A 72,089-nucleotide genomic window follows, 5' to 3' on the forward strand; every position below is an offset into this window, starting at 1 on the left:
TAGTAATCTGTAGCTAACGCAAGATCTGGAACCCCAAAAATTCTAAAATAAATTTCTGGACGTGAGGAATTTATCTATTAATCATCTGCAAAAATAATTAACTAAATATCACTTTCCAAATAAAAATGGCAGCAATTCTCGTGAGCGCTAAAGTTTCTGTTTTTTACAGCAAGGTTAAAAAGACTTTCCCCAAGTCTTCCCAACGGTTATACTTGGCACAAACACTAATTAAACACAAAAAACACAACCAAAACAGAGGCTAGATAAATTATTTATTACTAAACGGGAGCAAAAAGCAAGGAATAAAAATAAAATTTGCCTCCCAACAAGCGCTATCGTTTAACGCCCCTAGCTAGGCATAAAAGCAAGGATAGATCTAGGTATCTTTAGTTGGTAATTCTTTAATGAGACATATATCACCTTTAGGAGTTTCTTTCCTTTTATCAATAATCAAACTTCTAGGCACAAGATTGAAAAAATCATTAGTAGCAAAAGTTCCTTAATGATAGCAAAACGATTAGGATGAATACTTATAGATTTGAGATCTGCAGTTTCTTTGCTAGAGGATTCACCCTTATTTTTAGGAACATACATAAGCTTGGCAATTTTAGTTGGAGGACTTGGAGTATTCTTTACGGAAGAAAAAGCGGTTCCCAAGTTGCTAATGATACCCTCAAGTTTATCGATTCTAATGGAATCATGATTTATTCTTTCATTAACTATAGGTTCCTTCTCTTTAATATTTTTCACAGTTACTCCTACTTTAGATCCATATTGGGTAATTTGGTTGTGGATCTTTTTATCGAAATTTTCAATTAACTCAACGGTAGCAACTTTATTTTCAATAATTTCAAGTTTTTGCATTACATGCTCCAAAGTTAACATAGTTCCATTAACCAAAAGAGGGGGTGAGCCAAATAAATCTATCATAGCATTATAGGAATCAAAAGTGTGGCTACCCAAGAAGTTCCCTCCAGTAATGGTATCAAGGACATATCTGTGCCAAGGAATAACACCTACATAAAAATTGCGAAGAAGAATAGAAGTAGATTGCTTCCTAGTAGATCTATTTTGAGCATTGCAAATTCTATACCAAGCATCTTTTAGGTTTTCTCCTTCCCTTTGCTTAAAATGAAGAACTTCATTTTCGGGAGACAACGGAGAAGATAGGGGACTAGCCATAATGACAAGCAAGCAATCCAACACACAAGCAAACAAGAAACGGGCAAAAAGAGGCAAATAGAGAAAGAGAGGGAGGAGGGAGAGAGAGAGGGCGAATAAAACGGCAAGGGTGAAGTGGGGGAGAGGAAAACGAGAGGCAAATGGCAAATAATGTAATGCGGGAGATAAGGGTTTGTGATGGGTACTTGGTATGTCTTGACTTGCAACAGCGCCAAAAGTGACTCGTTGTCGGGAGTCAAATCTTGACTTGTCTTGCGCGAAACTCCCTGGCAACGGCGCCAGAAATCCTTCTTGCTACCTCTTGAGCACTTGCGTTGGTTTTCCCTTGAAGAGGAAAGGGTGATGCAGCAAAGTAGCGTAAGTATTTCCCTCAGTTTTTGAGAACCAAGGTATCAATCCAGTAGGAGGCCGGGCACAAGTCCCTCGCACCTACACAAACAAATAAATCCTAGCAACCTACACGATAAGGGGTTGTCAATCCCTACACGGTCACTTATGAGAGTGAGATTTGATAGATATGATAAGATAATATTTTTGGTATTTTTATGATAAAGAGAAATAAAAGATGCAAAGTAAACTAAATGGCAAAGGAAATAACTAAGTATTGGAAGATTAATATGATGGAAGATAGACCCGGGGGCCATAGGTTTCACTAGTGGCTTCTCTCAAGAGCATAAGTATTTACGGTGGGTGAAAAAATTACTGTTGAGCAATTGACAGAATTGAGCATAGTTATGAGAATATCTAGGTATGATCATGTATATAGGCATCACGTCCGAGACAAGTAGACCGACTCCTGCTTGCATCTACTACTATTACTTGACACATCGACCGCTATCCAGCATGCATCAAGAGTATTAAGTTCAAGAAAACAGAATAACGCTTTAAGCAAGATGACATGATGTAGAGGGATAAACTCATGCAATATGATATAAACCCCATCTTGTTATCCTCGATGGCAACAATACAATACGTGCCTTGCTGCCCCTATCATCACTGGGAAAGGACACCGCAAGATTGAACCCAAAGCTAAGCACTTCTCCCATTGCAAGAAAGATCAATCTAGTAGGACAAACCAAACTAATAATTTGAAAAGAGTTGCAAACATAACCAATCATACATAAAAGAATTCAGAGAAGATTCAAATTGTTCATAGATAAACTTGATCATAAACCCATAATTCATCGATCTCAATAAACACACCGCAAAAGAAGATTACATCGAATAGATCTCCACAAGAGAGGGGGAGAACTTTGTATTGAGATCCAAAAAGAGAGAAGAAGCCATCTAGCTAATAACTATGGACCCGTAGGTCTGAAGTAAACTACTCACACTTCATCGGAAAGGCTATGGTGTTGATGTAGAAGCCCTCCATGATCGATGCCCCCTCCGGCGGAGCTCCAGAACAGGCCCCAAGATGGGATCTCGTGGATACAGAAAGTTATGGTGGTGGAATTAGGGTTTTGGCTCCATATCTGGTAGTTTGGGGGTACGTAGGTATATATAGGAGGAAGGAGTACGTCGGTGGAGCAACAGGGGGGCCCACAAGGGTGGAGGGCGCGCCTGGGGGGGGTAGGCACGCCCCCCTACCTCGTGCCCTCCTCGTTGATTGCTTGACTTAGGGTCCAAGTCCTCTGGATCATGTTCGTTCCGAAAATCACGTTCCCGAAGGTTTCATTCCGTTCGGACTCCGTTTGATATTCTTTTTCTGCGAAACCCTAAAATAGGCAAAAAAAATAGCAATTCTGGGCCGGGCCTCCGGTTAATAGGTTAGTCCCAAAAATAATATAAAAGTGTATAATAAAGCCCAATAATGTCCAAAACAGAATATAATATAGCATGGAACAATCAAAAATTATAGATACGTTGGAGACGTATCACATGTCCAGTTTACAAGAAGGAACAAGAACCAATGTGTGATGTCTCCATTGTTTTGAGGGGTACTGAAGTTTAGAGTGAACATGGATTATGGTTCAGAGATGTATTTTTAATACATTTAGAGAGGGTTTTCCCCTGTTTTTCATTTCTTAGCCTCTTCATAATTTATTAGATAATTTCCAAGAGCAAGATTATTTTTCCAAAGTTCAATAGTATCAGTGGGGGCAAAAAAAGGGGTTTTGATATGTTGGTTTCAGTTTCGGAAATCCTCTACAAAAATACAAAAGAAAAGTGGAGCAGGGAATGCACGAAGAATAAAATGACGAAGTTCAAATTAAAAAAGAGGAGTAGTTCGATGTATACATGAAACTCAAATTATTACCGTTTCTAAGAAAAATAAAACTATGAAGTTTATTTTTAAAAAAATATGTTTGATGCTTATTTAAAAACATATTTCCTTTCTAAGAATATTACTAAAAAGTTGAATTTAAAATAACAGAGAAGTTCGAAGTATATATATAAAAAACTTAGATTTGTTGCAAGAAGTTCACATGCACCTCCGTGCTCGGTTCAGAACTTATATTGCAGGACGTCTGACCTCCAATTACATGTTTTAAAATGGCAAAAAATGATGCCCGACCTTCAATTGCGTGTAATTCGACATATACACAAAAATGCGATAGAAGTTCATAGTGAAAACAACGAGAAGTTCAAGTACTCCAAGGAATGCATTTTAGGTGAGAATAAAAGTATAGAAAAAATAAAAGCTTCAAAGGTTTGTTGAAAGAAGTTCAAGTGCTCTTTGCAGGGAAGTTAAAAAATTCTTGCGAGAGAGGTTCACCATGTATTTCCATGTTCGAAAACACAAAAAAGAATATATTTTTTGCGTTTTAAAATAGTTCTCTCAATCCATAAAGAAGTTCAATTATTATTGAGGAGCAATTTTATTTCAAAAAGAAAATAAAAATTTAAATTATAAAAACGGAAAAAGTTCATGTACTACATGGTGTGTGTTTAATATGAGAAAAATGAATAAAAAGGCAAGGTTTTCCTTGTTATTAAAGAATGGAAACAAGAAGTTCAAAACTTAAATAACAAAGAAGTTCAACTTTTAATAATAGAGCGCTTCAATATTTCATAAAAAAGATTAAGAAATAAAACCAGGAAGTCCATATTAAAAAGATGAAGAAGTTCGATGATTATAGAAAACTCAGATTTTCCTCTTTATTAAAGAATGGAAACAAGAAGTTCAACTTTTAATAATAGAGCACTTCAAAATTTTATAAAAAATATTAAGAAATAAAACCAGGATGTCCATATAAAAAAGATGGAGAAGTTCGATGATTATAGAAAACTCGGATTTTCCACGTTATTAAAGAATGGAAACAAGAAGTTTAAAAATTAAATAACAAGAAGTTCAACTTTTAATAATAGAGCGCTTCAAAATTTTATAAAAAAGATTAAGAAATAAACTAGAATGTCCATATTAAAAAGATGGAGAAGTTCGATGATTATAGAAAACTCATATTTTCCTCGTTATTAAAGAATGGAAATAAGAAGTTCAAAAATTAACTAAAAGAACTTCAACTTTTAATAATAGAGCTCTTCTAAATTTCGTAAAAAAAGATTAAGAAATTCAAATTAATATTCATAAAAAACTCAGATATTTTAATGTAACCGAGAGAAGTTTAGATTGATAACCACCAGAAGTTCACGTAAAACACGGTGTGCATTTTGTATTAAAAAGGAATAAAAAAGCAAAGACTAAAAGTTTTGTTGTTATAAGTTCAAGTCCTCGATTGGATAAAGTTAAAAAAAATATTGTGAGAGAGGTTTCTACAAAAGGAATATCATTTGTGTAACACTAACGAATGGATGGGGAAATTACAAACAAAAATACGTCACAGAAGTTCAACGTGAAAACAACAGGAAGTTCACCAACTACACTGAATGAATTTTAGATGATTTTTTTTCAAAATCGTCGCGAGTATGAAAAATGATCAACACGGGAAAGTTGCGTGTTTACAACAGCTTTCCACCGGTATATCACTTGCTCAATTTCGATGAGTGTTCTGGCGAGTGAATGTAGAGCTACGAGCAAAAAATCACATGAAAAACAGAGTGAAGTTCAACTAAACATGTCGAGAAGTACAAGTTCTTCACTTGGTGCATTTTTTAGCAATCTGTTTCGCGATAAAGGCAGAACGAATGATCTTGCCATTTTCGAAATTACTTGAAAATGGCTAGGAATCAGAGAAAACCATCAACATGAAAAAGTTTCGCATTTTTTGTAGCTTTTCAATGGTATATTATTTGCCCCATTCCGATAAAAGCTGTAAAAATTATGGCGAAAATGCATTTTTAGCCATTTTCAAAATTGACATAAAACCGTAATGAATTAGGAGAAATAATATATACCAAGAAGTTTCGCATTTCCTCAAGCTTTCCAACGCCATATCATTTGATGTATTCGGACGTAAGGTTAAAAAATTAGCTTGAAAATATGAACTCGGTGGAACTTGTACTATTTTCTAAATTACTTGTAAACCGTTCAAAATTAGAAAAACTTTCAATAAGAGAAAGTAGAGCATTTTCATAAGCATTCCAATGACATATCATTTGCCTCAATTGGATTAGCCATTTAGAAATGACGTCGAAAATACAAACTCCGCTGTTCGGTTTGCGAATTTTTACGATTTTCTAAATTACTCTTTAACCATGTGGAAGGAGTGGTTTTTCAGCTGATTTCCAACGCCATATTATTTCCCTCATTCTGATAAACGGTTTAGAAATGCGATCGAAAATACGATTCACGTTTTTTGTGTGAAGAAAAAACGGTTTTCAAAATTTCTCTTAAACCGCTTACATTTTGCCAAAAATTGAACTTGGGTCATGATACTGGTGTCCATAGCTTTCCAATGGTATATTGCAAGCCTCATTTGGGCAATGTTGGCGAAAATTCAACCTAGCACTAGGAGAAGTTCAGGTCGAACAACTCAGGCAGTAAAATGGCAAAAAAAAACAATTTCATCATGACACGAGAGCAAAATCCGCCAGCAAGTGAGATTCCTATTTAAAACGGGTATTTAGTTGCTAAAAACATTTATAGATTACACTAACATCATATAGAACATGACTAACCAGAATAATTCGCGCGGGGAGACACGGTTGCGAAGATAGCCAGAAGGTCGGGTTCCTACAAAGGGAAGTTCAGGTGTGTAACTCAGGAAGTTCATAACCAAAACCCCTAAACCTTTTAGTACCGGTTGGTGTTACCAACCGGTACTAAAGGTCTTCCCGCCGCTGGCGCTGGCTCGTGCCACGTGGTGGCCCTTTAGTGGCGGTTTGTGTTGAACCAGTACTAAGGGGGGGGAGGGGCTTTAGTCCCCACCTTTTAGTGCCGGTTATAGAACCAACACTAAAGGGCCTTACGAACCGGTGCTAAAGCCCGGTTCTACACTAGTGAGCATCACACTGCCAGGTTGAGTGCCATCCTAGGAGCCATCGCCTCAGGAGTACCCAAACCGGTCATCAGGACAGTTCTGCTCTTCTTCATGTTGAGTTTGGCCGGGGAACCTCCCTCGTCTTGGAGTTGCAATCCATAATCTGCCCACAGCAGAGTGGCCGCCAGCGCTTGAGCAGTCACAAGAGCCATTGCCACATCATCATCCAACTCACATGTGAGAAGTATGTATCATTTCTTAGTTTTCCGGTGAAATAGTCGAATCAGATGACTAGAGGGAGAGGGAAAATAGACGACTGCAAATTTTAAATTAACTGACAAATTTAGGACACTGCAGATAAAATAGGTTTTCTGGATACGCAACCAGATGAGAACAACATATATGACAAGCAAGGAAACAAGAAGGTAAGGGAAGCAACAAGTTACTTAGAAAGCCCACAATCATACAAAGCAAGTAAAGATGTGTGAAAGGTTAACAACAAGTGAGTTGAGGATGTGGAATTTATTCCAAAGTTCACACTCTTTGAGGAGTGTTAATCTTCGTTTGAGATGTGCCGAAGTCAAAGCTCCAGAGCACCACAAGTGGCTCACCTTATTCTCCTTTTGAGTCGCCCCCAACCAATGAGTCTCAAACCATTCAAGGTTGGTCTTGAAGACAACCACCACACATTTACAAACTTTTTAGAGCACACCACAAGCAAGAAAGTTTCTGAGCCTCGACTCCTACCGCCTAGGAGCTCAAATCTCTACGAGTAAAAAATCCTCAACGCAATCATAGATGAACTCAAATACGGTTTGGTGAAAGTGTAGGTCAGAAATCCTCTCACTTTTCCCTCCAAGGAGTATAATGATTTGATAGAGGAAAGTTGAGTACATCAAGATTTTGAGCTTTACAAATGGAGCAAGAGAGAGAACGATCTTAGCTCAATGTAATTTGATTGAAATTCTGGTGTATCCGAATTTTAATTCCGCTGTGTCCCGGATTCTGGTATCACTTTCGGAGCATGACTTCTAGCTTACATTGGAGCCACTAATGTCAAGCCAAAACAAGTGCTGGAGGTAGCACCGGATTCCAACGTTGCCAGATTTAGGGAAATACTCTTGGCGCTATGGATACTGGGTTGGCTCCAGGGCCTATGTGGTGGAAGATTATATGTTCAGATCCATTATGCTATTTAATACCCCTCTGATCTTGAGCATGATTATCATTAGTGAGTAGTTAATTTTGTTCTTGAGGTCACGGGAGAAATCTTGTTGCAAGTAATCATGTGAACTTGATATGTGTTCGATATTTTGATGATATGTATGTTGTGATTCCCTTAGTGGTGTCATGTGAATGTCGACTACATGGCACTTCACCATATTTGGGCCTAAGGGAATGCATTGTGGAGTAGTTATTAGATGATGTGTTGCTAGAGTGACAGAAGCTTAAACCATAGTTTATGCTCTACTTCGCAAGGGAACGATTTGGATCCAAAAGTTTAATACTATGGTTGGATTTTATCTTAATACTTTTCTCGTAGTTGTGGATGCTTGTGAGGGGGTTAATCATAAGTACGAGGTTTGTTCAAGTAAGAACATCACCTAAGCACCGGTCCACCCACATATCAAATTATCAAAGTAGCGAACATGAATAAAACTAACATGATGAAAAGTGACTAGATGAAATTCCCGTGTACCCTCGAGAACACTTTGCTTATTATAAGAAACCGGCCTGTCCTTTGGCACAAAAGGATTGGATGTGTTGCTGCACTTTATTACTGTTGCCGTTACTTGCTCGTTACAAATTACCTTGCTATCAAACTACTCGTTACCGACAATTTCAGTGCTTGCAGAAATTACCTTGCTGAAAGCCGATTGTCATTTCCTTTTGCTCCTCGTTGGGTTCGACACTCTTATTTATCAAAAGGACTACGATTTATCCCCTATACTTGTGGGTCATCATATCACTTTGCTTCAATCCTTGATTAATTCACCCAATGCCTATGAACAAAACAAAGCTTTCACAAAACATATCGTATAAGCTCTCATTAAAGTTAATGAAGAAAGACTAGAACTTAAGGTTTCCATGCCTAGCAAATTGCTTGATGAATGGGAACCTACTATCAAAATAAAGATTAATAATTATGAATGCAACACTTTATGTGACTTGGGAGCAAGTGTTTCTACTATGCCAAAAGTGTTATGCGATGTCCTTGGTTTTGATGCTATGACTACATGCTCTTTAAATTTGCACCTTGCGGATTCTATTATTAAAAAGCCTATGGGGAGGAGTAATGATTAGATTATTATTGCTAATAGAAATTATGTACTCGTAGACTTTATTGTGCTTGGCATTGGATGCAATCCTACTTGTCCTATTATACTTGGAAGACCCTTTTTGAGAACTATAGGTGCCACCATGGATATGAAGTAAGGCAAAATAAGGTTCCAATTTCCACTAAAGAAAGGTATGGAATACTTCCCTAGAAAGAAAATAGAACTTCCTTTTGGAACTATTATGAGAGCTACGTATGATCTATCGCTCAAAGATGATAAAATTTGATATCTTGCACTATGCCTAGCTAGGGGCATTAAACAAAAATGCTTGTTGGGAGGCAACCCACTAGTTATCCTTTATTTTGTTTTGCTTCGTACTCACCAAATACCAATTAGCCAAGTGATATTTTTCTTTGACCATCATAATCATCCCCGGAGGCAATATACCATCTATAATTGAAAGCCTTAATGGCACACTTCGAAAATTTAATCCAGAAGAGCAAATAAATAGAAATGCTCAAAATACATGCTCTAATGAGAATAACTCTCACCAAAGTAGACAAGAACCACCGTGTCTAACCAAAAACTCTAAATTTATCAACCACTAGGTGGTGGTCTTCTTTCCTTAACTTGCTAAATGTAGAGGAGCTCCCAAATGTTTAATAGGAAACTACTAATCCGACAACCAAAAGTTTGTGCAGATAGGAATATTAGGTTCTGCAATATTAATGGTAACTGAATCATTTTTATGAAAATTAATCTTCATGCGGGATAGTTGCTGAAATATGGACGAAAGCCACTTGAGATTTTCTTGCGCTTTTGCTAATGAGGCACCTGAATTTTTCTTAATTTCAAGTCAAATCTCTCACCGTCCATTGCGGTTCTTTGTGATTTTTCATCATGTGTAGGAATAAATAGTTGAATAATGTGTTTTGTTTGTTCAGTCAATTTCAATCATGCTTTCTTTTGTAGCTGGGCCGGCCTGCTGCCCACAGACGCAAGTCCAGTTTTTCCAGCTTTATTTTCTTCCACAACTTTTTTTATGTACATTGATAAGCTGCAGTAGTGTAGCCAGCGGATGCATGCATGCACATTGGTTTCTTAGCCAGAATACTACCTGTGCATGTGCATGAGGATTGGTTTGCTTATGTTTTCTCTCGTTTTCATGTGTTTTTGCTTCTGTTTTTTGTTTTTTTGTACATGGTTTTCCTTATTTTTCTTGATGTGTATGTGTGTAAATTATTATGCATAAGTACTATATAATATGGGTGTATTATACTAGAGCATGAAAATTGCATTATCTTTGCTTATTCTTGTATATTATAAAAAAGTATAATTTTTATGCAAATTGTGTGTAAGTATGTGTCCTCATTTTTTATTTTCTTTCTTCATTAAGGGTAATACCAATGCCACTAGATCATTCTTCATTAAAAAAGTTCTTTCTTGTTTTATTTTTATTTTATTTTATTTTTGTATAGGGTAATACCATTATTTAAAAAAAATGGTAATACCAATGCCACTAATTCATTCTTTCTTAGAAAACTTCATTTTTTATTTTTTTTATTTTAGTTTCAGTACAAGAGGGAAATAAGACTACAGGAAGAAGTAGATAGTTGGGCCTTTGGATCTTGATCGGGCGGTAGTTAGCAATTTGATTGAACCAAAAAAATCCAAGTGCATGTTTAATAGTTGCCCTCTTATTGCTAGCTTTTTTCCCACACTCGTGCTAATGTTTCGGTTCCTTTCCTTTTTCTTGTTGCTTTGTTAATTTTTTGGCATAGCTTTTTCTTTTATATCCATGCATGTGGCGATGGTTTAATAATGCAAGCATGTGGCACTGCTTAATTTTGTTATTTGAAAGTTATAGTACTATATGCTTGTTCTTACATATTGTGCAACATTGCGAGCTCGATAAAATATGTGTGCAAGCTTTGCCATCCTTTGTTTTAATTTTGTTTCTTCTTTTTAGGTAGTACCAATATAACTAATTCATCTAACTTAGAATAACATATGTTTTAGTTTATCCTTAGTGTATGTTTCTGTTTACCCATGAGAAAAGAGTGACTGGCAAAAAAGTTTATTATTCTCATGGGTGGTAATGTTTCTAGCTCTTGTTTTGTTGTTCTTGCTAAGTATCTTTATTTTATTTTATCGTGCCTTTGTTTATTGATGCTTAGTCTATTTGTCACAATTAGTTTTCTCATATATTTGTGCATGTCATGGAGTATTTGATGTTGCAATTGTCCAACACTACTTAATTTTTTTGTTAGGAATTAAACTGAAGTTCATTTTTCATGGTTCTACTTGATTCACAATTATTATTAAAGCTACACTACTATATGCTTGCACTTGCATAATGTGGAATAGTGCAAGTTCTATGAAATCAGTTGCAAATTTAGTAATCATTTGCTTCAGGGTTTTTTCTTGGTTTTCTTTCTTCTTTATGGTAATATCAGTATTCCTAATTGATTGTACATGATAATGTCATATATTTTTATTATGTCTTCGTTTATTGATGCTTAGTTGATTTCCTTTGCCATTGAATTTTTTGTTATATTTTAGCATGCAACAAGATATTTGATGTTGTAATTGTGTGAACTGCTTACTAGAAAACTTTGAATTATAATTTATTTTCTAATTTATTGACTTGAATCATAGTCCCTCCATTCCTAAATATTTGTCTTTTTAGAGATTTCAAATGGACTACCACATACGGATGTATATAGACATATTTTAGAGTGTAGATTCACTCATTTTGCTTCGTATGTAGTCACTTGTTGAAATCTCTAGAAAGACAAATTTTTAGGAATGGAGGGAGTAATTATTATTAGAGTTCACTAGTTTACACTTGTTCTTGCACATTATAGAATATTAGTTTTACATATTTTTTGTGCAAGTTGTCAAGATATAATTAATTTCTTGTTATCTTCTTATGTTTTAAACAAGTCTTGTAGTTCATTCTTTCATAGAAAGAAAGTTGGGCTTCTTTTTTTTTCTTTGTTCAGTTCACTTTGATAACAACAACTAGAATTCTTTATTGTTTAGAAAGAAACACGTTCTTCATTGTATCTATTTTTATTCATTTTTTGTTTGTAGGTAACGCCACTTCTAGAATTCTTTCTCTCTTTGACTATCTTTTTTGTTTTCACACTTCTTCTTTTAGGGGTAACCCCACTCCCACGTTTCTAGTTTCATTATATTAAAATTTATTAATTTCTCACCTTTTGTTCATTTCTTGGTTTAAATGTATTCTTTTTGATTTTTTTTCTTTTTCAATTCTTTATTTATTGTTCATTTTGACTAATTTTAATATGCATTCTCTTTGTCGAATATCTATATTGCTTTATTTTGCATGTAATACCTTGATTTTCAATTAATTTCCATTAAATATAATATATAAGGATTCTGGTTTAATTCCCTCTTTTATCCCTCTAACGATCTTTATAACTATAGAGTAATATACGTGTCAAGGCAACACATGTATACATGGTGATGGTTATGCAGTGCTTTGCATATATCATGTGTGGTCATGCTCGAAGAAATATATTCTAATGCTAGTTTTTTTAGGGGATATTATAATGCTAGTAGTACCTCACTGGAGCATCCATGTAGTTGTTTGCTGGGCTTTCATCAGTTCGGTTTTGATAGTGGAACTTCTATTCTGCTGTTGGGCTTTGATCGGGATGTGTGTTGAAATTGAATGAAACTTAACTTGGGTCAACTGGCTACGTTGGATGTGAATCAAATGTTCCAGCGAGTAAAATTGACTGACACAAAGAAATTTTCAGGCACCTAAGCTATAGGTGCTTCCTCCATTTTATTGCCATTTTCTGACTGTTTTCCATGAAATAGAGGGTATCATCTACATATTGTAAACTAATAATCCTATCAGGTATCAAATTATTTTCTTTATTTAACTCGAAAAGTCTAAATACAGGCATCCAATCGATTTGATTGATGCCGTTTTAACTGATTCGTTTTCTCTCGTCGTTCTTGTTCTGCCGTCGTGAAGGAAGGAATGACAGAACTAGAGCTTCCCGCAGTCGTAGTCGGCCATGTCGACCATCACTCTTGCCAGCAATCCCGACAGGAACTTTTCTCGGAGGAACTTTATCGCCGGGTTGCTGCTCTGCTGCACGAAGCCGACGACGTACGCGGCAGTGACCAGCCGGATGGCCCGCCACCTCCGCTCCTTGGCGTACTTCTCCAGGGCCGCCTCAGCGTTCCCGTGCCCGCCAACGGCGAAGGCCTCTCCGAGGCACCGGGCGAGGACGACACCATCCTCCAGCGCCGCGCAGCCGCCCTGCCCGAGCTCCGGGGTCATCGGGTGGAACGCGTCGCCGGCCACGCACACGCCACCCCTGCAGATGCTGCCTCGGACCAGCGCCAGCGGCGACCGGAACCGCAGCGGCGACAACACCACCTCGCTCATCTTGCTTCGCTCCACCACGTCCAGCGCCTCCGCCGGGATCTTGGCGGCCGTCAGCCTGGCCAGCACGAGCCGTCGCATCTTGGCCACGCTCTCCTCCGCGTCCCCGTCCGGGACGGTATCAGGTGTAGTTCCAGTACACGGACGTGTCGGATTAGGACTTGGGACGGGGGAAGAAGGAAAGAGGGGGCCCGGCCCCCTTTGCCCTAAACCAATTCGGTTTGGGCCTTGCGGGGGCGCGCCCCACACTTCCCTTCCTATCCTCCTTTTTCACTAAGGCCCATGTAGGCCCATTAAGTCCCCGGAGGGTTCCGGTAACCCCCGGTACTCTGGTAAAATTCTGATTTCACTCGGAACCCTTTCGATATTCAAACATAGGCTTTCAATATATCAATCTTCATGTCTCGGCCATTTCGAGACTCCTCGTCATGTCCGTGATCACATCCGGGACTACGAACAACCTTCGGTACATCAAAACATAAAACTCATAATATAACTATCATTGTAGCGTTAAGCGTGCGGACCCTACGGGTTCGAGAACTATGTAGACATGACCGAGACACGTCTCTGGTCAATAACCAATAGCGGAACCTGGATGCTCATATTGGCTCCTACATATTCTACGAAGATCTTTATCGGTCAGACCGCATAACAACATACGTTGTTCCCTTTGTCATCGGTATGTTACTTGCCTGAGATTCGATCGTCGGTATCTCAATACCTAGTTCAATCTTGTTACTGGCAAGTCTCTTTACTTGTTCCATAATACATCATCCCGCAACTAACTCATTAGTTGCAATGCTTGCAAGGCTTAAGTGATGTGCATTACCGAGAGGGCCCAGAGATACCTCTCCGACAATCGGAGTGACAAATCCTAATCTCGAAATACGTCAACCCAACAAGTACCTTCGGAGACACCTGTAGAGCACCTTTATAATCACCCAGTTACGTTGTGACGTTTGGTAGCACACAAATTGTTCCTCCGGTAAACGGGAGTTGCATAATCTCATAGTCATAGGAACATGTATAAGTCATGAAGAAAGCAATAGCAACATACTTAAACGATCGTGTACTAAGCTAACGGAATGGGTCATGTCAATCACATCATTCTCCTAATGATGTGATCCCGTTAATCAAATGACAACTCATGTCTATGGTTAGGAAACATAACCATCTTTGATCAACGAGCTAGTCAAGTAGAGGCATACTAGTGACACTATGTTTGTCTATGTATTCACACATGTATTATGTTTCCGGTTAATACAATTCTAGCATGAATAATAAACATTTATCATGATATAAGGAAATAAATAATAACTTTATTATTGTCTCTAGGGCATATTTCCTTCACACAATAGCCTGCCTTTGCTGATGGGGCTGAAGAGAAGGGGCATTGAGTGCAATACACTTTGTGTTTGCTGCGAACGACTTGATGAAGATGGGGCGCACTTGTTTTTCAGATGCAAGGAAGTGAAGCAGGTATGGCGCCGCCTGCAACTGGAGGATACCCGACTTCGTATGTGTGCGGGTATTGATGCAAAGGAAGTGGTTAAGATCCTCTTGGAGCTGGATGAGAACAGAAGGGTGCTGGTTGTATGCATGTTATGGTGTTGGTGGTCTAGGCGGAACAAGATAAATGCAAAAGAGCATGGCGAGTCGATTGATAATCTGCTAACCAGAATTCGAACATGCGCTTCCGACTGTCTGAACCTGTGCGTGAGCCAGGGAAGAACAAACCCAGCCAGAGAGGAGCAAAGCTGGAGCAGGCCAGAGGGGGACAATCTTAAATTCAATATTGATGGGTCTTTCTTCTCTGCAACTCGTAATGGTGGCTGGGGTTTTGTAGTACGTGATAGTCAGGGTGTTGTGAGAGGCTCAGGCGTTGGTCGCCTCGCACACCTGGCAAGTCCGATGCAGGCGGAAGCGACAGCGTGCTCTGAGGCCTTACAAGCTGCGGCTGATTGGGGTATGGTGGACATTACTATTGGATCAGACTATCAATCTTTTATGCGGGCAGTACAAAGCAACGATTTTGACCTCGCACCTGAAGGAGTTATGTTCAGGGATATTCGCCTCTTTGCCAGGCTCCACTTTAATTCTGTAATTTTCTCCTTTGCGCCAAGGGGCTGTAACATTCTCGCCCATGTACTTCTATGGGTGCACAAAGGCAATCTCCTAAACAGTTGTGGGCTGGGGAATTGCCGGATGATGTAAACGTCAGGAAGGCCAGCGTTTCTGCTGCGCCAGTGGGTTAATGGAATCGGGTGTTCCATCTCAAAAAAAAAACGTTCCAGCAAGTAAAATTGATTGACACAAAGAAATTTTCAGGCACCTAAGGGCATGTACAATGGTGCTATCTTAGGAGTGTAATGTAGGATAAATAATGAGGTGGAGGAGGGAGAACTCATAAGAAAAGGCTTGTCTTCTTTTATTTAAGATAAGACAAGAGATGATATCTTAGCACAATATGTGTCACCATGTTTTTAGGAATAACTAGTTATGAAGATAATGTACAATGTTTGATAAGATAGTCTTATCTTAAGTCTTGTATGTGATTTAGAGATGACAAATTTTTTTGTCTACAATGGGTCATCTCTTAGTCTTATCTTCAATAACTAGCAATTCCTAAAAATGTGGTGAGACATATTATGCTAAGAGATCACCTCGCTAAGAAATGATTCATTGTAGACATCTTTTTTTTATCATCTCTTAATTACATGCAAGACCTAAGATAAGACTATCTTATCAACCATTATACATGCCTTAAGCTATACGTGCTTCCTCCATTTTATTGCCATTTTCTGACTGTTTTCCATGAAATAGAGGGTATCATCTACATATTGTAGACTAATAATCCTATCAGGTATCAAATTATTTTCTTTATTTAACTCGAAAAGTCGAAATACAGGCATCCAATCGATTTGATTGATGCCGTTTTAACTGATTCGTTTTCTCTCGTCGTTCTTGTTCTGCCGTCGTGAAGGAAGGAATGGCAGAACTACTAGAGCTTCCCGCAGTCGTAGTCGGCCATGTCGACCATCACTCTGGCCAGCAACCCCGACAGGAACTTCTCCCTGAGGAACTTGATCGCCGGGTTGCTGCTCTGCTGCACGAAGCCGACAACGTACGCGGCAGTGACCAGCCGGACGGCGCGCCACCTCCGCTCCTGGGCGTACTTCTCCAGGGCCGCCTCGGCGCTCCCGTGCCCGCCGACGGCGAAGGCCTCCCCGAGGCACCGGGCGAGGACGACGCCGTCCTCCAGCGCCGCGCAGCCGCCCTGGCCGAGCTCCGGGGTCATCGGGTGGAACGCGTCGCCGGCCACGCACACGCCGCCCCTGCAGATGCTGCCCCGGACCAGCGCCAGCGGCGACCGGAACCGCAGCGGCGACGACACCACCTCGCTCATCTCGCTCCGCTCCACCACGTCCAGCGCCTCCGCCGGGATCTTGGCGGCCGTCAGCCTGGCCAGCACGTGCCGCCGCATCTTGGCCACACTCTCCTCCGCGTCCCCGTCCGCCGGGGACGGGTACCAGGTGAAGTTCCAGTACACGGAGGTGTCGGAGCAGGGGAGCACGCCGGAGCGGAAGCCCTGGCCGATGAACTGCAGCATCTCCGGCCCGAAGCCGTGGCCGTCCGGGTACTCGGCGAGGCCCCTGGTGGCGGACCGCCCCGAGAGGATGGGCTTGGGCAGGCCCAGCCACCTCGCCACCACCGAGTTCACTCCGTCACACCCCACAAGAACCTGCACGCACGGATCCGCTTAGTCAGTGTAAGAAGATTTTGTTACCAACCGCAGTGCAGTGCTGACAAGAAGAGATGCGCTCTTACGTTGGCTCTGATGGTGGAGCCGTCGGCCATGTGCAGGAGCTTCACGTTGCCCTCTTCCTCGATCTCAATGGCGACCATCTTGGAGGAGTACCTGATGGTGCCCTCCGGCAGCTCGTTCTCCAGCGTCTCCAGCAGGAAGTTGCGCTTCACGCACCGGATCTCGTGAGGCACGCTGATAGAAGGAACCAATAATTATTGGGAGTATCTAGAACTCATCTAAATGAGATATAATTTGGTCTCATTCACTTGAAAATTAAGAACAAAAACAACTCACGTCAGCACACACACATCTTATAACATCACATCCAATGGCTATAAGAGGTGAATGAGACCAAATTATATCTCATCTAGATGAGTTCTAGCAAAACTGATAATTATTCGCGGTCAGATTAATGATCAGACCATCGTTCCTATGATTGTAAATTCAGTGAGCATGGTCTCGTAAGATTGTCGTACCTTTTACCCTGCATCTTTAGGCTCACTTTTGCGGCAGCCTCGCCCGTGGACGCAGAGAAGGCCACCAGCCTGCGAACAAGTACAGTAAAATATTCACTTCAGTGAGCTATAGGGACAGTGGTTTGTGTAGAGACATAGACATTTTCCACTAAAGAAAGGTTCATCTTAAATCTAAAAGTGTTTAAGTAATTTGACAGGTTTGACCATGAGCCAATTATTCTGAGCTTCACAGTGAGTTGGTGTATGTACTACGTTGCTCTGTACAGAAAAGCTTTGGTGGGTGGGATGCTTAAAGATTATGACCTCTCGTAGAGGAGATGGTGCTCCCTGATCTTGTCCCCGACACCGAGCGCATCCAGCGCGCGGAAGGCGTTGGTCCATGTGGTGAAGGCGTACCCCGACGCCCGCAGCGTCGCCGACGACTCCAGCACCACGCACCTCACCCCTTTCCTGCAACACCACCCGTTCGTCAGCTTGATCTTCCAGGCCGGAGCGAGAGCCGAACGGAACAAGAAACCCCAATCAAGAAGGCTCTTGAATTACCTGTGCAGCCCCAGGGCCGTGGCGAGGCCGGCGAGCCCGGCGCCGGCGATGACGATCTCCTCGACGCCCTCCATCTACCGTGGAGACTTAGTGAAGAGTGCTAGAGCAAGAAGAAGAGAGGGATCCGGTTCTGATGGAAGAACCAGGAGCTTCAGTGTGTGACGTATTTATAATTATAACAGCAGCATGGACTGGAAGGTGGCTGGAAGGCCGGCCGATCGAGGTGAGGAGGTGATCATCTCATCTTCACGTGACGAATTGGATGGAGGCCGTCGGTTGGATGACCGGATTCTTTCTTTCCGCTGGACGCGACGGGGAAGGAAGGCGAACTCTGACTTTGGTCCACCGCGGCGGCCGTCTACGTGACCACGTCCAGGCATGTACTACTGCCTTGGCTCTCACGTCGTCAGAGATAGGGTATGGCCGGGGAGATTCTGTCGCAAAAGGTTTCAAGATTGTTGTGCTGCTCGTCTGCGAATGCCTGTGTGTGTATAGTAGCGTGTCTCGGTCGCAAGATTTGTTGTACATGCACAGAGGAAACTGCCTAGCTGGTTTCCTTGTGCAATTCATTATTGACTAGCTAGACCAATCTGCAGGCTCCTTTTTCTTTTCCTGGCAAAGTTACACGGAATTACGACTAGCGCGTTTATTTGGATTTGGACCGGACTATGGAATTCTTTGGCAGTGAGTATAATATATATGTGGTCTGATTTGATATCCACCGTGACAGGTTGTATTGCCAGGCAGCGACCACCATGCCCGGCTCCACCGTGGTGCTCATCGGCGCCTTCATGGCCGCGCTTCTCGCCGTCTCCCTCTCCACCGTCGTCCTCTGCTCCAACCGGCGCCAGGCGTCACAGCAGAGCGTTGTCGACTTCGAGCTCGGCCTGGGGCAGCCGTGCCCGTGCGGGATCGACAAGGCCGCGTACCCGACAACAGTGTATTCGTCGGCTGCGAGCCAGATGGCTGCCGCCGCCACGTCGGTTAAAGAAGATGGCCGGGCGCCGGGAGACACGACGTGCGCGGTGTGCCTGACGGAGTATGCAGACGGCGACGACCTCCGGTGGCTGCCCAGGTGCCGGCATGCGTTCCACCGGTCGTGCGTCGACGAATGGCTGCGCCGGCGCCCAAGCTGCCCGCTCTGCCGCACGTAGCCTCCACGCATGCATGCATGCACTAGCTACAGCTAGAGCAGGGTTGCTAACACGCATGGGTCGAATGAATCACACATTTGTCTTCATTCCTTGACTTTATTTATTCACTGTACAACGCTCCGCGTGAAGCTCTAACAGACAAACAAACTGCCTCTCGTGTCAGGACCATTTCCTAGGCAGCAACAGATCATAGTGTAGCTAATTCGCGTTGGTATATGTCTCCTACTACCAACTCCCACTGTTTCTAATATATCTCTTTTTAGAGATACTAGTAAGTGTGCACGTGCAACACACGTCTATTTGGACTAATAAGTATGCACGTGTAACACACGTTTATTTGGATTAACACATTATACTAAACTTAATACAAGACAATTTATTCATAAATTTAAAATTTCCCCATAAAGTACACAATCTCTTATTCCCTACTCGTACAAATAATTTGAAATATCGTTTCTCCTTAATCAACATGTCTCCTGTATTAAAAGACCACCCACTTTTCCCGATGTATAAAACTCAAAATTACTTAGAAGATTCATCATAATTCTCCATATGCACATATTTATGCAAGTATAATCACACATGAAATTAAATGTCACTTAGGACAAGCTAAGAAACCGTTTCAGTAACAAACTCCAGTCAAGAATTATTATTACAATTGAGTGTCAACCACAATAGTAGGAAGAGACCTCTATGGTTTGTTGAAAAGAGGAAGCCATTATTAGATAGAGAAGTGTAGAGATGTCTTGACTGCATAGAATCAGCTGTGAAACAAGACAAAAAAATGCGGTGGTAATGTATCCGTGTACGTTTTGTGGGGTGCACTTAGAGAAGATAATGTTTGCTCTTTTATAAGTAGTATAGAAGTAGAGACGAAGTCATAAGGATCATGATTCAAGATATTCGGAGAAACATGGTTGGTCTCTCTGTATGATGCGAACTCGTCACCTCTACCAAAGTGCTCGTGCATAGTATGTAATGTAGAGTGCAATAATGAAATAAAATAAATGATATGAGAATTTACCATGACCACAAAATATCCTACATTCATCATCATCATAATCAACATACATCTTTTGCTTCTCTTGTATGTGGTTCAAGTTTTCTATCAGGAAAACATGTTAACTCACCTGTAGATAAGGACAATATGAAAATGCTCATGTGAACTTACAATTGCCATGTATATGCTGGACAAACAAATACACTTATGCAAACTTCGGGTTTTTTAGTAAAACTTATGCAAACTTTAGTTTTTTTCACTAAAACTTATGCAAACTTCTGGGCTTTTTTTCAGTGAAACATAATTTCATGACTGCAAGTAAGGTCTTGGTTCGGCGAATTTGTCTGTGAGTTCACTATGTAGTCGTGAGTTGGCCATGTAATAACCGATAGTCAGTACTTAAAAAAACAAGGATGTCTGTTGCAGGTACGCGAAAATCAGTGAAAAATAAAGAAAGAAAGAAAGAAAGAAAGAAGGCATTGGTTGCCTGAAACCCAACTGTATGTGCTCCAGCGCTACTCTGTTTCTTATTGCCTCATCTCTAGTTCCTGTACTTCTAGATGTGTCACCACCGATGAGGTAGCGATAAAAAACAACACTCAATACTTACCTGATTAGTGCGTGTGTGCGGCGTGTTCGCATGAAGGCAAGTGTCTCCGTCATTCAGGCATGCGAGCGGCCGCGACGACCGTGTCCTCTCACCAGCTGGGTGGTGTTGTCGACGCAGGTGAGTCAGTCGTCCAGCTTTGAGGTGGCAGCCTCCACGCACCGGGGCGTGGGGAGTTCCAGTGTCCAACAAAGGTAGGATGTCTTTGGACGACGTCGTCCACGCGTGACTACTGGACAAGCGTGTCCAATGGAGCAGTACATGTCAGAGCTGAGGGAGTCGGCGGTGGCTTCGGGCGAGTGAGATCGGGCCGTGATTAGCTTCACCTGCTGCGCAGTGGCCGAGACCTGCGCCGCCCAAGGGACGACGATGGTTGGCGACCAGGCGAATCTACATGCATGGTTGTGGGGGCGAATGCCCCCACTCAATTTTTTTGGCCCACTTATACTGGTCCAGGATACTCGGGGTTGCCCCCACTTGAAGGGCGTCGGCGGTGGGTGGTTGTCAGTGTGGGTGTTGTGTACGGAGCTGAAGTCGATGCGGATGCCGGTGGTTCCCAGAGAGCATGCCCAGGACATCGACGAAATCGTTGCAGTCAGTAGAAGAGTGACATGACCTTCAAGCAGAAGATAAAGGCGGTGATGGCACGTGTATGTGTTTGGAGGAAGCTGCAGCTCCTCCTCGCGTGTCTCCCACTGTGGCTCGCGTGGTTGGTGGGCCGATGACGGCAGGCGACTCGCGATCGCGATTCCCTGATAGGAGACGATAGGATGCGCTCGTGATTAGTTTTCCTAAATAATTAGATGTGAAAGGATCGATATGGTTGACTAGAGGGGGGTGAACAGGCAACTAACAATTTTTAGCTTTTCTTTAACAATTTAAACTTTGTATCAAAGTAAGTTGTCTAGATATGCAACTAGGTGAGCAACATATATGATGCAACGAGGATAGGAACACAAGCAAGCAAATGATATGAAACAAATAAGCTTGCACAAGTAAAGGCACGAGATAACCAAGAGTGGAGACGGTGGAGACGAGGATGTGTTGCCGAAATTCCTTCCCTTTGAGAGGAAGTACGTCTCCGTTGGAGCGATGTGGAGGCACAATGCTCCCCAAGAAGCCACTAGGGCCACTGTATTCTCCTCACGCCCTCACACAATGCGAGATGTCGTGATTCCACTATTGGTGCCCTTGGAGGCGGCGACCGAACCTTTACCAGCAAGGTTGGGGCAATCTCCACAACTCAATTGGAGGCTCCCAACAACACCACGAAGCTTCACCACAATGGACTATGGCCTCGCAGTGACCTCAACCGTCTAGGATGCTCAAACACCCAAGAGTAACAAGATCCGCAAGGGATTAGTGGGGGAATCAAATTTCTCTTGGTGGAAGTGTGGATCGAGGCCTTCTCAACCACTCTCGAACAAATCAACAAGTTTGATTGGCTAGGAAGTGAGATCGGGCGAAAATGGAGCTTAGAGCAATAATGGAGCTTGGGGTTGGAAGAGATGAGTCAACAGGGAAGAGGGGGACCCCTTATATAGTGTAGGACAAAGATCCAACCGTTACCCACCAACCAGCCCGCAGCCAGCGGTACTACCGCGCCAGGCTAGCGGTACCACCGCAGGGCCGCGCGGTACTACCGCTTGCTATCAAGCGGTACTACCGCACGGCTATGCGGTACTACCGTACTAGCCCGCGGTACTGCCGCAACCCCAGCGACAGCAAGATCAGATCTGACGTGTAGGAGCTGAGGGCGGTACTTCCGCAAGCGCGATACTACCGCGCCTGCATGCGGTACTACCGCAAGGCAGAAATCCCCTAGCCAGGGGGGAGGAAACATCCATGCCTACTTCCACAAAGAAACGGAACAAGCAAAAACCCGACACAGTAGTACTGCCGAGGGGCGGTACTACTGCCTGACAGCATAGCACGGTACTACCGCGGAGCGAAAGCGGTACTACCGCGGTAGGTGCGGCTGTAAAAAATTACATCCGCCCCTACTACCGCGAAGGAGCGGCACTAGCCTGATGGGCAGCGGTAGTGCAGCTCCAGGGGAGCGGTACTACCGTGGGCACCTGCGGTACTACCGCGCCACCGCATGGTACTACCGCTGATGCCTACGGTACTACTGCTTTCCTGGGAGCAGTACTACTGCAACCCAACTCAGCAGCCAGAACCAGGGAGGCGAGAAATCGGAGGAAGCTCCAAGGGACAAAAGGAGGGGACAAGAAGGAGACGTATACGTGATGATTCCACCCAAACCTTTCCAACGCGGACCCCCTCTTAATAGTACGGCTTTTCTACGACTCAAGTCCACCAAAAAGAAACAAAGAAAAGATGTCGTCTTCAACAGTCTTCGAGGGGCACCCAACCGTCTTGTGCCTAGCGATGAAATGTCTGGAATACTCAAGGCACACGATTAGTCCGCAAACGCGTTGTCATCAATCACCAAAACACCTTAGGGATAAATATGCTCTTACAATCAGTGGCGGAGCCAGAAAAAGTCAATGAGGGAGGCCAAGTGCAGTTGAACATGGTTTGGGAGGGCCGGCGCATCAAAGTTCATCATTTTAACAGCAATTTATCACCTCTTAACATGCATATTAGGCTTGAATGAATGATGTTAAGGGGGGGCAAGGCCCCTGCTCGTCCCCTGCCTCCGCCACTGCTTACAATCTCCCCCTTTTTGGTGGATTGATGACAATACGGGATTTGCACAAGGGAAATAATATTAAGTAACCGCAAACCCCTCCTCTCTAGAATATAGACGGGCTCCCCCTAGATGTGTGCCACCTAGATGAGTGCTTTGGACTGCACGTCACACATACTAGGATCAAAGCTCCCCCTATATTATAGAGACAAGGCATATCTATCACTAGACAAGATAGTACAAACATAAGTTAACTAAGATAGATAGAGTGCATATGTCTTACACCATATGTAGGATAGGTCTCGAAGGCATAAACCAAACAAAAGCAAACGAGGCAAATTAGGTCCAAACAACAAAGCAAACAAACACACCAAGCACGACACAACGCAAATCCCTACACTCTCTCCCCTTTGGTATCGAGACGCCAAAAAGGCAGAGAGGACACCTACACACACGGGGTGGCTCAGGCAGATAAGTCGTCCCACTGCTCCTCGTGCTCCTCGTCAGACTCAGCGGCGGGGACGGTCTCCTTGATGTCTTCCTCTGAACTGGTCCACTTGTATCCCTGCTTCGACATCCAGGCAGCCTCAGGTGTGATGACGTCCTTAGACCCGCCAGACACATCCTCTCCAAAGAGCCTCATAACCTTCTTGTCACGGCGGCGACTCTCCTTGTCTGCCACGTGAGCCATGTACTATCCCTTTGCCTGCATGCAGAAGAGAGTCTTCATCTTGTCCTTTAACTTTTTGGCCCACGACGGCTCAGAGGAAGGTGTGGTGGACCTAGCAGCACGGTCCTCAGCAATATTCTCAGCAGCAGCCTCCTCCTCACCAGCAGCCCTCCTAGCAGAAGAGGCCTCAGCACAAGTAGTGGTGTTGGCCCAGTTGGGCTTGACGCGGAGGCTGATGGACTCATGGCGAATCCAGTCTGGAGCAAGGAACTCAACACCAGGGTACATCTTCTCCCAAGTGGTGGAGAGCAGCAGAAACATGTACGGTCCATAGATAGGTACCTTGCGAGTGAACACCGCAAACGAAGCTCACACCACATGATGTGTGAGACATCAAGTGGCTGAGTCTGAGATGAACGTGCCTCTGCACACAGGAGCAACATGTCCACCAGATAGGCATGGACCTTCTCCTTGTCGCCAATGCGTGGGAACAGAGTGTTGCGGAAGATGCGATGCATGATATCCAGAAAGGAGTTCAACACCCAAGTTGACTTGCCATTGGGGAGCACTTCTCAACAAGGAAAGGCTGAAGCAGGTTCTTGTTGGCAGACTCAGAGTTGGCGTGGGGGCGAACACCAACGGGGGTGTGAAGCCCGTCATCAGGAATGTACCGTGTCCGATGAGCGGTAGTACCGCACGAGCTAGCGCGGTAGTACCGCACCTGACGGGCGGTAGTACCGCACTACCGCACCGTGTCAGATCCGAAGAAGTTCAAATCTGAGAAAAGCCCGTGAAACCGCGGCGGTACCACGGTTGGACAAATCTACCACGAGACAACATATCAAGTATGATTCCTACGCAACACGACTCTCCTACATCCTACTCTTGCATAGATTTGGCCTAAAATCTCAAGAACAACAAGCATCTCCCCAAAAACCTAGAAGCGAGAGAACAACCAAGAAAAAGAGGGATTTGGGGAAAAACCTTGGTCCATGGCAAGAGGAAGTGGTGGGGAACGATCCCACCGGTCGGAATCCGAGGAGAGTGGCTGGAGACAGAGATCCGGCGAGGGCCTCCGGCGCCATTCTTGAGCAAGAGAGAGAGAGAGACAAGTGAATAGGTATGGGGAGTTGGAACTCCCCTGCCAGAGTCATAACCCCCACGCTCCCTCGACGGCGCGGTAGTACCGTGCCCCATCGCGGTAGTACCACTCGGCGCGGTACTTCTGAAGTACTGCACCTGAGCGGTAGTACCGCGCTATGGCGCGGTAGTACCGTGCCTCTCAAAGCGGTAGTACCGCGGCAAGCCGCGGTAGTACCATGGGCTCAAAAAGATGCACGTTTCAAGCACACGAAAAACGGGGTCTTTGCACAAACACTCCAAGGCAACACGACACCACAAGACCACACAACACACAAAAGCAGAAAGGCACACGACAAAACTAAACAACCACGAGACACCACCTCTCCAAAGAGAGGGCGGTGGCCGTAGCCACCTATGCTTGAGTCAATTGGTATGGCACCGCAAAGAATTATCCTTGGGTCCATGACCAAAACTCGTCTTTGAAGCACAAGTACCATCAAATATGGCTAATCTGAAAGACTTGATCAATTTATGCATAATGGGGGGAGGGAGAGTTCATTGAGAGAACAACACTCCCCCTATGTCCATGCCTACATCTAAACAAGACAACACGTTGAGTATGGTGGGGTGTGCAAGGGTTCAAGCAACATTGCTCGAATCAATGATATTTAGCTCATGCCTTAACTCGCGAAATCTTGCTTCATCCAAGGGCTTCGTGAAAATATCTGAAAGGTTATCATGAGTGTTGACATAGTTGAGCTCGATCTCTCCTCGCCTAATGAAGTGATACAATATTTATGCATAATGAAATGATACCAGATCTCGATATGCTTCATCTTGAAGTGTTGCACCGGGTTGAGAGAGATCTTAATGGCACTTTCATTGTCACACCAAAGAGGCACTTTGTGTAACGCCCTCGATGCGGCTATATCTCCCACGTGTCGAAGCACGACTTAGAGGCATAACCGCATTGACAGCAATGTCGCAAGTGAGGTAATCTTCACACAACCCATGTAATACATAAGGGAAAGAGATACATAGTTGGCTTACAATCGCCACTTCACACAATTACATGAATAAAGCATTACGTCAAACAGATACAATCAAGGTCCGACTATGGAACCAAAATAAAAGAAGTCTACCCCAAAAGCTACACAGATCCCCGATCGACCCCAACTGGGCTCCACTACTGATCAACTAGAAAATGGAACAACATAAAGGACAAGATCTTCATCGAGCTCCTCCTTGAGCTTGGTTGCGTCATCTGCACGGTTCAACGGCACCTGCAAGCTGGTTTTGGAAGTATCTGTGAGTCACGGGGACTCGGCAATTTCACACCCTCGCGATCAAGACTATTTAAGCTTATGGGTAAAGTAAAGGTATGAGGTAGAGCTGCAGCAAGCGACTAGCATATTTGGTGGCTAACATACGCAAATGAGAGCGAGAAGAGAAGGCAAAGCACGGTCGAGAAAACTATGATCAAGAAGTGATCCTAGAACAACCTACGTCAAGCATAACTCCAACATCGTGTTCACTTCCCGGACTCCGCCCAGAAGAGACCATCACGGTTACACACGCGGTTGGTGCATTTTAATTAAGGTCAACTTTAGGTTTTCTACAACCGTACATTAACAAATTCCCATCTGCCCATAACCGTGGGCACGGCTTTCGAAAGTTTAAATCCCTGCAGGGGTGTCCCAACTTAGCCCATCACAAGCTCTCACAGTCAACGAAGGATATTCCTTCTAGCGGGAAGACCCGATCAAACTCGGAATCCTGGTTACAAGACATTTCGACAATGGTAAAACAAGACCAGCAAAGCCACCCGAATGTGCCGACAAATCCTGATAGGAGCTGCACATATCTCTTTCTCAGGGCACACCGGATTGTCCAAGGTTCCGGTAGGCCAGCCAAGAGTTGCCCCTGGTGGCCACCGGCAGCTGACAGGTTGGACCAACACTCACAGGAGCTCTGGCCCGGGGGTTTAAATAAAGATGACCCTTGAGTCTGCAGAACCCAAGGGAAAGAAAAGGCTAGGTGGCGAATGGTAAACCCAATGTTGGGCCTTGCTGGAGGAGTTTTATTCAAGGCGAACTGTCAAGGGGTTCCCATTATAACCCAACCGCGTAAGGAACGCAAAATTCGGGAACATAACACCGATATGACGGAAACTAGGGCGGCAAGAGTGGAACAAAACACCAGGCATAATGTCGAGCCTTCCACCCTTTACCAAGTGTATAGATGCATTAATTAAATAAGAGATATTGTGATATCCCAACAAAAATATCCATGTTCCAACAAGGAATAAACTCCAATCTTCACCTGCAACTAACAACGCTATAAGAGGGGCTGAGCAAAGCGGTAACATAGCCAAACAACGGTTTGCTAGGACAAGGTGGGTTAGAGGCTTGGCTCAACAATATGGGAGGCATGATAAGCAAGTGGTAGGTATCGCAGCATAGGCATAGCAAAAGAGCGAGCAACTAGCAAGCAAAGATAGAAGTGATTTCGAGGGTATGGTCATCTTGCCTGAGATCCTGCAAGGCAGAAGAACGAGTCCATGTAGAAGACAAACGGTCGTAGTCGAACGAATCCTCACAACACGACGTTACCGGAACCAACCCGAAGAAGCAACACCGGAAAGAAGCACACAAGATAGTAAACAAACCACACACGAACATGGCATGATGCACAACAAGTATGGTGCATGTCCGGTTTAATGAAGCATGGCATGGCAACGAGCACAAGCAATTCTACAAATTATGTGGAGCTCTATATGCAACTCCGTTGCATATTGACGAAGCCACTGAGGGTGTCCTGGATTAGGGGGTGTCCGTATGGCCGAACTATACCTTCAGCCGGACTCCTGGACTATGAAGATACAAGATTGAAGACTCCGACCCGTGTCCGGAAGGGACTTTCCTTGGCGTGGAAGGCAAGCTTGGCGATGCGGATATTTAGATCTCCTGCCATTGTAACCGACTCTATGTAACCCTAACCCTATCCGGTGTCTATATAAACCGGAGGGTTTTAGTCCGTAGGACAACATACACATCAACAATCATACCATAGGCTAGCTTCTAGGGTTTAGCCTCCTCGATCTCGTGGTAGATCTACTCTTGTACTACCCATATCATCAGTATTAATCAAGTAGGACGTAGGGTTTTACCTCCATCGAGAGGGCCCGAACCTGGGTAAAACTTTGTGTCCCTTGCCTCCTGTTACCATCCAGCCTAGACGCACAGTTCGGGACCCCCTACCCGAGATCCGCCGGTTTTGACACCGACATTGGTGCTTTCATTGAGAGTTCCTCTGTGTCATCGCCGTCAGGCTCGATGGCTCCTACGATCATCGATAGCGATGCAGTACAGGGTGAGACCTTCCTCCCCGGACAGATCTTCGTCTTCGGTGGCTTCGCACTGCGGGCCAATTCACTTGGCCACCTGGAGCAGATCGAAAGCTATGCCCTGGCCGTCAGGTCAGATTTCGAAGTTTAAACTACACGGCTGACATCTGCGGGGACTTGATCCTCGACGGATTCGAGCCACTGCCAAGCGCGCCGCACTGTCCCGACGAGCATGATCTAGCTCTGCCGCCGAGCAGTGCCCTGGAGGCCGCACCCGCATCGGCTCCGATCCTTAATTCGGAGCCAACTGCGCCAATCGAGGATGGGCGGTTGGACGCCGCCTCGGGGACTGCGATCCCAACGGCGATTGTGCCGAACACCAGCCCCGCACTCGAGACTCGTGACTCCAGGGAGCCGGACTCCTTTCCGGACTCCGAACCCTCCGCACCCCGGCCAATCGAATCCGATTGGGCACCGATCATGGAGTTTACTACCACGGACATCTTTCAGCACTCGCCCTTTGGCGATATTCTAAAGTCACTGAAGTCTCTTTCTTTATCAGGAGAGCCCTGGCCGGACTACCGCCAGCAAGGTTGGGATTCGAACGATGAAGAAATTCAAAGCCCACCCACCACCCACTTTCTAGCCATTGTCGACGACTTAACCGACATGCTCGACTTCGACTCCGAAGACATCGATGGTATGGACGCCGATGAAGGAGATGATGAAGAACCAGCGCCTACTAGGCCCCGGAAAGCCACCTCGTCATATGATGTATACATGGTGGACGCACCAAAAGATGACGACGAGGAACGGAAGGACGCACCGAAGGCCTGTTCCCTCGAAAAGCAGTCAAAGCGGCGACGCAAGCGCCGCCCCAAATCCCGCCTCGACAGAAATAGCGATCACACAGACCCAGCACTGGAGCAGGGTGAACCGCTGCCGGACAACGGCAATCCGGATAATCAAACCGAACAAACAAATCCTATCAAGGATAATGGCCCGGACGACATAACGCCGGACAGACACCCGGAGCAGCAGACCGCCCGTAAAAGGCTTGTTGCCACCGCCAGGAGCCTGAAAAAATAGAAGCAAAGGCTCAAGGCCGCGCAAGACACACTCCAATTCAGATGGAGTAAAATACTCAGCACAGCAGCAAGGTACGACGACAATCGCCCCTCCAAGAGCTACCCAAAGCGGAAGCTGCTGCCCGAATTTGATGAGGAGGCCTCAGAACCTCCACAACCAAATATCAAAGTAGCCACCTGGTCGGATGGACGACCCCTCTACCAACACAGAGCGGCATACAATGCCACTCACAATACAATACGCGACCCATGCGAGGGCTCGCACCCAAAGGACGGCGCAACAAGATCCATCTATGGACCACGCAAGCGCGCCCCAGCGTACAACGCAACACAACAAACACCCGAACAATGCGGTACACCCAGCTACAGGGGTGCCGCACACCCCCTGTGTTTCACCGATGAGGTTCTGGACCATGAATTTCCAGAGGGATTTAAACCTGTAAACATAGAGGCATACGACGGAACAACAGACCCCGGAGTCTGGATTGAGGACTACATCCTTCACATCCATATGGCTCGAGGAGACGATCTCCACGCCATCAAGTACTTACCTCTCAAGCTCAAAGGGTCAGCTCGTCACTGGCTCAAAGGCCTACCCGAAAGCTCCATTGGAAGTTGGGAAGAGCTCGAAGACGCCTTTCGGGCAAATTTTCAAGGGACTTATGTCCGACTTCCAGATGCGGATGATTTGAGTCATATAACTCAACAGCCCAGAGAGTCAGCCCGAAAGCTTTGGAACAGGTTTCTTACTAAAAAGAACCAGATTGTCGACTGTCCGGACGCCGAAGCCTTGGCAGCTTTCAAGCATAGCGTCCGCGACGAATGGCTCGCCAGACACCTCGGCCAAAATAAGACGAGAACGATGGCTGCATTAACAAACCTCATGACCCGCTTTTGCACGGGTGAGGACAGCTGGTTAGCCAGATGCAGCACTAGCGACCCCAGTACATCCGAAGTTAGAGATGGAAACGGGAAATCACGGTGCAACAGCAATAGCAAACGCCAGATTAAAGAAGATAGCACGAAGGGCACGGAAGTAAATGCCGGATTCAAAAGCTCTCGGCCAGGTCAAAAGCCGCCCCTTAAAGGCACCAGGGACGAACTGTCCAGCCTCAACAAAATTCTGGACCAAGTATGCCACATCCATAGTACCCCTGGTAAACCCGCTAATCATACCCACAGAGAATGTTGGGTCTTCAAGCAGTCCGGCAAGCTCAACGCCATACACAAGGGGGAAGATACACCAAGTGAAGACGAGGACGAGCCTCCCAAACAAGACACGGCGGAACCAAAGAAATTTCCACCAGAAGTCAAAACAGTACACGTGTTACACGTGATCAGGGAAAAAAAACAAAACGGCACTCCCAGGAAAACATACCCAAGTGCCTGACCCCGCGAAGTGCTGCCACTGGTCATCTCAACCGATCACTTTCGACCATCACGATTACTCAGCAAGTATCCGGCATGCAGGATGGGCTGCCCTGGTATTAGACCCAGTAATTGACGGATATCACTTCACACAAGTCTTGATGGACGGCGGCAGTAGCCTAAACCTAATATATCAGGATACAATCCGCGGGATGGGGTTAGACCGAACCCAAATTCGCCATAGCAATACTACCTTTAAAGGAGTAACGCCAGGCCCAGGGGCTCGTCGTACGGGCTCCCTCTCATTAGAAGTTACATTCGGCTCCCCCGATAACTTCCGTCGCGAGCATTTAACTTTCCACATCGCTCTGTTTCAAAGTGGCTATCAAGCACTGCTCGGACGAGAAGCTTTCACTCGCTTTAATGCAATACCACACTACGCATCCCTCACACTCAAGATGCCCGGTCCACGTCGCATCATTACAGTGCACGGAGATATCAAGCGCTCTCTGCGCGCCGAAGAGAGTGAGGTTGCCTGGGCAGCCAAACATTAAAGGCGTCCGGACCAGCAATCGAGTCCGGCGCCGCTATTTACACCGAATAAGTGATCACACCCCTATTTGTCAATACAAGGGGCTCAACGCGCGAAGACAAGTGGCAATTTATTATCATCTTCAATTATACATGGTTTCTTTAAAAAACTATATTTTTGCACGACAACCTTTTCACCTAGCTTCCTCTCTTTTACAGACGATCATCGTGCTACACCCGTCCAGGATACGGCACAACGGAGACACAGGCGCAGACGTGCAGCAGGGACCCGCTCAAAGGATTCTTTTTAGATTAAGACCCTGCGTAAACCTTTTTTACTGTCTCTTGTTGATACATATCCACCGTTGTGAAGGATGCTGACGTCTTGGCATGTGGCCACGCCAGAACAATGCACGTACCTAGACACACGGGGCTTCTTACAAAGGCCATTATTTAGGCCCGGTTTATACCACAAAGACCGAATACCTTAGGGAGTGTTCGGCGTCGCGAGTTTGGCCCTATATGCATCAGCTCCAAATCATTGTCTTTTGTCAAATGTTGGGTTTGCCCGGCTCCTGTGTTTTGGTGCCTTATGTTCCGCTTTACTGGCTAAGGTAGCACCAGGAGAACTACTGCGATTGTGCCCTGGTTCATCCGGACGAGCACCTCAGTAGAGAAAGCTGAAAATTGACTGTCATGATATAGCGCGAGACTGGTCAACCACTCGATGACCTGTGCGAATGTTAGAATTCCTCCGCCTTAACAAAGGGCCGTTTTTCGGCCAGGCATGTACGCACCCTGAGATCGGGAGAGTGCGGAGCCACCAGGGGCTATCTCATAGCCCCACTGTCAAACTCCTATGGCTAAGTGAAAGTGTTAAAGCATTATAGTCCGGTTGCCTCGCTCGCTCCGCTATCACCTCCTTAATAGGACCAAGACGTTGGGTTAAGTGTGAAGGCGTGTTTTTGCTAGCACCTCCGCATTATATGCGTGGGGGTTGAAGCCGACGACTGCAATCTTTCAGGTTATACACACGTATACAAAAACGGCCGCCCAGGAGGCATCATATTACTTTCAGGCAAAAGTATAAAAATAGCCTTATAAAACTCTATAAAAGCACTTCGCTTAAAATGAGATTACATATCACTCAAACATAATATTTTTTGAGCACTGGGTCTCTACCGAATGGGCACCCTCAAGAACTTCTTCAAAGTAGTGCTCAGCAGCCTTTCGACCTATGGCCGAATCCCGCACTGCAACATTGGTAGCATCCATCTCCGCCCAGTATGCCTTGACACGGGCAAAGGCCATCCGTGCGCCCTCTATGCACGCCGACCTCTTCATCGCATTAATGCGTGGCACCACGTCCAGGAACTGCTGCACCAAGCTGAAATAGCTGTTCGGTTTCGACCTTTCCGGCCATAGCTGATCCACCACGGACCTCATGGCGAGTTCGGACAACCTATTTAGTTCGGCCCATTCGGCTAATTGGTCAGTCAATGAAAGTGGACGCTTGGGAGTATGGAATTATCTCCAAAATAGCTGGTCTACTCCACGGTCTGTTTGACCCTGGAAGTACTTGGCCGCATCGGCAGCGCTCGCCGCCAAATCCATATACACATCCTCCGAGCTCCATAGCCGATCCAGAGGGGCATACCGTGGATCTCCGAACTTCCTCCGCAACATAAAGGATTTCCCAGCTACAATATCCCCGGCTTCCCGCAGCTCCTCCTTCTTTGCCCTCATAGCAGAGCGAAGGTATTTTCTCATTGCAGCAGCCTTCTCAAGGTCTGATGCCTTAGCCTGGTTTTCCTTTTCAAGAACCCGACAACGATCAGCGGCGGCTTTTAATTCTATGGACATCTTGGCCATCTTATCTCGGCTTTCGCCATGTGCGGCCTTCTCGGCTTGCAACTCTTCGGCCGCCTTCAAAGCAGCCGCATTAACCAACCTTGCTTGTTCCTTGGCTCGGGCAAGTTCTGCCTGCAAGGCTTCAACAGTGGCAGCTCCATCTGCAGTCACAACATATTAAAGATACTGGCATTATGTTGCTCTTCCTATGTGACGTTTACCAGATATAGACACTTACCCTGTGCCTCGTCAAGCCTTTTGTTAACAAGCTCGATGTCGGCGTCTGCCGCATCCAACTGCCGTTCTAAATGGGCAAACTCGCTAGTCCGGCTAGCCACCGGAGCTTCCATCACCTGCACATAGAGGCGGTATGGTTATTACCTGGGAATTTGATCCTCTGTTCGTCGTCGTTTCCGACAACAACCAGAGTCTCAGGGGCTACTATCTACACAGGGCACACCTAGCATGTGCAGGACTATCATACATTCTTTTACATACCTCAAAGCCTGTCAGTAGACTCATAAAAGCTTCATGCAATCCGCTTTCGGCGCACGATATTCTCTCCATCACCGTATTCATCAGCACACGGTGTTCATCTGAGATGGCCGCTCGCCCCACCAACTCCCTCAGAACATCCGATCGCACACTAGATGGTGCTGGACTCTTTTGTCTGCTCTCTTAGGGAGCCGGACACTGGGAGCTTCGGGGGTCAATGGGATTATCTTCTGGCCTCACCGGACTCGGAGAGGCCCTCCGCGACGACACTTCAAGGTCGCCCGCTTCCGGAGCGGAGGAGTCCGGAGGAGGCGTTTCGCTCTCCATCATCTCTGGAAGAAGATCCCCTGAAGACGAGCTCATTTGAGAGGGGCTAAGGCCCGAACTGCTAAAGATATATGCAGTGGTTATTTTCTCAGAAGAAAAAGATGACATATCTGTACTGTTAAAGTATTCCGGGTCACTTATGACTCGCGGGAGAATTGATCCCCCCGCGGACTTTGTGCGGCAACAGCACCCCCCAAGGTAGGACCCTTGGTGGGAGACTTCTTCTCCCGTTTGGAAGCTTCGGCTTCCGAATCCCCGGGCATGGTCCTTTTCCTCTTTCGGTCGTCTTCCTTCATGGAGACGCCTGCTCCCTCGGTTAGAATGGGCAGCGTTGGGGGCCCGCGTCCGCCCTTACTGTCCTCCGCAGTATCTTCCCTCAAGGGCTCCAGGCAAGGCGCGATCTGGAGCATCTTTTCCAGGACCGGATTTTCCAAACCCTCAGGGAGGGGGGCCGAACACCGAATCAACTTTGCCTTCGCTAGCCAGTCCTGATCAGAAAGCGAATTCTCAGAAATAACTTCGTAACAAATGAGAGACAGTATGTTCGGCCGGAAGATCCCTTACCTGTTCGGCGGTGCGGGTACTGCTCAGGCCCACGTCCTCGGTGATTTCCGGACACTCTACCTAAGGTCCGAAGAATGACTTGTACATCTCCTCATGCGTCAAACCGAGGAAATTTTGAATGACACGCGGTCCCTCGGGATTGAACTCCCACAAGCGAAGGGGGCAGCGTTTGCAAGGTTGGACTTGGCGAACCAGCATAACTTGTGCTACCGCAACCAAACTGAAATCTCCATTGAAGAGATCTCGAATGCGGCTTTGCAGTATAGGCACATCCTTGGCTGGACCCCAGCTCAGACCCCTGCTGATCCATGACATCAGTTGTGGTGGAGGGCCCGAGCGGAAAACAGGGGCGGCCGCCCACTTGGCGCTTCGAGGAGCCGTGATATAGAACCACTCATGTTGCCACAATTCAGACACCTCCGGGATGGAACCTTTGGGCCACGGAGCTCCCATCATCTTGCGTACTAAGGCACCTCCACACGCCGCATGTTGCCCCTCGACCATCTTCGGCTTCACTTCAAAGGTCTTGAGCCACAAGCCAAAGTGAGGGGTAACCCGGAGGAAGGCCTCGCACACGACAATAAATATCGTGATTTGAAGAAAGGAGTCCGGAGCTAGATCATGGAAGTCTAGCCCATAATAAAACATCAAACCCCTGACGAAAGGATCCAGAGCAAGGCATAGACATTGGAGGAAGTGGGAAACGAACACGACGTTCTCGTTGGGTTCGGGGGTAGGGACGACCTGCCCTCGGGGAGGCAGCCGATGCAAAATCTCAGTGGTCAGATATTTGGCCTCCCTCAACTTTTTGATGTCTTCTTCCGTGACGGAGGAAGGCACCTATCGGCCTTGAAGGCTAGATCCAGACATGACTGAAGGTTCGGAGCACCTGACCTGAACTCCGGGCGCTTGAGCTTGAGGTGGGGGAAGGATTCGATTGAGCACGGGAGGGAAAAATAAAAGCCTGGTCCCTTTATAAAGAGGGTGAATATCAAGCGTCCTCTCCGTGTCCGCTTGGGCTTGCCTATAATCTAGGAATCCTAGAAGCGGTTGGGTTGCCCACGCCCGTATTGATGAGAAACCCGGAATAAGGGGACACGATCTCTGCTTTAACAAGACGTGCCAAGGAAACCGCCTCGCATAACGCGCTGAGATGGGACAGTAAAACGGTTCGAATAAAAGCTTGGCCGTGGTGTGATGTCACGCTACAGAATACGTCAGCAGATTAGATTTGTGTAACTATTATTCTCTCTATGGCAATATGTGGAAACTTATTTTGCAGAGCAGGACACTATCTTTGTGTTCGAAATCTTCTATGAAGTACTTGGAGGAGGAACCCGCCTTGCAATGCCGAAGACAATCTGCGTGCCGGACTCGTCGTCATTGAAGCCTGGTTCAGGGGCTACTGAGGGAGACCTGGATTAGGGGGTGTCTAGATGGCCGAACTATACCTTCAGTCGGACTCCTGGACTATGAAGATACAAGATTGAAGACTCCGACCCGTGTCCGGAAGGGACTTTCCTTGGCGTGGAAGGCAAGCTTGGCGATGCGTATATTTAGATCTCCTACCATTGTAACCGACTGTATGTAACTCTAACCCTATCCGGTGTCTATATAAACCAGAGGTTTTTAGTCCCTAGGACAAATACACATCAACAATCATACCATAGGCTAGCTTCTAGGGTTTAGCCTCCTCGATCTCGTGGTAGATCTACTCTTGTACTACCCATATCATCAGTATTAATCAAGCAGGACGTAGGGTTTTACCTCCATCGAGAGGGCCCAAACCTGGGTAAAACTTCGTGTCCCTTGCCTCCTGTTACCATCCAGCCTAGACGCATAGTTCGGGACCCCTTACCCGAGATCCGCCGGTTTTGACACCGACAACCACATTCAAGTTATTTAGTTCGATCTCGTTTATGTACCCAACAATATTAAATGTTGTTAAAACATGTAAAGAGGTGAAGCATAATGCAACTATCTATCTAGGCCAGTTTAAATGAGGCCGGAAGGAACGAACAACAATTCCAGTAAATCCCCATATGCATATATTAGGTTTGGTGCTGTTCTGCCCTAAACCAAATTTTATAGTTGTTAAACATGCACAGTGATGCCACCATGATAAACTAGGCAAAATTCTACCCCATTTACATATAAAGTTTATTAAATTCGGAGTTACGGTTATTTAGTTATGAATTAAGTCATTTTAGCATGGCATAGGGGAAAATTTAAACAAACATCATTTTAAACATTTTGAACATGGGTGAAAGTAACATATTATTAAACTAGACACAATTTTAAGCAAGTTTCATATATAATTCATTTCAATCCGACGCACCAATTGTGAGTTATTATATGCATGTAGTCTAGGGGGTTTCCTGCAAAACTGCTGCTCTCTGGATAATTACAGAAATTCACAGAGCCTAAAAAAACTATACAGGCCGAATCTAGCAGCCTAGCCCAATAGGAGGGGAAAGAAGGGAGGGGCTCGGGGTGCCCTCACCATGGGCCAAGCCCAAGTTGGTGGGGCAGGAGGCGCGCTGGGCCTGAACGAGAGTCCAGCTAGTGACCCACGCGCGTGGTGGTCGTGCGCTCGATGCAGAGCTGTTGCCTCTCGCTGAAGAAGAAAGGCAGTGGCGCCATGGCGACAGGAGGCAGGAGGTCGCAGTTGCGGGGCTCTTCCCGGCCGGAACGCGTTTGATCCCGCAGGAACGATGCGAGGGCGAACGGATCCATGTAGGAGGAGACAAAGCAGGGGCTTGAGGCGACGAGGTTGAAGGAGGCTGCTGTTTGCCTGAAGAAGAAAAAACAGAGAGTGATTCAGAGAGGAACAGGGGAAGGAAGCGGAGAGAGATGAGAATTTGAGACGGGAGAGAGAAGCAAAGACAGAGGAAAAGATCGAGGCAGGGGTTAGCGACACTGCTACTGCTACTCACCAGCGAATGGAGGCAGCAATCGAGCGGAACAAGGCGGCGGCGCGAAGACAAGGATGCCGAACGCGGTAGTGGCGGGATGGGGAGGACGCGGAGGAAAGCGCAAGCCATCGGGCCGGGGCAGATCCGGCCATCTCCGGACGCGGTGGCCCACGGTCTTGGCGACGGAGCTGCAGAGGGCGGCATCCATGGCTCCATGGCTGGGTCTGCAGCGGCGTCATGTGGTTCCTAAAGATGAGAGAGAGGTGAGGGAATTGGGGAAAAGGAGAGGCCACAGGGAGAGAGGGATTACAGGAAGGAGGAGAAGTAAAAGGGGCACGGTGGGACCTGGCCGGAGGCGGCCTGGTGAAGGTGCTCGCCGGCGGGGGAGGCAGCTCCCGGCGAGGCGAGGCAGTGACGAGGTGGAGGCGAGGGGAGCTCGAGGCGGCTCGGGGCCTGGTGTAGCTCGGGTACAAAGGAGCTCCACGCGGCTGCAGCTGAAGGTAGCGCTCGATCCACGATCGCTCGGGCTGACTGCAGTGGTGGATCGGGCAGGCGACGAGTGGTTGGTCCGATCTGGAAAATGAGGCGGAAAATGATGACTTCGGTTGGTGGTTTGGATCGGGAGGGGATCCCAAGGAGGAGATAGTGGGCTGGCGGCGGCGGAGGATGGGACAAGATCCCTAGTTTCTAGGGTTTGGACTAGATTTAGACTAGGGGTAAATATATATATATATATATATATATATATATATATATATATATATATATATATATATAAGGAAGGAGGGGAAGTTTAGGAGTTAATCCATCCCTCCGATTGTAATCGGACGGTCGGGAAAAATAGGCTAGGGAGCCAATTAACAAAACGGAGATGTTTTGTAGATGTTTGGGGATGATCTGGACCCAACGGTGACGACTACCCGAGTCGGGTCCGGGACAGCTTTCGGGCGCGCGCGCGAGGAGGGTCGCGGGCTGACGAGAGAGGTTAGGTTGGACCTGGCGGTAGGTAGTGGGCTGTGTAGAAGGTCTTGAGCTGAGAGAAAAGAAGAGAGGGAGGCCCAACGACTGTTTCCGGAGACCGAAAACGTTCGACGTGTGCCCGGTTATAATGCCGCTATAGTTTAACGGTCGGGCTATCAAACGGACTCCGAACGCGATGAAATTTGACAGGTGGTCTTCCTACACTAAAATAAGACCGCATGCCAACTTTCAACCCATTCCGAGAACATTTTCCGGCCAGTTATAAAATACTATTTCGGGCATGCCGTGGGCACGTGCAAGTGTGTCTGGGCTCAGAATGGACAACGGAAAGAACGAGGAGACTGGGACGGATGCAAGTTTTGAAAACATGAAGATGCAATGCGGATGATGACATGGCAAGATGCAACACGCAAGCGAATGACAAGGCAACAACAACGAATAACTGGAAAACACCTGGCACATCGGTCTCGGGGCATTACAACTCTCCACCACTACGAGAGGATCTCGTCCCGAGATCTAGAATGGCACCGGAGGGCAAACGGAAGAGAAAGAGAAGAGGTAAAATTAAGTTGCTTCTTTGACAAACGAGTGAAACCAAAAAAACCTTGAAAAGTTGAACAAATTGAAAGAAAGAATACAACGGAGATGAACGAAGTTGAAAACACCCCGTTAGAAAAGAGGAACAAGGAAGAACAATTTATTATAGGACTCCGGTTGAAAAGAGATACAATACTTGATAGGATGAAAAGGATTTGAGCAAAAGGGCACAACACTCCGGTTAAACAAGATAGAGAAGGAAAAAGACTGATATAATTTGGACAGCACTTTGACTGTAAATGGAAGAAATTGAACATGATCTTGACAAACCGAGATGAGGAGTGAAAAGAGCAACATCACTAGACCTCCGGGAGAAAGAATAGAAGTTGGATCTTGGAAAGGAAAGAATTGAGAGGAAAAAGACATCTTCTACCACAATAGAATTTGAAAAGCATCCTTAAAAGAAGGGTTGAACGGAATTGTTGGAAAACCAACAACGAAAAGGATAAGCTTGATATGGTCTTATGGAATACACCTCAAATTATGAGGTGAAAACCTGCCACTCACGGGAAAAAGAATTGGATTGGTATGAACAAGGAGACGAGAAAGCTTATTTCACCGGAAGGATGAAAGAAGAACTTGGGTCCTATATGATCACCATAAATAGCAACAATCCTTAGGGACGGTTTTAGGTGAAATATAGCCCAAGATAATTCCAACGAAGGGATTGATGGATTTAAAATACCTCATTCTTAACAACATGTGGAACATGAAACATGAACTCACGTTATGAAGAATGACATAACACCACCTCTAATGATACGGTAGAAATAATTGCACTCTGGATTGCAAGATGAAGAATACTTGAGCTCCTTAGAAAAGAATCTCGATGAAAACTTCAAGAATGAATTAAATCCTTGATGAACCATCATGTAGAACCTTCAACTCCGGTAACAAAAGGATAACGAAAAGAAAGTGAAGTTGAAAACACAAGGTGAAACCTTGTAATGATTTAGATGGATCTCCGTGATAATTAGAGCTTGGATCTGCGAGAAAGAAAAGATGATCAAAAGAAAATCAAGAATTTTGATGAACCTCCGGAGTAAGGAATTAATCACTTGGATGGAACAAGAATAAGAATTATGTTATGTGTATCCTTCACCAATTAAATTGATGACAATCAACGGATTTGACATATTACATATTCTCGTAGAAAGGATTAAGATAGATATAGTGCAAACTTGAGAAGGTCTTCCACGAACCACCGTAAGAATTGAAAATGAACGAAGTAAAAGGGATGAATCACCAGGGTAAGAATTAGCAAATGAACGAAGATATATGAGAGAGTTTAGATACAAGAGGACGAATAGATCATGAACTTAATAGATAATATTTGAATGATGCGCCGGTAAGATTTAGAGAAAGAGAGCTGAAAGCTTAGAATGAATAGTTCTGAATTGATAGCCTTCGGAGAATCAAATTGAAAAGAATCTTGAATTTCTCCGGATGGGTGAAAATAATTTTCACAATCAAATCAATTATGAGAGGATGGAAACCAACTGGAATCACAAATCTTAAAGAGAATGAAGCAAGATATGGAGGAAAAACTCTTCTTTGGTCTTCAAATGTTGATAATGACGATGAGAAGTACCACCAACAATTGTTGAGATACTCCGGGATGAAAAATGGAAGGTTGAGCCAACGATGAAAACAATTTGAAAGATCTTGGAGAAATACATATGACTGATGATGATTCATTCTTACGTCAAACTTTAAAAGATTTGAGAATAGCTCTAGTAAAATAAGAGGAGTCAGGTAAGATCTTGGGAAAAGACCTGTGGGTTAGGGCCCACTCAAAAGAAAAGTCATTGAACGATTGCTTGAAAAGAGATATTGCACCGGTTGAAATAAATGGCTTGAATGAGATAACAACCTCGGAATAGGTTGAACGGATCTTGGATGATTAGGCGAGCCTTTTGAGATATCTTGAGCACTCCGGAACAATTGAATAGCGAGAAATGAATGAATATGATGAGCACCGGCATGAGAAGGTATTTGAAACGAGGAAAAAGGGATATGATCCACAAAGTTTGAATTGAATCCACCAGAGAAGAAAATGAGTGAAGAGTGACGAACTTGAAGCTCCGTTAGAATCTTCATGAGAATCACCGGGTAAGAACATTGAAAGAAAAGAATGAAGAGACTTCACATCAGTAAAATGGATACTAGATAAATACATCGGATTCCTTGAAGAGAAAAGGTGGGAGGGCAGGAAAAACAAAGGCAACTTGAGGACGGATGAAGACAACACCGCTTAGAAGAACTAGTAATAGATCTTGCTGATATTGGAATGATCGGATCCACTTGAAGAGAAGCACACCGGTTGAAAAGGATTGACATGACAGTCTTGATTATCATGAAGGTTTAGTATTCTCATAGGAACATAAGAACACTGCTTAGGAAAGGTATGGAATCAACATTTGGCTTCGAAGCAACTCGAATACCACAATCCAAAACAAAACAAGGATTGGCTTGCAAAATAAGCCAGAACAAACATATGATAGAGATTTCGTCCAAAGTTTTCGTGGTGGGGCCTACACGGGCTCGATCGTACAGCACCATCATGTACAAGGCAGTGCACATGACATACCAAGCATCCCCGAGTCGGCATAGCCAAGGACTCTTTAAGACACAACGAGACCACTGTAAAACCAACCGTGAGTAGGCGGACCACTAGACGTCGAACCCCAATTTCATATCATACATCTGTCGGAAAGATATCCTAAGAGCTACTTGAATTCCCACTTATAAACTCCCGAAATTTTCTGGTTATGCAATCAGGTGTTGGGGATACAGGGGAAGCATAATATCTCACCCAAAACTAACAAATCCTACATCCAACTGTATCCATCCTTCAACACATAACCAAGAAACCTTCGGAAATCGTCTACCTCAACCTTCGAAAAGCATCCGTTATACGAGTTATGGCAATACTCCTGAACTCCTGCCCCAGTACTGGGTGGCGTCGAGGTTATCTCACCAACAACTGCATAAAAGAGATTTTTGATGTCGGCGAAACTAAACTCAGGTATTCTAGAACTGCAACGATAAAATTGTGACGACAACACCTCGGAGCTCAACTCCCTGGGACACTGCCACAAACCCTAAATGTCAGGAGGCACCAAGAACAATGTTCTCGTCACAAAACCATCAGAATGATTCCAAGATACCCGCGTGATCCTAAATTTTTTTTTAGTGAAATTTGAGAAGAGAAGAGTCAAAACTCTACGTCAGGATGCCTCACCAGAGCGACGAAGGGACTGGGAAGTAAAAAAGAATTCCTAACTCTCCGATATATATATAACCCTAAATGACTCAAAACATTTTTCTAGACTCAACAACGCCAGCTATTCGATCAAGCAGGGGGCTCCTAAGGTCGGGGAAGGCTCTGATACCAACTTGTAACGCCCTCGATGCGGCTATATCTCCCACGTGTCGAAGCACGACTTAGAGGCATAACCGCATTGACAACAATGTCGCAAGTGAGGTAATCTTCACACAACCCATGTAATACATAAGGGAAAGAGATACATAGTTGGCTTACAATCGCCACTTCACACAATTACATGAATAAAGCATTACATCAAACAGATACAATCAAGGTCCGACTACGGAACCAAAATAAAAGAAGACAACCCCAAAAGCTACACAGATCCCCGATCGACCCCAACTGGGCTCCACTACTGATCAACTTGAAAACGGAACAACATAAAGGACAAGATCTTCATCGAGCTCCTCCTTGAGCTTGGTTGCGTCATCTGCACGGTTCAACGACACCTGCAAGCTGGTTTTGGAAGTATCTGTGAGTCACGGGGACTCAGCAATTTCACACCCTCGCGATCAAGACTATTTAAGCTTATGGGTAAAGTAAAGGTATGAGGTAGAGCTGCAGCAAGCGACTAGCATATTTGGTGGCTAACATACGCAAATGAGAGCGAGAAGAGAAGGCAAAGCACGGTCGAGAAAACTATGATCAAGAAGTGATCCTAGAACAACCTACGTCAAGCATAACTCCAACACCGTGTTCACTTCCCGGACTCCGCCGAGAAGAGACCATCACGGTTACACACGCGGTTGGTGCATTTTAATTAAGGTCAACTTCAGGTTTTCTACAACCGGACATTAACAAATTCCCATCTGCCATAACCGCGGGCACGGCTTTTGAAAGTTCAAATCCCTGCAGGGGTGTCCCAACTTAGCCTATCACAAGCTCTCACGGTCAATGAAGGATATTCCTTCTAGCGGGAAGACCCGATCAGACTCGGAATCCCGGTTACAAGACATTCGATAATGGTAAAACAAGACCAGCGAAGCCACCCGAATGTGCCGACAAATCCCGATAGGAGCTTCACATATCTCTTTCTCAGGGCACACCGGATTGTCCAAGGTTCTGGTACGCCAGCCCAGAGTTGCCCCTGGTGGCCACCGGCAGCTGACAGGTTGGACCAACACTCAGAGGAGCATTGGCCCGGGGGTTTAAATAAAGATGACCCTTGATGTTGGGGAACGTAGCAGAATTATAAAATTTTCTATGCATCACCAAGATCAGTCTATGGAGTCATCTAGCAACGAGGGAAAGAGGAGTGCATCTACATACCCTTGTAGATCGCGAGCGGAAGCGTTCAAGAGAACGGGGTTGATGGAATCGTACTCGTCGTGATCCAAATCACCGAAGATCCTAGCGCCGAACGGACGGCACCTCCGCGTTCAACACACGTACGGAGCGAGGACGTCTCCCGCGCCTTGACCCAGCAAGGAGGAGAGAGAGGTTGAGGAAGAGGGCTCCAACAGCAGCACGACGGCGTGGTGGTGGTGAAGCTGCAGTACTCCGGCAGGGCTTCGCCAAGCTCTTACGGAGGAGGAGAGGTGTTGGGGAGGGGAGGGGCTGCGCCTTGGATGATTGTGTGCAGCCCTCCCCTTGCCCCTCTATTTATAGGGGAAGGAGGAAGGGGGGCGGCCCGCTCTAGATGAGATCTAGAGGGGGGGGGGGCGGCGGCCAAGGGGAGGGGGCTTGCCCCCCAAGCAAGGGGGGCGCCCCCTTTAGGGTTCCCCCCCCCAACCCTAGGCGCATGGGCCCAAGGGGGGATGCGGCCAGCCCATGTAGGGCTGGTTCCCTTTCCTCTACAGCCCATTAGGCCCTCCGAGAGAGGTGGCCCCTCCCGGTGGACCCCCGGAACCCCTTCGGTGGCCCCGGTACAATATCGATATGCCCCCGAACCTTTCCGGTGACCGTATGACAACTTCCTACATATAAATCTTCATCTCCGGACCATTCCGGAACTCCTCGTGACGTCCGGGATCTCATCCGGGACTCCGAACAACATTCGGCAATCAGATACAAGTCTTCCTAACAACCCTAGCGTCACCGAACCTTAAGTGTGTAGACCCTACGGGTTCGGGAGACATGCAGACATGACCGAGACGACTCTCCGGTCAATAACCAACAGCGGGATCTGGATACCCATGTTGGCTCCCACATGCTCCTCGATGATCTCATCGGATGAACCACGATGTCAAGGATTCAATCAATCCGTATACAATTCCCTTTGTCAATCGGTACGTTACTTGCCCGAGACTTGATCGTCGGTATCCCAATACCTTGTTCAGCCTCGTTACCGGCAAGTCACTTTACTCGTACCGTAATGCATGATACCGTGATCAACCACTTGATCACATTGAGCTCATTATGATGATACATTACCGAGTGGGCCCAGAGATACCTCTCCGTCATACGGAGTGACAAATCCCAGTCTCGATTCGTGCCAACCCAACAGACACTTTCGGAGATACCTGTGCTACGTCTCGAGCTAGCGTTGGTTTTCCCCGAAGAGGAGGGGGTGATGCAGCACAGTAGCGTAAGTATTTCCCTCAGTTTTTGAGAACCAAGGTATCAATCCAGTAGGAGGTCACGCGCAAGTCCCTCGTACCTGCACAAAACGGTAGCAACTCGCAACCAACGCTTAGGGGTTGTCAATCCCTTCACGGTCACTTACGAGAGTGAGATATGATAGAGATAATATTTTTGGTATTTTTGGTATAAAGATGCAAAGTGAAAAGTAAAAGCAAAACATGTAAAATAAAGTAATGGAGATTGATATGATGAGAATAGACCCGGGGGCCATAGGTTTCCCTAGTGGCTTCTCTGAAGAGCATAGATATTCTACGGTGGGTGAACAAATTACTGTTGAGCAATTGATAGAATTTAGCATAGTTATGAGGTTATCTAGGTATGATCATGTATATAGGCATCACGTCCGTGACAAGTAGACCGACTCCTGCCTGCATCTACTACTATTACTCCACTCATCGACCGCTATCCAGCATGCATCTAGTGTATTAAGTTAAAAACAGAGTAACGCCTTAAGCAAGATGACATGATGTAGAGGAATAAATTCATGCAATATGATAAATACCCCATCTTGTTATCCTCGATGGCAACAATACAATACGTGCCTTGCAACTCTTTCTGTCACTGAGTAAGGACACCGCAAGATTGAACCCAAAGCTAAGCACTTCTCCCGTTGCAAGAACTACCAATCTAGTTGGCCAAACCAAATGGATAATTCAAAGAGACTTGCAAAGATAACTCAATCATACATAAAAGAATTCAGAGAAGATTCAAATATTATTCATAGATAAGTTGGATCATAAACGCACAATTCATCGGTCTCAACAAACACACCGCAAAAATAAGATTACATCGAATAGATCTCCACGAGAGAGGGGGAGAACATTGTATTGAGACCCAAAAAGAGAGAAGAAGCCATCTAGCTACTAGCTATGGACCCAAAGGTCTGAAGTAAACTACTCACACTTCATTGGAAGGGCTATGGTGTTGATGTAGAAGCCCTCCGTGATGGATGCCCTCTCCGGCGGAGCTCCGGAACAGGCCCCAAGATGGGATCTCGTGGATACAGGAAGTTGCGGCGGTGGAATTAGGTTTTTGGCTCCGTCTTTGGTCTAATGGGGGTACGTAGGTATATATAGGAGGAAGGAGCACGTCGGTGGAGCTCTGAGGGGCCCATAAGGCAGGGGGGCGCGCCCTCCACCCTCGTGACCTCCCCGGAAACTTCTTGGAGTAGGGTCCAAGTCTCCTGGATCACGTTCGGTGAGAAGATCATGTTCCCAAAGGTTTCATTCCGTTTGGACTCCGTTTGATATTCTGTTTCCTCGAAATACTGAAATAGGCAAAAAACAGCAATTCTAAGCTGGGCCTCCGGTTAATAGGTTAGTCCCAAAAATAATATAAAAGTGGAAAATAAAGCCCAATATAGTCCAAAACAGTAGATAAATTAGCATGGAGCAATCAAAAATTATAGATACGTTGGAGACGTATCAGGCATCCCTAAGCTTAATTCCTGCTCATCCTCGAGTAGGTATATGATAAAAAGAGAATTTTTGATGCGGAGTGATACTTTGGCATAATTTCAATGTAAATCTCCTTAATCATGGTATGAATATTCAGATCCGAAAGGTTCAAGACAAAAGTTCATATTGACATAAAAATGATAATACTTCAAGCATACTAATCAAACAATTATGTCATCTCAAAATAACATGGCCAAAGGAAGTTCATCCCTACAAAATCATATAGTTAGGCTATGCTTCATTTTCGTCACATAAAGATGTTCCCAACTTCTATACCCCCGATGACAAGCCAAGCAATTGTTTCATACTCAAATAATCTCAAACTTTTTCAACCTTCACGCAATAATGAGCGCGAGCCATGGACATAGCACTATGGGTGGTATAGAATATGATGATGGGGATTGTGTGGAGAAGACAAAAAAGGAGAAAGTCTCACATCAACGAGGCTAATAAATGAGCTATGGAGATGCCCATAAATTGATGTTAATGCAAGGAGTAGGGATTGCCATGCAACGGATGCACTAGAGCTAAGAATGCTCAACAAAAGAAAACTAGTGGGTGTGCATCCAACTTGCTTGCTCATGAAGACCTAGGGCATTTTGAGGAAGCCCATCGTTGGAATATACAAGCCAAGTTCTATAATGAAAAATTCCCACTAGTATGAACAAGACAAATTATGAGACTCACTATATGAAAATCATGGTGCTACTTTGAAGCACAATATATGAGACTCACTACATGAAGAACAAGGTGCTACTTTGAAGCACAAGTGTGGAAAAAGAGATAGTAGCATTGCCCTTTTTATTTTCTCTCTTTTTGTTGGGCCTTTTTTTGGCCTTTCTCTCTCTTTTTTTGATTGGGCAATGCTCTAATAATGATGATCATCACACTTCTATTGATTACAACATAATGATTACAACTCGATACTAGAACAAGATATGACTCTATATGAATGCCTCCGGCGGTGTACCGGGATGGTGCAATGAATCAAGAGTGACATGTATGAAAAATAATGCATGGTGGCTTTGCCACAAATACGATGTCAACTACAAGATCATGCAATGGCAATATGACAAAAGTAAAGCATGTCATGATGATGATGATGATGATGATGATGATGATGGAAGTTGCATGGCAATATATCTCGGAATGGCTATGGAAATGCCATGATAGGTAGGTATGGTGGCTGTTTTGAGGAAGATATAGAGAGGTTTATGTGTGAAAGAGCGTATCATATCATGGGGTTTGGATGCACCGACGAAGTTTGCACCAACTCTCAATGTGAGAAAGGGCAATGCACGGTACCGAAGAGGCTAGCAAATGGCGGAAAGGTAAAAGTGCATATAATCCATGGACTCAACATTAGTCAAAAGAACTCATATACTTATTGCAAAAATTTAGGAGTCATCAAAAATCAAGTACTACGCGCATGCTCCTAGGGGGATAGATTGGTAGGAAAAGACCATTGCTCGTCCCCGACCGCCACTCATAAGGATGCACAAGCCAGGTACACTTCATGCTTCAAATTTGTTACACAACTTTAACCATACGTGCATGCTACGGGACTTGCTAACTTCAACACAAGTATTTCTCAAATTCACAACTACTCAACTAGCACGACTATGATATTATCACCTCCATATCTCAAAACAATTATCAAGCATCAAACTTATCTTAGTATTCAACCCACTAAAAAGAAAGTTTCACATATCTTGAATACCAAGTATATTAACATTAAGCAAATTACCATGCTATTAACGACTCTCAAAATAATCTAAGTGAATCATGAGAGATCAAGTTTCTTTAAAACAAACCACCACCGTGCTCTAAAAGATCTAAGTGAAGCACTAGAGCAAAAATTATCACGCTCAAAAAGATATAAGTGAAGCACATAGAGTAAACTATCAAGCTCAAAAGATATAAGTGAAGCACATAGAGTATTCTAACAAATTTCAATTCATACATGGCTCTATCAAAAGGTGTGTACAGCATGGATGATTGTGGTAGACTAACAAGCAAAGACACAAATAATACAAGACGCTCCAAGCAAAACACATATCATGTGGTGAATAAAAATATAGCTCCAAGTAAATTACCGATGGAAGTGGACGAAAGAGGGGATGCCTTCCGGGGCATCGCCAAGCTTTGACTTTTTGGTGTCCTTGTATTATCTTGGGGGTGCCATGGGAATCCCCAACTTAGGCTCTTTCCACTCCTTGTTCCATAATCCATCAAAAGAATTCATCCAAAACTTGAAAACTTCACAACACAAAACTCAATAGAAATCTCGTGAGCTCCGTTAGAGAAAGAAAAGAAAATACTACTTTAAGGTACTGTAGTTAACTTGTACTTTATTTGTATTGGTGTTAAAACTACTGTATTACAACTTATCTATGGTCTATAAACTATTTTACTAGCCATAGATTCATCAAAATAAGCAAACAACACACGCAAAACAGAATCTGTCAAAAACAGAACAGTCTGTAGTAATCTGTTACTAACGCAAACTTCTGGAACCCAAAAAATTCTACCAAAATTAGACGACCTGGGAAATTTGTTTATTGATCAGCATAAATTGGAATCACTATTTTATCACGTTCTGGTGATTTTTGACAATTCGGGCACTGAGCGCAAAGATTCTGGAAATTACAGCAAGATCAAATAACTATCTTCCAAGAAGATCTAATAGGTTTAACTTGGCACAAACACTAATTAAAAGATAAAACCACATCTAAACAGAATCTAGATGGATTATTTATTCCTAAACAGAACCAAAAACAAAAAACACAAAAAAAAAATTGGGTTGCCTCCCAACAAGCGCTATCGTTTAACGCCCCTAGCTAGGCATAAAAGCAAGGATAGATCTAAGTATTGCCATCTTTAATTTTCAACTTTTTAGCGGAGTCATGCTCGAATCCGGGGGGTTCTTCCCTCTTCCCTTCATACTCGGAAATTTTTAGATCTAAAGAATCCAACCGTTTATTGCAAAGAGTAATCAACATATTCATACGGTTAAGATTTCCGCTAATATTTTTAAGAGGCTCAAGAGACTTTTGTAAAATCTTTGTTACTTCGCAAATCTTCTCAAACACTTGGGTTTCTTCCTGGGTAGGATGAGATCCTCCCTTTTGGGGTGGTGTTCCCACTATTCCCTCTATAATCTCATGCGCAATACCGGGATCAATATTAATGAAATTTCCCTTGGCCATGCAATCCAAGAGTTGTCTATGCGTCATGTTTAACCCAACATAAAAATTGCGAAGAAGAATTCTAAAGTTCACCTCTAGGGTGCACTTACGATAAGATTCCATCATCATATACCAAGCATCTTTTAAGTTTTCTCCTTGCCGTTGCTTGAAGTGAAGAACTTCAAACTCGGGAGACATAGGAGCGGATAAGGAATTCGACATAGCGACAGGTAAGCAAACTAGCACAGTAGCGTAAGTATTTCCCTCGGTTTTTGAGAACCAAGGTATCAATCCAGTAGGAGGTCACACGCAAGTCCCTCGTACCTGCACAAAACGGTAGCAACTCGCAACCAACGCTTAGGGGTTGTCAATCCCTTCACGGTCACTTACGAGAGTGAGATCTGATAGAGATAATATTTTTGGTATTTTTGGTATAAAGATGCAAAGTGAAAATTAAAGCAAAACAAGTAAAATAAAGTAATGGAGATTGATATGATGAGAATAGACCCGGGGGCCATAGGTTTCACTAGTGGCTTCTCTCAAGAGCATAGATATTCTACGGTGGGTGAACAAATTACTGTTGAGCAATTGATAGAATTTAGCATAGTTATGAGGTTATCTAGGTATGATCATGTATATAGGCATCACGTCCGTGACAACTAGACCGACTCCTGCCTGCATCTACTACTATTACTCCACTCATCGACTGCTATCTAGCATGCATCTAAAGTATTAAGTTAAAAACAGAGTAACGCCTTAAGCAAGATGACATGATGTAGAGGAATAAATTCATGCAATATGATAAATACCCCATCTTGTTATCCTCGATGGCAACAATACAATACGTGCCTTGCAACTCTTTCTGTCACTGAGTAAGGACACCGCAAGATTGAACCCAAAGCTAAGCACTTCTCCCATTGCAAGAACTACCAATCTAGTTGGCCAAACCAAAAGGATAATTCAAAGAGACTTGCAAAGATAACTCAATCATACATAAAAGAATTCAGAGAAGATTCAAATATTATTCATAGATAAGTTGGATCATAAACCCACAATTCATCGGTCTCAACAAGCACACCGCAAAAAGAAGATTACATCGAATAGATCTCCACGAGAGAGGGGGAGAACATTGTATTGAGATCCAAAAAGAGAGAAAAAGCCATCTAACTACTAGCTATGGACCCGAAGGTCTGAAGTAAACTACTCACACTTCATCGGAAGGGCTATGGTGTTGATGTAGAAGCCCTCGTGATGGATGCCCTCTCCGGCGGAGCTCCGGAACAGGCCCCAAGATGGGATCTCGTGGATACAGGAAGTTGCGGCGGTGGAATTAGGTTTTTGGCTCCGTCTTTGGTCTAATGGGGGTACGTAGGTATATATAGGAGGAAGGAGCACGTCGGTGGAGCTCCGAGGGGCCCACGAGGCAGGGGGCGCGCCCTCCACCCTCGTGACCTCCCCGGAAACTTCTTGGAGTAGGGTCCAAGTCTCCTGTATCACGTTCGGTGAGAAGATCACGTTCCCGAAGGTTTCATTCTGTTTGGACTCCGTTTGATATTCTGTTTCCTCGAAATACTGAAATAGGCAAAAAAACAGCAATTCTGGGCTGGGCCTCCGGTTAATAGGTTAGTCCCAAAAATAATATAAAAGTGGAAAATAAAGCCCAATATAGTCCAAAACAATAGATAAAGTAGCATGGAGCAATCAAAAATTATAGATACGTTGGAGACGTATCAACCTGTAATGTACCTTTATAGTCACCCAATTACGTTGTGACGTTTGGCACACCCAAGGCACTCCTACGGTATCCGGGAGTTGCACAATCTCATGGTCTATGGAAATGATACTTGACATTCAGAAAAGCTACAGCAAACGAACTACACGATCTTTGAGCTATGCTTAGGAATGGGTCTTGTCCATCACATCATTCTCCTAATGATGTGATCCTATTATCAATGACATCCAATGTCCATAGTCAGGAAACCATGACTATCCTTTGATCAACGAGCTAGTCAACTAGAGGCTCACTAGGGACGTGTTATGGTCTATGTATTCACACATGTATTACGATTTCCGGATAACACAATTATAGCATGAATAATAGACAATTATCATGAACAAAGAAATATAATAATAACCATTTTGTTATTGCCTCTAGGGCATATTTCCAACAGTCTCCCACTTGCACTAGAGTCAATATTCTAGTTACATTGTGATGAATCGAACACCCATGCAGTTCTGGTGTTGATCATGTTTTGTTCTAGGGAGAGGTTTAGTCAACGGATCTGCCACATTCAGGTCCGTATGTACTTTACAAATCTCTATGTCTCCATTTTGAACACTTTCACGAATGGAGTTGAAGCGACGATTGATATGTCTGGTCTTCCTGTGAAACCTGGGCTCCTTGGCAAGGGCAATAGCTCCAGTGTTGTCACAGAAGAGAGTCATCGGGCCCGACGCATTGGGTATGACTCCTAGGTCGGTAATGAACTCCTTCACCCAAACTGCTTCTTGTGCTGCCTCCAAGGCTGCCATGTACTCCGCTTCACATGTAGATCCCGCCACAACGCTTTGCTTGCAACTACACCAACTTACTGCCCCACCATTCAAAATATACACGTATCCGGTTTGTGACTTAGAGTCATCCAGATCTGTGTCGAAGCTAGCATCAACGTAACCCTTTACGACGAGCTCTTCGTCACCTCCATAAACGAGAAACATTTCCTTAGTCCTTTTCAGGTACTTCAGGATATTCTTGATCGATGTCCAGTGTTCCATGCTGGGATTACTTTGGTACCTTCCTACCAAACTTACGACAAGGTTTACATCAGGTCTAGTACACAGCATAGCATACATGATAAACCCTATGGCCGAGGCATAGGGGACGACACTCATCTTTTCTCTATCTTCTGCTGTGGTCGGGCATTGAGCCGTGCTCAATCTCGTACCTTGCAATACAGGCAAGAACCCCTTCTTTGACTGATCCATTTTGAACTTCTTCAATATCTTGTCAAGGTACGTACTCTGTGAAAGACCAATGAGGCGTCTCGATCTATCTCTACAGATCTTGATGCCTAATATATAAGCAGCTTCTCCAAGGTCCTTCATTGAAAAACACTTGTTCAAGTAGGCCTTTATGCTTTCCAAGAATTCTATATCATTTCCCATCAACAGTATGTCATCCACATACAATATGAGAAATGCTACAGAGCTCCCACTCACTTTCTTGTAAATGCAGGCTTCTCCATAAGTCTTCATAAAACCAAACGCTTTGATCATCTCATCAAAACGAATATTCCAACTCCGAGATGCTTGCACCAGCCCATAAATCGAGCGTTGGAGCTTGCACACCTTGTCAGCATTCTTAGGATCGACAAAACCTTCCGGCTGCATGATATACAATTCTTCCTTAAGGGAAACCATTAAGGAATGCCGTTTTGACGTCCATTTGCCATATCTCATAATCATAGAATGCGGCAATTGCTAACATGATTCGGACGGACTTCAGCTTCGCTACGGGTGAGAAAGTCTCATCGTAGTCAACCCCTTGAACTTGTTGTTACGGCATATCTCTCTCAAGGAAGTTTTGGTGATTGATGACAACATGTTTGCGGACTAATCTTGTGCTTTGAATAACTCATAGATTCTCTCCTGGCACGAGACGCCTTCTTCCCCTCGGAGTGTATTTCAAGACGGTGTAGCTCTTTCGTTTCTTTCTCGATGGACTAGTTGCGTAGAGGGCACCGTACTATCAAGAGGGGGTCCGCTGGGGTTTTGCATGGGTGGAATCATCACGTACACGTCAGCTTCTCACCCTCCGAGCATTTCCTTTCCATTGAAGAGATCTCTCCTCTCTCTTCCTTGTCCTGTCTGGGTCAAAGTGGTAGTACCGCGCACCCAGCGGTAGTACCGCTAAGAAGCCACAAGCGGCAGTACCGCTCCGCAGCGGCAGTATCGCCCGTGGCTCCACAGCAGTAGTACCGCTGGGGGCCTGGCACCTCCGCCTTGTCCTCAGCTTCCTTGAGAGATTTCTTCTCTCTCTCGCGCGCCCTAGCGGTAGTACCGCACTGCCTGCGGTACTACGGCCGAAGGGTCACAAGCGGCAGTACCGCTCCACAGCGGTACTACCGCCCTTGACCCCACTGTCGTAGTACCGCTGGGCAGTCTAGCTCCTACCGCCTCGATTCGAGAGGTCTTTTTCTTGTGTCGGGTTTTGCGGCACTAGTCATGGTTGTAGTGGCGGTAGTACCGTTCCAGCAGCGGTAGTACCGCCCTACCACCGCGGTAGTACCGCATTTGGGTCCGTTCCCTACTAGTCTCCTTAGCGCGGCAGTACCGCTGGCTGGCGCGACAGTACCGTTGTCCTGGCGGTAGTACCGCCCCCTCTCAACGGTAGTACCGCCCTGTACGGGGCTGGTTGGTGGGGGGGCAACGGGATTGTTGCCCCCACTATAAAAGGGAGTCCCCTTCTTCCTTCTCACCTACCTCTTCCTCCCCCAAGCTCCATTTATTGCTCAAGCTCCATTAAATACTCCAAGCTTCACTTTCGCCCGATCTATCTCTCTAGCCAATCAAACTTGTTGATTTGCTCGGGAGTGGCTGAGAAGGCTCCGATCTACACTTCCACCAAGGGATTTTCGATTCCCCCACTCATCCCTAGCGGATCTTGTTACTCTTGGGTGTTTGAGCACCCTAGACGGTTGAGGTCACCTCGGAGCCATATTCCATTGTAGTGAAGCTTCGTGGTCTTGTTGGGAGCCTCCGATTAAGTTGTGGAGATTGCCCCAACCTTGTTTGTAAAGGTTCGGTCGCCGCCTTCAAGGGCACCAATAGTGGAATCACGGCATCTCGCATTGTGTGAGGGCGTGAGGAGAATACGGTGGCCCTAGTGGCTTCTTGGGGAGCATTGTGCCTCCACACCGCTCCAACGGAGACGTACTTCCCCTCAAAAGGAAGGAACTTCGGTAACACATCCTCGTCTTCACCGGATCCACTCTTGGTTATCTCTTACCTTTACTTGTGCAAGCTCTTTAGTGTTTCTACCCTTGCTTGCTTGTATGCTTGTTGTTATTGCATCATATAGGTTGCTCACCTAGTTGCACATCTGGACAACCTACTTTGATGCAAAGTTTAATTTGGTAAAGAAAAGCTAAAAATTGGTAGTTGCCTATTCACCCCCCCCCCCTCTAGTCAACCATATCGATCCTTTCAGTTGGTATCAGAGCCTCGTCTCTTTATTAAGGACTTTACCGTCCAAAGAGTATGGTTGATACCGTAGACGGTGTGGAGGAACACTCCAGTGTGAATCCGATCTCGTCTACAGGAGATGGGGGAACATCGGTCTCTCGTGAGGAGTTCAATGTGGCCTTGGAGACATTGAAAACCTCCATGACGACCGAAGTTGAAAGCATGTTTACTAAATTTCTTGAGGGGCTTAAACTATCCACCGCACCGTTGAAAGTGGGTGATCCCGCCAACAAGGTGTCGGATGCTATCCCCGACAAGGGGGAAGCTAGTAGTGAAAAGGCTCCTTCTTCTAGTGGCAAGAATGGCACCGGCATCTTTGCCCATGTGGAACCACCACTTGTTTATGGTGGACTGGTTCCTTCCACTCATTTGAATCATGCCGGTCCTCCCCCTAAGATTGTGAAAAATGAGGATTTTGATTCTTGGGTTTACCGCTTTAAATGTCATTTAAATCATGTGAACACTAACCTTTGGAGAATCATAGAAGAAGGTTTCTATCCACATGATCCAAGCAACTTCACTCCTCGAGAAGCCGCGGATAATCAATTCAATGAGAATGCTCTCTTCATCATTCAAGATGCAATTCCACCCGAAGACCTACCTCATCTTCGTCCCTTCGCCTTGGCCAAAGATGCATGGCATTGTGTCGTGTCTCTCTACCGGGGAAGCGCAAGCATTCAACGCTCCAACTATGAAGTGGTACAAGAGGACGCCGATGAGTTTGCAATGAAGGAAGATGAAGAACCTCGTGAGCTTTATCGGAGAGTAACAAACTCGCGGTCTCACTACGAGATCACGGGAGCAAGGACACGGATGACAATTGGATCAAGCGCTAATTCCTCAAGGCAATGATGCCCTACCACAAGGCCATGTCCTCCGTCATTCGCCAAAGACCGGACTTCCACACTTTGACCTCAAGCGAAGTGTTGGATGAGTTTGTGGCCATGAACATTTTGGACAAGATCGCCGACAATGCGGTGCTCCGTTCTCAACGGGCAAAGAAGCCTAACCTTGCATTGAAGGCCAAGCTCATCGTGGAAGAAGAAGAAGAGGAAGAAGAGGAGAGTAACCCCGAAGATACGAAGTATGCATATCATGAACACATGGCACTTGCTTCAAGGCAATTTTGGAGCAAGAAAAACTCGAGGCCCAACTTTAGCAAAAACAACTCGAGTGGCACAAGGGGCAAGCAACGTGTAAGGACTTGCTACAATTGCGGCAACATGAGTCATTTCGTTGCGGAATGCCCGTATGAGAAGAGGGAAGACAATGGTGGCAAACTCATCCGAAAGGACAAGGCCAAGTCGTTCCCCAACAAGAACAACTTCACCAAGAAGACTCCTCCCAAGGCTTTGGTTGTGCAAGAAGAGTACAATGAGGATTATGACGATGATGAAGATGATGAGTCGGTTGCCATGGCCTCCGTTGCCATTGCAACAACGTCACGGGTGTCTCTCTTTGACTCACCCAACGAGAGCATCACCGCCAAGTGCCTCATGGATAAAGCCACCAACAAGGTGTTTGCTTCCGGTGGTGGATCATGGTTGCTCGATAGCGGAGCTACAAATCATATGACCGGAATCAAGGACTTGGTGGTGGACGTGCACAAAGTTCCATCTATGCCCACCAATGTCGAGTGGGGTGACGCCTCATCCTCTAAGGTATTGGGACTTGGCTAGGTGGTCATCTCTCATGATCTCACGATCGAGAAGGTCATGCTTGTTGAGTCCCTTGCATACAATTTACTTTCCGTTCGTCAACTTGCAATCATGGGCTTTGCCACTTTCTTTGATATCGATACCGTGGCCCTCTTGTGGAGCAAGACTCTTAAAGTAGCTTTTGTTGGGCATGTCGAGAAGGGTCTATATGTGATTAACTTTTTAGAGCGACCCACTAAGACCGCGACATGCCTAATGGCTAAAGTTGATGTGGGATGGATTTGGCATCGCCGTTTAGCCCATGTCAATATGAGATCTTTGCAAAGTCTCCTCAAGGGGGACCATGTCCGTGGACTAACAAATGTTAGTTTTGTTAAAGATCGTGCTTGCAGTGCCTGTATCGAAGGAAAGCTACATGAGAAGGCTCACCCTCCCACGACTATCATTTATTCAAACAGGCCCTTGGAGCTCCTTCACATGGATCTTTTTGGGCCCCCATCCTTCGATAGTCTTGGAGGTAGGAAGTATTGCTTGGTGATTGTGGATGACTACTCAAGGTACACGTGGGTGTATTTCTTCAAGAGGAAGAGCGAGACCCAACAAACCGTCATTTACTTTGCAAATGAAGCACAACGTCAACACAATGCAAATATCTTGCCAATAAGAAGTGACAACGGCACCGAGTTCAAGAACTACACCTTGGATGAATTTCTTAGTGATGAGGGAATCAAGCATCAATATTCCGCACCATACACCCCTCAACAAAACGGTGTTGCGGAGAGGAAGAACCGGACATTGATGGATGCGGCAAGGACCATGATGGCGGAGTTCAAGTCTCCGTACAACTTTTGGGTCGAAGCCATCAACACCGCGTGTCATGCATCCAATCGGCTCTACCTCCGCAAGGGCTTGAGCAAGACTCCATATGAGCTACTCACCGGTAACAAGCCCAACCTCAAGTACTTCCGGGTATTCGGGTGTAAGTGTTTCATTCTCAAGAAAGGTGTTCGGTTGTCTAAATTTGAGGCTAGAGCTTATGAGGGCATATTTGTTGGTTATGCTACAAACTCTCATGCTTACCGTGTCCTCAATAAGTCCCGAGACGTGTAACGTGGAGTTTGATGAGAATAATGGCTCCCAAGTGGAGCAAAGTGGCACTTGTGATGTAGGTGATGAAATTCCTCCTCACCATTGAGGAACCCCTTGTGGCTGAAGGAGAAGGACAATGCTCCACTCAAGTGGAGCCATCACCAACCCAAGGCCCACACACTTCCGAAGAACAAAGTGAAGGCCCTCAACCTCATGAACAAGACCAAGGGCAAGATCATACTCAAGACAGTGTTGACACACCAAGTGATGCCCAAGGTCAAGTTCTCTCCCCCGAGCAAGTTCAAGATCAAGAACAAGTTCATGACGGCGCTCAAGATGATCAAGTAACCGCTCCTCAACTCACCACCGAGGAGAAATTAGAGCGTCGTGCCACCAAGGTTGCTTCCAAGCTCTCCACCAGGGATCATCTCATGACGAATGTGCTTGGAAGCTTAAGAAAGGGGGTAAGCACTCGTAGACAATTAGCAAATTATTGTGAGCATCACACGTTTGTCTCTTGTGTGGAACCCCACAAGGTCTATGAGGCGCTAGAAGATCCGGATTGGCTCAATGCCATGCACGAAGAACTCAACAACTTCGAGCGCAACAAAGTGTGGAGATTGGTGCCAAGGCCAACGGGGAACCACAATGTCATTGGAACCAGGTGGATATTCAAGAACAAGCAAGATGCCCATGGGATTATCATTCGCAACAAGGCTCGTTTGGTAGCACAAGGCTACTCCCAAGTCGAGGGTATCGACTACGGTGAAACCTTTGCTCCCGTTGCTCGTCTTGAATCCATTCGCATGTTGATTGCATATGCTTCTCATCATAACTTTAAGTTACAACAAATGGATGTGAAGAGTGCTTTTCTTAATGGTCCCATTAATGAATTGGTTTACGTCAAGCAACCCCCCGGGTTCGAGGATCCCTACTTTCCTGATCATGTGTATCAACTCGATAAGGCACTCTATGTCCTTAAACAAGCCCCACGTGCATGGTATGACCACCTTACCGAGTTGTTACAAGACCGTGGTTTTGAAGTTGGGCTAATCGACCCCACTCTTTTTACCAAGAAGGTCAAAGGGGAGTTGTTTGTGTGCCAATTATATGTTGATGATATTATCTTTGGTTCTCCTAACACAACTTTCAATGAGGAATTTGCCGCTCTCATGACGTCAAAGTTCGAGATGTCCTCCATGGGAGAGTTGAAGTTCTTTCTAGGGTTCGAAGTGAAGCAAAGAAGAGAAGGAACCTTCATCAATCAATCCAAATACACCCAAGACATGCTCAAGAGATTCAAGCTAAGTGACGTCAAGCCGGCCTCCACTCCAATGCCCACCAAGTGCCAACTTGACTTAGATCCCAATGGTAAAGTGGTGGATCAAAAGGTATATCGTTCCATGATTGGTTCCTTGCTTTACCTTTGTGCATCTAGACCGGACATCATGTTGAGTGTGGGAATTTGTGCACAGTTTCAAGCCGCACCTAAGTAAAGTCACTATGTGGCGGTCAAACGAATCTTACGATATTTGGCTCATACCCCCAAACTTTGGCTTATGGTACCCAAGAGGATCAAACTTTAAGCTTGTAGGGTACTCGGATTCCAATTGGGCGGGAAACAAAGTGGATAGGAAGTCCACTTCCGGAGGGTGCCAATTCCTTGGTTTCTCTTTGGTAAGTTGGTCTTCCAAAAAGCAAAGTTGTGTGTCTCTCTCGTCCACTAAGGCGGAGTATGTTGCGGTCGGTAGTTGTTGTGCACAACTTGTATGGATGAGGCAAACTTTAAAGGATTACGGTCTCACTTGTGACAAAGCGCCTCTTTGGTGTGACAATGAAAGTGCCATCAAGATTTCTCTCAACCCAGTGCAACACTTCAAGACGAAGCATATTGAGATTCGGTATCACTTCATCCGGGATCACATTAGGCGAGGAGAGATCGAGCTCAACTATGTCAACACTCATGAAAACCTTGCAGATATTTTCACGAAGCCCTTGGATGAAGCAAGATTTCGCGAGTTAAGGCATGAGCTAAATATCATTGATTCGAGCAATGTGGCTTGAACCCGTGCACACCCTACCACCACTAGTAGAAAAAGGGTCAAATGTGAAGCACATTAGTGCCGGTTTGAATTTGAGCCGGCACTAATGTGACCATTAGTGCCGGTTCCAACGGCTAGGCGGGCGGGCATCATTAGTACCGGTTCGTGGGTAACCTTTAGTACCGGTTCATGCCACGAACCGGTACTAATGAGGCCGTGTCAGGTTATGGTCAGTCTGGGGCCCCCACGAAGACCTTTAGTACCGGTTCATGCCATGAACCGGTACTAGAGTTTCTTTGTAAGCTGATTTTTAGTCCCACCTCACCAAGAGAGAGGCAGTATGAGCGGTTTATAAGCCGTGAGTGCACAGACAATGACGAAGATTTGCAATGCTCACCTACATGTTGATTAGCTTCAAGCCTTGCGGAATAGCATAGATTGCACTAAGCTATGTGCAGTGAAGTCTACACTATTCCGAATGGCTTGAAGCAAATTAACCAGCATTGCACCTCTTTTTTATTTTTAATAACTTATTTGAACTCCGGACTTCTTTTGTGTTCAGTATGCAGCATTCAAAGCGACGTCATCAATTTCCAACATGTTCTGACATCATTTGTTGTTTTTCGGTCATTTACCTAATTGTTTAGAGAGCTAAATGACCGTGAAATTGAAAATCACTACAAAATGAATCCTGAAAATGTTGAAACTTGGCATGGTATCATCATATCACCCGCATAGCATGCGCGAAAGAGTAGAGAGGGTCACGGCAAAAACTGGACGCACTTCGTGTACAAACTGGACAAACTCTTTCAGAGTATCAGGGTTTCGAACGAGAACTCATCTGTTACATGGCCACTTCAATGTTTTCTAAACTTATTTGAACTCCAGACTTCTTTTGTGTTTAGTATGCAGCATTCAAAGCGACGTCATCAATTTCCAACATGTTCTGACATCATTTATTGTTTTTCGGTCATTTACCTAATTGTTTAGAGAGCTAAATGACCGTGAAATTGAAAATCACTACAAAATGAATCCTGAAAATGTTGAAACTTGGCATGGTATCATCATATCACCCGCATAGCATGCGCGAAAGAGTAGAGAGGGTCACGGCAAAAACTGGATGCACCTCATGTACAAACTGGACAAACTCTTTCAGAGTATCAGGGTTTTGGACGAGAACTCATCTGTTACATGGCCACTTAAATGTTTTTTAAACTTATTTGAACTCCGAACTTCTTTTGTGTTTAGTATGCAGCATTCAAAGCGACGTCATGTTCTGACATCATTTGTTGTTTTTCGGTCATTTACCTAATTGTTTAGAGAGCTAAATGACCGTGAAATTGAAAATCACTACAAAATGAATCCTGAAAATGTTGAAACTTGGCATGGTATCATCATATCACCCGCATAGCATGCGCGGAAGAGTAGAGAGGGTCATGACAAAAACTGGACGCACTTCGTGTACAAACTGGACAAACTCTTTCAGAGTACCAGGGTTTCAGATGAGAACTCATCTGTTACATGGCCACTTCAATGGTTTTTAAACTTATTTGAACTCCGGACTTCTTTTGTGTTTAGTATGCAGCATTCAAAGCGATGTCATCAATTTCTAACATGTTCTGACATCATTTGTTGTTTTTCGGTCATTTACCTAATTGTTTAGAGAGCTAAATGACCGTGAAATTGAAAATCACTACAAAATGAATCCTGAAAATGTTGAAACTTGGCGTGGTATCATCATATCACCCGCATAGCATGCGCGAAAGAGTAGAGAGGGTCACGGCAAAACCTGGATGCACTTCGTGTACAAACTGGACAAACTCTTTCAGAGTATCAGGGTTTCGGACGAGAACTCATCTGTTACATGGCCACTTCAATGTTTTTTAAACTTATTTGAACTCCGGACTTCTTTTGTGTTTAGTATGCAGCATTCAAAGCGACGTCATCAATTTCCAACATGTTCTGACATCATTTGTTGTTTTTCGGTCATTTACCTAATTGTTTAGGGAGCTAAATGACCGTGAAATTGAAAGTCACTACAAAATGAATCCTGAAAATGTTGAAACTTGGCATGGTATCATCATATCACCCGCATAGCATGCGCGAAAGAGTAGAGAGGGTCACGGCAAAAACTGGACGCACTTCGTGTACAAACTGGACATACTCTTTCGGAGTATCAGGGTTTCGGACGAGAACTCATCTGTTACACGGGCACTTTAATGTTTTTTAAACTTTTTTGAACTCCGGACTTCTTTTGTGTTCAGTATGCAGCATTCAAAGCGACGTCATCAATTTCCAACATGTTCTGACATCATTTGTTGTTTTTCGGTCATTTACCTAATTGTTCAGTATGCAGCATTCAATTTCCAGAAGAAAATAAATAGAAGAAAAGAAATAATGCAGAAAATAAAAAAACTATACAAAAAATTACTCAAAAATAAATAGAAGAAAATAAATAATGCAGAAAAGAAAAAACTATATAAAAACTACTCAAAAATAAATAGAAGAAAATAAATAATGCAGAAAAGAAAAAACTATATAAAAAATTTGTTGGCGCGCCGCCCAGTGGGCCTGCCAGACCTAGGGTGTGTAAATGCAGGCCCAGAAGGGCCAGCAGGCTCACAGGGCAGCGCACCCTAATTAATTAGGCCCAGAAGCCTGCTATATAGAGGAGTTCGAAGAGGTAGCCATGGCTGGGTTTATAAACCAGTGCGGTTGCCCTTCGCCCGGCGAGGTGGGACTAAACTTTGGGGTGGCAGCGCAAGGCCTTTTGTACCGGTTGGTGGCTCCAACCGGTACTAAAGACCACCTTTTAGTACCGGTTGGAACCACCAACCGGTACTAAAGGCCTGCTCTTCCTGCCTCTTGGCCTGACCAAAGTTGGCCTTTAGTACCGGTTAGTGGCTCCAACCGGTACTAAAGGCCTCTCTTATATATACAACACTTACAAAAATTCAGTTAGATCTCCCCACTTCTTTCGTCTCCAACCTCTCGCGCGCCGCTTGAACCCGTCCTCGCCGCCCGTCGCCCATCGTCCGTCATCGTCGTCGCTGTCCCCGCCGCCGCCCGTCATCGTCGCCGTCTCGCGCCGCCGCCCCGAACGTCGCGCGCCGCCGTCCGTCGTCGTCCCGCCGCGGTCCCGTACGTCTCTCGCTCTCGCGTATACCCGCCGCGCCGCCGTCCGTCGTCGTCGCACCCGGCCCGTATGGCGGCGCCCCCGCCCGTACGTACGCCGCCACCCCTGCCCCGTACGCCGACGCCCCCGCTCGTACGTATGGGGCGGCGGCGTACAGGGCCGCACACATACACACACATGCATATATACGTACACACTGCACACACACACATACACACACACACACATACACACACACACACATTTTTTTTTACTTATTTTCTGTTTTTTAGAAAAGTTAATTAGATGATCGAATGTTTGATTAATGTCGAATGTTAGATGAATTAGCTAGATAGAAAATTGTTGAACTAGAGATTTGAACTAGTTGAATAATTAATATAACTAGTTTATTTTTAGTAAGAAAATTATCGAACTAGTTTATTTAGGTATATGAGATTTGAACTAGTTCAATAGTTAATATAACTAGTTTATTTTTAGTAAGAAAATTGTTGAACTAGTTTATTTAGGTATATGAGATTTGAACTAGTTCAATAATTAATATAACTAGTTTATTTAGGTATATGAGATTTGAACTAGTTCAATAATTAATATAACTAGTTTATTTTTAGTAAGAAAATTTAGGTATCTAAGATTTGATGATCTAATTAAAATATTATTTGTTAATGAGTTTTTCTATTTATTTAATTTTTTATATATTTTGAGTTTATATAAATGTTAGATTAATGTCGAATGTCAGATGAATTAGATAGAAAAGTTAAATATATAGTAATGTCAATTGTTAGAGATGAATATAGTTAGATATATTAATGTCAAATGTTAGATGAATATATATTTGGCTAGATATTAATTAATGTTAGATAGTAATAGGTGTTTAATGTTTCACCTATATGAACATAGGAAATGTCATCTGATGACGAAAAAGATTTCATTATGTGCGAACACTGTGAAGACCAGCGCGGCCTGTGCGACAGAAATTTCCTTGTTGATGGTAGGCGCTTCAGCATCAAGCTGGATGAGACATTCGAAGTTGATACAGTAAGTCACTTTGTCAATTATTATTTGAATGCAAAACTTATGCTTCATTTGCTTCAACTTATAATTTTAAATTTTCACTATTCTACTAGCGCATCCCCTGCCATGCAAGAATTTTTGTCTTGGATAAGATATGTTTTAGTGCTATAGATGATATGGAGGTAAAGAGAGTTTACTTGAAGACGGAGCATGGTTATACTTTCAACGTCAAATTATATAATGGAGACACATACACCCATTTTGAATGCAAAACTTGGCAAACACTATGCAAGGCTTATGCATTTGAGCCTGGTATGGTTGTCACCTTTGATATTCATCCGGAAGATGATATTGAAGGTAATATAGACATCTGGGTCGATGTGCAAACGCCTCCAGTTCTACCATTATGTGAGTTTTTCTCAACCGCATGCATCCATATGTTTATGTCTTTGATACAGTTTATTCAAAAATAGTTGACAACTAATTTGTATTGTCAGCTTATTTCGGTTCAAGCAAACATGTCCGACGCTTGGTAGACAGGACCTACTACTGCCCCGGGGCTCAACTAAACTGCGAGGAGATAAGTCATTATGTTTCATGGCTTGAGGATCTTAATACTGTCAAGATAAAATTTTTCCTGAACTTAGAAATGTTAGTACTCAAAACGTGCGACCAACGGTGATCATATTGAACTACGGTCACATCTATAATCGAAAGATGGTAAGATTTTAACTATTTGTCCTTAATTAGTGCATCTTTTGCATACATTATTTTTGAAGCTAAACTTTCATTGCTTAGTATATTAATTACTATACGATGTTCTTCAACAGGGACTTCCGATGACAGTTGTGCCTCAGTGGATCGAGACTAAAGGTGACATGTCAATGGTTAGCTTACGGCCAAGATATCCTACATTGCACATGAGTGCATTCAGGATTTCTGAAAGCGGAGAATGCTTAATAGTGAAAGATTGGAGCAAAACTGTTAACGATCGCAGAGAAGTACTAGGGGGAAGCAAGGAGAAGCGCAACCCAAGATTAGGAGACAGATTCATCTGCATGCTCCAGTATGATGAATCAGGAGAGCTTTACATGTTCTATGCTATTCTACCTGAGAGGGAGCAGCACTAGTTCATGCTCTTAATTAGTGTCTCATGTCCGTGTCCTGAACATCGATGTTGGTGATGATTATGTTGAACTCGATGATATCTTTGCTTCTGTTACAAAGTGAATGTTTCCTCTTTAAGCTAGCCAGTGTTGGTGATGATTTGATAGCTAGCGGTAATGGCTATGATGATTAAATAGTGGTAATTAGACGACTACGATAATTTTTAGCTAGCTAGAGTTTATTTATTTATTAATATGCGATGATGATGATGATGATGATGATGATGACGACTACAACTCATTATAACGTAAAACAATCCTAAATTAAATTGATAACACAAATTTAATTGAAAAATACAAAATAAAACAAAAACCCACAAACATTTAGTACCGGTTGGTAACACCAACCGGTACTAAAGGGCTCCCGGCCCCCGGAGCTGGCTCGTGCCACGTGGTTTCCCTTTAGCACCGGTTCGTGCTGAACCGGTACTAAAGGGGGGCCTTTAGTGCCCACACTTTAGTGCCGATTATGGAACCGGCACTAAAGGGCCTTACGAACCGGTGCTATTGCCCGGTTCTGCACTAGTGCATGCTCAATTTGTTGTCTAGTTTAGGTGTAGGCATGGACATAGGGGGAGTGTTGTTCTCTCGATGAACTCTCCCTCCCCCCATTATGCATAAATTGATCAAGTCTTTCACTTTAGCCATTGTTGATGGCACTTGTGCTTCAAAGACGAGTTTTGGTCATGGGCCCAAGGTTAAAATCTTCGCGGTGCCATACCTTTTGACTCAAACATAGGTGGCCTCGGCCACCGCCCTCTTTTGCAGAGGTGTGTCTTGGTCATTTGCTGGTGTGTTTTCTCTTGCCGTTTTTGTCGTTTTGTCGAGCTAAAGCCGTGTTTGTTTAGTTGCCGTGGCGTGCTGGGCGGTACTACCGCTGGTGGTGTGCAGTACTACCGCTTGTAAGCGGTACTACCGCCCCCCCCCAGCACGGTACTACCGCTGGGGGACGAGAACAGGGGGTTAAGTCAGGGCAGGGGAGGTTTCTTCTCCCCCATACCCATTCACTTCGCCCCTCTTTTCTCTTCCTCTCTCCAGCCTCCACTCGCCGCGGGAGGGCTCCGGCGGATCTCCATCTCTGGGGCGTCCCTCTCCATTTCCTTTGTTGGAGTCGATCCCCACCTCGTCCTCTTGCCATGGATGCCGGTATTGCCCCCGTTCCTTCTTTCGTTTTGTCTCTTTTTCAGTTCTTGTTTCTTAGGGGCAATGGTGGTTGCATCTCTAGATTTTTGGCTAAATCTAGGCTTGAGTTGGTTGGAGAAGGCAACTAGACTATCTCGATTAGAGTTTGGTAGGATTATTTTTGAATTTGGTAGGTCGGTAGTGTCGGATCTGACCACGGTAGTAGGAACCCGCTGTTTCACCGCCTCGTTCTATAAGAAACTATTGTTTCTCCGCCTCAAGCAGTACTACCGCTCTCTTTGGAGCGGTACTACCGCTTGACCTAGAGCGGTACTACCGCTCCCTTTGGGGCGGTACTACCGCTTGGGGCGGTACTACCGCGGGCAGGTCACGGTACTACCGTTGAATGCCAATTTCCATCATTTTCCTGCCTTACCTTGATCTTTTTGTTGAGTTTGTTGGCTTATGCTCGTTCTTTCTGGTTGTTTTGCGTGTTCTTGTGTTTGGCTCCAGGTGATGACCTTTCCGAGCAGCAAGGTCGTCGTATCAACCCCGGGCGTGCCACATCAAAACGCTACCGCACCTCAGAGCCAGCCGGTGGTTCCTCGAGCACCCAACCGCCTCCAGCAAGTGCATCTGCAAGTGTTCCTCCACCTCCTTAGCAAGCGAGCCGCCAACAAGCCAAAAGGGAAGACTGTGACTGAGATGACCAACAAGGAGTTTTGGGAGAAGCGTCGCCGCAACCCCTATGCGGTGGACCAAGAACCCACTTTGGTCAACCGCCCGTTCTGGAACCGTTTTCAGTTTGCCATCTACTTTGATGTGATCAAGGTAAAGAAGAATCTTTTTGTTGATGTTCGCTCCAATTAACACTGATGCTATGGAGAAGGACCCAGAGTACTTTGGCGAAGCTCTTCAGATGTGCACTCAGCTGAACATTCTCAGGATCATGCAATTCAACAAGGAATTCGATGTGGATTTGGTGGCTCAATTCTATGCCACCGTCCATCTTGGGATGAATGTCGACAGGACTCTGACATGGATGACCAATGGCAAGCTGCTTTCTGTCAAGTGGAAGGCTTTCATGGAGTTACTTGATGTGGTGGATACCGGGCTTGAGACTCCTGTCGGTTTCCGCCCTCACCGCAATGCTACATCCACCCAAAAGCAAGCCCTTTGGCCCTACTGCACTGTGAAAGTTCACCCAGTAACTGAGAAGAAGACCTATGAGCTGTCTCCATATCTGGACATTCTTCATCGCATATTCTGTGAGACTCTCTTCCCTCGGATCGGGAATCTGAATATGGTCCATTCTTACCTCGTGGACATGCTCCTTTTCTGTCAGCATGAGAAGGAAGCAAGCACTGGAGAGAGCCTGGATATCTCTCATGTCATGTGGTCTGAACTTCTATCTGCCGTGTCTGAGCGCAAGTGTCCTATCTATGGTCCATTCATCATAAGGCTCATTGAGAGGGCCTGGGCACAGACTTATCCCAGAGTGCTGCTAGAGACTGGAGACTTGGTTTCTCATGAGATCAAGCGTCTGAGGAAGAAGGACAACTGGACAGCGCCTCACGCAGGGGGTCCATCTGCTACTGCTGCCACAGGGGGTCCGTCTGCTGCTGCTGCTGCCATGGGGACCAAGGGTGAGGCTGCTACTGATGCTCATGAGGAGGACTTTGGCCCCTCTAGAGCAGAACCGTCGTGGGCACAAAAGCTTAAGCGCAAGATGAAGAAGCTTTTCTACATGGAGTCCCATGGTCAGTACATGACTCATGTGGCGGAGAAGCATGCCAGGACGCGCCACAAGGAGCTCATGCGTCAGATGGGAGCAACAGTTGCCAGTGGATCTGAGGGTCAGATCACTGAAGAGGAGGACTGGATTCATCAGAATTGCCACTGGACCGACTCCGATGCCGAGCAGTTTTCGACCCACGATGAAGATGCAGAGATGTGATGTTCGAGATCTTCCTCCTCCCATCACCTGGAGTCGTAGTGTCACTCTACGCCCTTTTTGGTGTCTCACTGCCAAAGGGGGAGAGAGTGTAGGGATTTGCTTCTTGTGTCGTGCTTTGAGTCGTCTTGTGGTTTCTTGTGTGTTCTCTCGGTGTCCTTCTTTGGTTTGGTTTGGTGTGAGACCTAAGTTCTAGACATATGGTGTGAGACATATGCTCCCTATCGCTACCTTATTACTTATGTCATTTCAGAGTACTGTAGTTTATTGTGAGATGCATGCTTGTCCTGTTTATTCACTTCTCTCATATATCTTGTGCTTAGTATTGTTGGACTATAAAATATAGGGGGAGTGTTGATCCGAATGTGTGTGTCGTGCCATCTCTTGGTGCACACATTCTGAGGGAGCCCGTCTATATTTTGTAGTTCTTAGCTTTCTTCGTTTTATTTCTTTTCCTTGCGCAAATCCCTAGTTGTCATCAATCCACCAAAAAGGGGGAGATTGTTACGGCATATCTCTCTCAAGGAAGTTTTGGTGATTGATGACAACATGTTTGCGGACTAATCTTGTGCTTTGAATAACTCACAGATTCTCCCCTGGCACGAGACGCCTTCTTCCCCTCGGAGTGTATTTCAAGACGGTGTAGCTCTTTCGTTTCTTTCTCGATGGACTAGTTGCATAGAGGGCACCGTACTATCAAGAGGGGGTCCGCTGCGGTTTTGCATGGGTGGAATCATCACGTACACATCAGCTTCTCACCCTCCGAGCATTTCCTTTCCATTGAAGAGATCTCTCCTCTCTCTTCCTTGTCCTGTCTGGGTCAAAGCGGTAGTACCGCGCACCCAGCGGTAGTACCGTTGAGAATCCACAAGCGGCAGTACCGCTCCGCAGCGGTAGTACCGCCCGTGGCTCCACAGCAGTAGTACCGCTGGGGGCCTGGCACCTCCGCCTTGTCCTCAGCTTCTTTGAGAGATTTCTTCTCTCTCTCTCGCCCCCCAGCGGTAGTACCGCACTGTCTGCGGTACTACAGCCGAAGGGTCACAAGCGGCAGTACCGATCCACAGCGGTACTACCGCCCTTGACCCCACTGTCGTAGTACCGCTGGGCAGTCTGGCTCCTACCGCCTCGATTCGAGAGGTCTTTTTCTCGTGTCGGGTTTTGCGGCACTAGTCACGGTTGTAGTGGCGGTAGTACCGTTCCAGTAGCGGTAGTACCGCCCTACCACCGCGGTAGTACCGCATTTGGGTCCGTTCCCTACTAGTCTCCTCAGCACGGCAGTACCGCTGGCTGGCGCGGCAGTACCGTTGTCCTGGCGGTAGTACCGCCCCCTCTCAGCGGTAGTACCGCCTTGTGCGGGGCTAGTTGGTGGGGGGCAACGGGATTGTTGCCCCCACTATAAAAGGGAGTCCCCTTCTTCCTTCTCACCTACCTCTTCCTCCCCCAAGCTCCATTTATTGCTCAAGCTCCATTAAATACTCCAAGCTTCATTTTCGCCCGATCTATCTCTCTAGCCAATCAAACTTGTTGATTTGCTCGGGAGTGGTTGAGAAGGCTCCGATCTACACTTCCACCAAGGGATTTTCGATTCCCCCACTCATCCCTAGCGGATCTTGTTACTCTTGGGTGTTTGAGCACCCTAGACGGTTGAGGTCACCTCGGAGCCATATTCCATTGTGGTGAAGTTTCGTGGTCTTGTTGGGAGCCTCCGATTAAGTTGTGGAGATTGCCCCAAGCTTGTTTGTAAAGGTTCGGTCGCCGCCTTCAAGGGCACCAATAGTGGAATCACGGCATCTCACATTGTGTGAGGGCGTGAGGAGAATACGGTGGCCCTAGTGGCTTCTTGGGGAGCATTGTGCCTCCACACCGCTCCAACGGAGACGTACTTCCCCTCAAAAGGAAGGAACTTCGGTAACACATCCTCGTCTTCACTGGATCCACTCTTGGTTATCTCTTACCTTTACTTGTGCAAGCTCTTTAGTGTTTCTACCCTTGCTTGCTTGTATGCTTGTTGTTATTGCATCATATAGGTTGCTCACCTAGTTGCACATCTAGACAACCTACTTTGATGCAAAGTTTAATTTGGTAAAGAAAAGCTAAAAATTGGTAGTTGCCTATTCACCCCCCTCTAGTCAACCATATCGATCCTTTCACTTGTCGATAACCCTTAGCGACAAGCTGAGCTTTATAGATGGTCACATTACCATCCGCGTCTGTCTTCTTATTAAAGATCCATTTATTTTCTACGGCTCGCCGATCAACGGGCAAGTTAGTCAAAGTCCATACTTCGTTTTCATACATGGATCCTATCTCGGATTTCATGGCTTCCAGCCATTTGTCGGAATCCGGGCCCGCCATCGCTTCTTCATAGTTCGAAGGTTCACCGTTGTCTAACAACATGATTTCCAAGACAGGGTTGCCGTACCACTCTGGTGCGGAACGTGTCCTCATGGACCTACGAAGTTCAGTAGTAACTTGATCTGAAGTTTCATGATCATGATCACTAACTTCCTCTCTAGTCGGTGCAGGCACCTCAGGAACATTTTCTTGAGCTGCGCCACTTACCGGTTCAAGAGGTAATACTTCATCAAGTTCTACTTTCCTCCCACTTATTTCTTTCGAGAGAAACTCTTTCTCTAGAAAGGACCCATTCTTGGCAACAAAGATCTTGCCTTCGGATCTGAGGTAGAAGGTATACCCAACCGTTTCTTTAGGGTATCCTATGAAGACGCATATTTCCGACTTGGGTTCGAGCTTTTCAGGTTGAAGTTTCTTGACATAAGCATCACATCCCCAAACTTTTAGAAACGACAGCTTAGGTTTCTTCCCAAACCATAATTCATACGGTGTCGTCTCAACGGATTTTGACGGAGCCCTATTTAAAGTGAATGCGGCAGTCTCTAAAGCGTAGCCCCAAAATGACAGCGGTAAATCGGTAAGAGACATCATAGATCGCACCATATCTAATAGAGTGCGATTATGACGTTCGGACACACCATTATGCTGAGGTGTTCCAGGCGGCGTGAGTTGTGAAACTATTCCATATCTTCTTAAGTGTGTGCCAAATTCGCGACTCAAGTATTCTCCCCCACGATCTGATCGCAATAACTTGATTTTCCTGTCACGTTGATTCTCAACCTCACTCTGAAATTCCTTGAACTTTTCAAAGGTCTCAGACTTGTGTTTCATTAAGTAGACATACCCATATCTACTCAAGTCATCAGTGAGGGTGAGAACATAACGATAGCCACCGCGAGCCTCAACACTCATTGGACCGCACACATCAGTATGTATGATTTCCAATAAGTTGGTTGCTCGCTCCATTGTTCCTGAGAACGGAGTCTTGGTCATTTTACCCATGAGGCATGGTTCGCACGTGTCAAATGATTCGTAATCAAGAGACTCTAAAAGTCCATCTGCATGGAGCTTCTTCATGCGTTTGACACCTATGTGACCAAGGCGGCAGTGCCACAAGTATGTGGGACTATCATTATCAACCTTATATCTTTTGGTATTCACACTATGAATATGTGTAGCATTACACTCGATATTCATTAAGAATAAACCATTCACCATCGGAGCATGACCATAAAACATATCTCTCATATAAATAGAACAACCATTATTCTCGGATTTAAATGAGTAGCCATCTCGAATTAAACAAGATCCTGATACAATGTTCATGCTCAAAGCTGGCACTAAATAACAATTATTAAGGTTTAAAACTAATCCCGTAGGTAAATGTAGAGGTAGCGTGCCGACGGCGATCACATCGACCTTGGAACCATTCCCGACGCGCATTGTCACCTCGTCCTTCGCCAGTCTCTGCTTATTCCGCAGCTCCTG

The 72,089-nt window shown here is 45.2% G+C and overlaps 3 protein-coding genes across 3 annotated transcripts; all 3 read right to left on the reverse strand.

The window, feature by feature from the left end:
• Positions 1 to 12,721: 12,721 nt before the first annotated feature.
• Positions 12,722 to 15,356, reverse strand: LOC119283376 (monooxygenase 2-like). The gene is made up of 2 exons (XM_037562947.1): positions 15,256 to 15,356; positions 12,722 to 13,371 (listed from the first exon to the last, which is right to left on the reverse strand). The coding sequence occupies exons 1-2, from the start codon at positions 15,354 to 15,356 to the stop codon at positions 12,810 to 12,812; spliced, it is 663 nt and encodes a 220-aa protein (XP_037418844.1). The 3' UTR covers positions 12,722 to 12,809.
• A 719-nt stretch (positions 15,357 to 16,075) lies between these two features.
• LOC119284730 (monooxygenase 2-like) lies at positions 16,076 to 18,343 on the reverse strand. Its single transcript, XM_037563892.1, has 5 exons — positions 18,039 to 18,343; positions 17,799 to 17,945; positions 17,496 to 17,564; positions 17,040 to 17,211; positions 16,076 to 16,953 (listed from the first exon to the last, which is right to left on the reverse strand). The coding sequence occupies exons 1-5, from the start codon at positions 18,110 to 18,112 to the stop codon at positions 16,213 to 16,215; spliced, it is 1,203 nt and encodes a 400-aa protein (XP_037419789.1). The 5' UTR covers positions 18,113 to 18,343; the 3' UTR covers positions 16,076 to 16,212.
• Positions 18,344 to 37,123: 18,780 nt separating this feature from the next.
• On the reverse strand, positions 37,124 to 38,362 carry LOC119288596. The gene is made up of 3 exons (XM_037568187.1): positions 38,036 to 38,362; positions 37,712 to 37,936; positions 37,124 to 37,569 (listed from the first exon to the last, which is right to left on the reverse strand). The coding sequence occupies exons 2-3, from the start codon at positions 37,927 to 37,929 to the stop codon at positions 37,338 to 37,340; spliced, it is 450 nt and encodes a 149-aa protein (XP_037424084.1). The 5' UTR covers positions 37,930 to 37,936; positions 38,036 to 38,362; the 3' UTR covers positions 37,124 to 37,337.
• Between the last annotated feature and the right edge of the window lie 33,727 nt (positions 38,363 to 72,089).

The sequence above is a fragment of the Triticum dicoccoides genome, chromosome 4A (assembly GCF_002162155.2).
Source record: "Triticum dicoccoides isolate Atlit2015 ecotype Zavitan chromosome 4A, WEW_v2.0, whole genome shotgun sequence".
Taxonomy (NCBI): domain Eukaryota; kingdom Viridiplantae; phylum Streptophyta; class Magnoliopsida; order Poales; family Poaceae; genus Triticum; species Triticum dicoccoides.

Excerpts from the sequence above, each read along its gene's own strand:
- LOC119283376 (XM_037562947.1), bottom strand. The coding sequence starts at position 15,356 with ATGGGCGAGAATGTTACAGCCCCTTGGCGCAAAGGAGAAAATTACAGA. Across the intron at positions 13,372-15,255 it reads CCTGAACATAACTCCTTCAG|TCCTAATCCGACACGTCCGT; the intron begins GTGCGAGGTCAA and ends CCCCGTCCCAAG.
- LOC119288596 (XM_037568187.1), bottom strand. The coding sequence starts at position 37,929 with ATGACGCCGCTGCAGACCCAGCCATGGAGCCATGGATGCCGCCCTCTG. Across the intron at positions 37,570-37,711 it reads ATTGCTGCCTCCATTCGCTG|GCAAACAGCAGCCTCCTTCA; the intron begins GTGAGTAGCAGT and ends TTTCTTCTTCAG.
- LOC119284730 (XM_037563892.1), bottom strand. The coding sequence starts at position 18,112 with ATGGAGGGCGTCGAGGAGATCGTCATCGCCGGCGCCGGGCTCGCCGGC. Across the intron at positions 17,565-17,798 it reads CACCATCTCCTCTACGAGAG|GCTGGTGGCCTTCTCTGCGT; the intron begins GTCATAATCTTT and ends ACTTGTTCGCAG. Across the intron at positions 16,954-17,039 it reads GCTCCACCATCAGAGCCAAC|GTTCTTGTGGGGTGTGACGG; the intron begins GTAAGAGCGCAT and ends CCGTGCGTGCAG.